General features: G+C 38.1%; 1 protein-coding gene across 2 annotated transcripts; it reads left to right on the plus strand.

The window, feature by feature from the left end:
- The first annotated feature begins 34,967 nt into the window (after positions 1–34,967).
- On the plus strand, positions 34,968–51,552 carry KCNA4 (potassium voltage-gated channel subfamily A member 4). 2 transcript variants are annotated; one of them, XM_065062979.1, is made up of 2 exons: positions 34,968–35,749; positions 36,538–51,552. In XM_065062979.1, exon 2 carries the CDS (start codon positions 37,307–37,309, stop codon positions 39,293–39,295), a length of 1,989 nt encoding a protein of 662 aa, XP_064919051.1. In that variant the 5' UTR covers positions 34,968–35,749; positions 36,538–37,306; the 3' UTR covers positions 39,296–51,552.
- The last annotated feature ends 20,537 nt before the right edge of the window (positions 51,553–72,089 follow it).

A 72,089-nucleotide genomic window follows, 5' to 3' on the forward strand; every position in this document is an offset into this window, starting at 1 on the left:
AAGCCCCATGGGAGAGCTCAAGTTGCTGCAGAATCCTGTAATTGCATCATGGTTGGGAATGGAAGAGCTGGATTGGAACAACTAGTGCTTAATGGTCGAGAGCTCAGTCAATGGGGATTGCTGCATTCCTGTTGAATTAAGTGGGGAAATCTGGCAAATTATGTAATGGGAGATCTGGTCTTCAACACGGACAGGGTGCTGGTTCGTATACGGGTGGTTCAACTTTGGTGCAAGTCATAGTGGTCATCAGCTTTGCATGGCTGAGTTAATGCCTTAGTGGCATATCAGGGAAATAAAAGGCTTCTCTGTATTTCTGTGGGGTAGTTTGTTTGTTTGGTTGTTTTTGTTTGTGGTTTGGTTTTGTTTGTTTGTTTTTATTCTATGGCTTTTTCCCTTGGACTGTTTACTGCTGTAACCTCACAAGTGATTGTTACCACTGCAGCCACAAGAGAGCACTTGCTTTGCTGTTTCCAATCGCTTCAACTAGAAGTGCTGTGACACATTCTGCTGTTCTTTCCCTTCTAAGCAGTAAATGCTCTTTTACTTCTGTTTTGGTTTGGGTTTTTTCTGTTACTGCAAGTTGGAAATCTACCTTTCTTAGAAGAAAGTTGTTTAGATCTTTTAGAGAACTTCAGCATCTATCCAAGTGCTATTGGAAAACTTGGTTATATTTGTGCAACTCACTCACCATGAGTCATAAATCTGCCTCTGTCCTGATAGTAGAGGTATTGAACCTTCTAGTAGAAAAAACACAATGTCTGATATCAAAGACAGGTCTTATCTGTAAATTATTGCAGCTGCAAACTAGCTTTAGCTTCTAATATATTATTTTAAATGTGTCAAGGAATGTGGTTTTAAGTTTGTTAGATTTGTGATTGTGGTTACACGTTTTAAGCCTTTTAAATAGGTATGTTCCTGGGGATGCTAGTTTCTGCAACTGAAAGCTGTTTCTTGTTGAAAGTATGTCTCAAGGTATGTTTAAGGTGCTTAAATCTATGGCTTAATTAACTTTCTGTGTGTTAGAACAGGAGGAAGAGTTGGTTCTCTTAAAAGTGGAGCTGTGCACTTCAGTGCTGCCATGAACTGTATAACATGTGCTTGTGTCAAGTTTCTTCTGCACACAGCCCTTCTTGACTGAGTACTTGTGCTCTCCCCTTTTTTTGTGTTTATCCAAATGTTTTTCTGCACAAGTCAAAATTTAACCTGAGTTATTTAAAACAAAAGATCTTATTGTTGCTACCCAGCGACTGACTACATTGCTATCCTTGAAGTACACAGGTTGCGAATTGCCTCTGAGTTTATGCTTCAGGGCTCTCAGCACGAGGTTGGTATTTCACAGCACAGCAGCACAGGCCTGTGTTAAGTAAATTGACTGGAGTGTTGTCTTTCCCTTTTGTTGCTGACTGCTGGTGGGAGATGACTTTTGTCATTGCATTACCTCTCTGTGTGCCTTTGGGGTTCACTCTGATTCTTATTAAAGTAATTACAGAGATCCTCATTGGCTTTAGTAGTAATTGCATTGGGTAGTTGGTCACTATTGTTCAAGACAATTTTTACAGATATTGTTTTAACTTCCCGGCACTGATGATGCAGAATTGTGAATTAGCTTGAGCTTGCTGAACACAAATTTGGAAAGTTGAAGCTAATTAGTGTCTCTAAAGAGTTAATAGTTAATGAAGAATTCATATATGCACCCATATGCAAGCAGAATACTTCACCCTGGGAAAAGTAAAGAAAATGCTAGAATGTGTTAACTATGTATTTAGTGTCATGGAATTTTAGAAAGCTTTTGAGATACTAGTTTCCATTACTTGAAACAAAGGTTATACACACAAGCTGTTGGTCTTTCTAAGCCTTGTGAACATCCTGCTTGCAGTCAACAGTAGCAGAAATTACTTCTTCTGAGAAGAGTTTAATAAACTGAGAACAGTGCAGGGAACAATACAGATGCTTATGTTATTGTCAGTCCATTATTTTTCCTGTAGTTTTTGTCTTGCATGATGTAAATTTATTCATGGCTGATTTGTTTGTTGTTGTTTTTAATACCACATTTCTGAATATATAAACCAAATGCATTTTCTTTCCCTTTTCAGTGACGGGATTCTTACAACCTTCAGCTGTTTGCTCTTGCAAAACCACAGTGTGATCTTGGCTTCTTATATAAGATCCTTTGATAACTCCAGTGGTATTTGTTAGGAAACATACATTAAGATTCTGCTCAAGAGTAAAGGAAGTTTAAAAATTATACATTTGTGAGGAATGCTTTTTTCCTTTTTTTTTCCTCTTTCTTTATCATTCCTTCATTTTGCTATCTCATTTTTTTCTGAGTATTGTGTTTTTCCAATGAAAAACACAACTTGTTTCTAGGAATAGCCTCTCTGTGTGTGAATAAGTAGCTGTTTTGATCCTGGAGCACTACTGGTTTATTTTAAACTTTTGGGCACAACTAATGTTTTTCAACAACACCAACAAAATATCATAATGTACTTAATGAAATAGATTAGTCTATTAGAAAAGAGTTGACAAAGCAAGGAAGAGACCTGATGGGCAATATATTTAAAATAATGTATTCCACTAGTACATAAGCAGCTGGGGTTTCCTTTTTGTTATGTGAGCTGTTCTTGGGGCTGTATGGGATTGCCATTATGCTTTTGATAGCCAAAGTGCAGAAATATTTCTGAGGATAAGAGCTGAAGAAACTAGAAACAAGGGCATGAAGCTGTATCTGATGTGATTTGTTATCGTTTGGTTTTGCTGGTCTTGCACACAGTACAGAGACATGCCCAGATCTGCTTCACTCTAATTCAAGTGATGCCTGTGTGGGAACCATGCTAAGAGTTGTCATCGTCCTCACTTTGAATTTATTTGTGACTCGTGGGTTGTTAAGTAGAAGAGTTTGGTGTGAATGGAAGCAAAAATATCTGAGAGAGGAAAACCATTTTGTTTTTTAAATTTTCATTTAATTCATAAAAAAGAAACCATGAGAGTTTGAAATCTTCCATAGAAGAAAAGCCTTTTTCTTGTTGAGTTGCTCCAGGTTCCTGTCTTTCTGTCACAGGTTCCTGTCTGATGAAGCCAGAGCGCACACAGGGACTGCCCAGGCAGCTGTGAATACTGGGAGCACTGGGTGCCACAGCTTTGGAAATGCAGTACCCTCAGCAAGCCAGCTCGGTAGGCTTCTGAGCAGCCAGATGAGAAAGATGGCAGGAAACCTAAGCTTTAATGAACTTCAGTGAAATCATCTTTGTAGAGTAAGTTTTCAACAAATTTGAAATTTGCCATTTGCTGTTTACCTACAGAAATAATAAATATTTGGAAAAAATGTATCAGATTTTTTTTTTTAACTTCTGTTTTGGAGAACAATGATCTTAGATTGCTAAAGAGACAATTATCTGCACATTGCTCCCTTAGGCTATATTAATGAGGAACTGACTGAATTTTGGAATCTTAAACAAATAAGCATATCTGAGTATTAATTTGAAAAGCCAAATCCATTTTGACTGCATTAGAGTGCCTTGGCACTGCACCTGCTTCCTAAAAGTGAGTGCTGGAGACAAAGCTGAGATACCCAGCTTGATTGACACAACTTGCTGAGTGACACCCCTGGCAATTTCGAAGCTAGGAGGCTTTCTGCTTTTCTTTCTTGTCAGTGTTTACAACAAATGTATGCAGATTCTATCAATGACCCCAACTTTTATAAAAATAACACTTCAAGATGCAAATATTCAAGAATCACTTGAGTCCAAAGCACAAAGGGTGATGTTAGTAGTGTAAGGAATTATTCCATTTTTTTTTCTAGGTAGCTTGTTTCAATGATCTGTTGTGCTCATGTTTTGTTAAACCTAGAAATAAAAAGGGCAATGTTTCAGGCACTTCAAAAATTCATCAGTGTTTCTATTATGTTCTGTAACCATGCTAAAAAGCTGGGTAAGCGTTTATCTAGATGGATTTTAGGAAGGTCTTCTGGAAAGATTGCATTTCTTCTAAAACTGTAAGTTTGGCAGGACTGTGCCTTATTCACACATAGACAACAGCACCTGCCAATTGTTTTCAAGCTACAGCTATGATAACATGACATAAAGCTTATTTGAATCTTGCTGACAGTGTGCATTGATAACACAATAAAGTTGATGCAGAACGATTCAGCACACTTGGATAATGGATGAAAAGACCATCTTATTTGGGTTGCTAAATAAAGTCTGAGGCTGAAGATGCCTGACCCATATTCTTTTTGCAAGTGCAGTAATTTTTAGGTCAAATTGCTTAAGAAAAATAGGTTGAAAAGAACGCATACAGCCATAGCCACCTTCAGCTGCAATTTTAACATTTTATCTGGCTAGCTGTATCTACAGTATTCACTGCTTTTAGGGACTCTAGACATTTTTAGAAGGATTATTTTTTCAGCAATCCTATGGAATTTTTATTCTGGGGCATGGAGCTATTACTATGCAGAATATAAGGTGTTGGAGTTGCTTTGTGAGCTGTGGGGGTTTGATTGTAATCAGATTGCAAACTCGTGAAGAAATTTCGTGAAACTACTGCAGGAATTAGTATCGCAGACCTTTAATGAGGAAACGGATCTGGAGCTTAAAGAAAAAGCTTTACAGGTATCATCCCGGTACATAGCTTTATATGAAAACCAAAGCTTATGGTGTATTTTTCCAGACAAATATAATAATTAAAACCAGAGGCTTTGTTTTTGAATAAAGTAGGTACAAATTTAGCAGGTTCAAGCCTCAGTTGAATTCTTCTGGATGTTTCTGCGTGTTCCGGATGTTGTTTCATTCGTGATCATTAGAGGCTGACTGGAGAACTGCACAAAGCAGTTTGTACCATGTCATATTATCCTTTCGTGCCCTCTTCAATCTGCTGGAAAAAGATAGAAATATTGTTCCTGAGAGGAAGCAGGGCGATGAAACACAGATATAGTGCAGGAGATGTGAATTATAGTGATCAGACACGCTCCAGTATTTTAAAAAAGTAGCTGGAAGGCTCTAATAGACATGAGGAGCCTTTTGTGTCTTGTGACTGAGGGCATGCACTGCACTGGACTGGGACATGGTGGGATGTGCTGGTTGCTTAACCTTTTGGGTAAATACTCCTGTATCTAACGTGATGTCGGGAGATGGAAAGCTTTCTTACAGCAGAAAAGTGAAGCTACTTGACAGCTGGAACCTCCAACCAGAGTCTTGGCCAGACTGACATCAGGAAATACAGCTCATAATTCCCTTTATGATCCTTGAGTCCCTTTAATCTTTCCAAGGACCCTAGAAACTCATTTTCTCCCTCTCTCATTAGAGGCTTGGGCCCCTCCATGGCAGGTGTCAAGCAGTGAAGACTCACTGGGTAGCAGCTTGTTGTCGATGCTGGTATGGGAGGAAGGAACTGGGCAGGCGTCATGCAGGACAAGTTGAATGAGGCAGCCTGTGAAATGAAGGTTCCTAAATGTGATTAAAATTACCTTGAAATTGGATACCTGATCGCCTTTTAAAATATTGATTTATGTTGTGTCTGTTTCAGCACAGTATCAAGCAGCTGTTTGAAATGGATCAGTCTAAACACTGGCTGCTCAGCTTTATAGGGATAGAAAAGTCACTGAGCAGAAATCCATTTGTAATCTCTGTGGTGCTGCCTGAAAAAGAAACAGTCCTACTCAATTGCTTTATTAATTATCTAAATGAGCAAGATCATAATTGCTGATATTTCAACAGGTTTTTGTGGCTTGTTGTGGTGCCACCTCGTGGTGCTGGAGTAAAAGTTCACACAGTGCTGAAAGTTCACAGCTCAAGCAGATTTTACAGCATTGCGGCAAGAAAAACGAAATGCTGGGGTTTAGAACTGAAACAGCACTTGGAGGCTTCTGGCTACTGGCCAGATTCCTGCCGTACTCAGGCCTTTCTAGAGCTGGTAAAACCTTTGGGCAAAAAAGAAGTTTCACAACTCTCGCTGTAAGAGGTAGTGGTAACGCAGCAGTCTTTAACTGCAGTGGCGTTAATTACTTCAGGCCATTTTACTTGTCCCTGTGTATGAGAGGCATGAAGAGCTGTGCTCAACAAAACATGCCTTCACTTTTCTTTCTCTCTAAACTGTGGAACATTAAGCACAATCCTTCCTGCTGGTGTCTTAAGCATAGAATTGCTTTGAAAGGGAATAGGGAGAGCGCAGTCCTCCTGCTTCTAATGCACCTTGTTTGGGATGAGGAAAGAAGATTTACGGGAAAGCATACATAGTGGTCCTCTCCATCTCGTTTCATCCGACTCATTGCAGAGCTGATATGCTGAGGGGCATTCCACCTCACTTCCAGTGGTCTTTTTGTGTTCTGTGGGGGAACCTCACTCATCCTACTGGTCTCTAAACCTTGAAAAAGAATAATGTTTGCTCCAAGTTGTGCTCCTTGTGTATCAGTGTCATGTTGTCAGGCATGCTCTTAATGAAAGTCCAGTTTTTATTTGACTTTATTTTTGCTTTCAGTTCTCAAAAACCAGTAAACTGTCAGTAGCATTAAAATGGGTATCATTTTGCAGCCTCCTATTTTGTGCTGTTGTTCACTGTTTGTACTTCTGCTTTGCTGTAACATTTTATCAATTTTTGTTGCATCCTGAAGATTAACAAGAAGTTTCAGAAAAATATATTTTTCTCTTCTTGAATTCTATTTTCTATTTGAATGACTTGTACATAATGATACTCTGAAAGACCCCATCAATATATCCATGTATCTCATAAAATTTCTGAGTGCCTGTAAATGCTGTGAATACCACAGTTTTAGTAGCTCCAAACAAAGATTTTTGCTTCACATCTCAGTTTCCATGGGTAGTGGACATAAAATCTTTGCAAGAGAGCTGAGCAGAAAGGGCACTGAAAGAGAAAATGACATCTGCTATATAATATATGTCCTTTCCTAAATAACTCAGAAAGGCTTTGATGTGGTGGTGCCATAGGTGCAGTCTTATGGGTCATCTAATGGGCTGTGGTTTTGGTAGGCTTGTAAAATGCTTAGGGCAGGTTTCTTGCTGGCTGTGATCACTGGGTTCTGAGGGCAGAGGAAAGGTGAGGACGTGGACCTCAGGCCTTGGTTATCCATCTCTTGGGTTTGAATATTTTAGGAAAAAAAAGTAGAAGGCTCAATAGGTACTTCTGCGATCAGCTGAGAAAAGTTCCATCACGTGTCCACGGCAATTCTCCCACTATAGGCAAACTTTTTGTAGCTCCAGGTGAGGACATGGGGAGAGTGCTACCATACTTTTATGAGTAGAGCAAAGTTGCTAATGAAATCAACTGATTTCAACCTTCTGCAGACTGAGAGAGGGGAATTTTTAAAACTGTTTCTTTGGCTGGATAACTAAGTGACCATGATACCTTCCGCACTATTTAAAGGACTCTAAGTAGTATCTACTGTATTTGAGTGGCTTAAAATGCAGATGTTTTAGGGCTGTGGAGCTGTTCTGCATATTCTAGTACATATTTTTGCCTTCATACACTTATTAATGTATTTAAGGTTTACCCCATAGAGCATCATGTGTGCTAGAGACAATTCAGTGTTCATGACACCTATAAGCTCTGCAAAAAATGCCAGCATTCTGTATTCTTAATTTCTGTTCCTGACTACCAATGCCATCACCTGCTTCTGGATACTGGAGATTATTATAAGACTTGAATGACCTATTTAGCTGTTCTGAATTTTGAATGATTTTTTCTTCCCCCCTCATCTGCTGAATTTCTTCCCTCTCACTCCCTTTTAGCATAAAACAGAAATCGTGAAAGATTATCATATGGTTTTGTGAGACATTGATCCCTATATAATTTGGGAGCCTTTTATAATGAAATTGAAGACAAATTTATCATGGGTACTATACAATTGGGGAAAGGAGGAGTCCTTGCTTTTAAGCTTTATAAGTAATAATGTCTACCAGATATTCTCAAGTCCCAGTCAGCTATCCTATGGGAGTAGAACTAAGTTTTAGAAAGAAATTATATATTCCCAGCAAGCAGCATTTAAGACTTGGAGAATTTAAAAAGCATGCATGCACTTTTACATGCAAATGACGTAATATACCTGTTTTCCAGCGCACATATGCGGGTCAGAATTTTGATATCAAGACATAGTTCCCAGCCCACACTGAGATCAGGTCAGACTTGTGCAGATATTTGTATGTCTGTCCTTTGCATGAGGTACAAGGATCTCTCTGCAGCTGGTTATTTTAAAAGTGCAACTCCTAAATATACAAATTGGAATATTTATGAGGTATAGAAACTATAGTTTAAATCTAGCAAAGTGTTGTAAAACTGTCCCTGATACTTGGACTACCCAGGCCTGAGATAAGAGTCCTCTTCCAGTAATTAAATCTAGAAGAAATAATTGATGTTATTTCCTGAAAACGTAAATAATTCTTTTTTGTCAATGGTGACAAAAAAGGACATTCAACTATTTGAATCTGGATCCCTTCCAGTTAAGCAAAGGACATGTTTTTTCTTAATTAAGGAATAACTGGATTCTATCTCTCAAGGAAATGACAGACTTTATATCATAAGAAAATAAATTATGTGAGGAAAAATGGCTACAAGTTTTAGGTGAACAAGTTTATCCTTTGCTCTGCAGTGAACTGTAGTATACTACAACTAAATGGAGTTACTGTCGGTGAAGTAAATCTAGGGTTTTTAACATTTTTTCTGCTTTCATTATTTATCAATATTTGTACATCTGTGAGGGAAAATGGAAATAATTCCTGTGCTTCAGAAACTTGTTGGATGAGCTTACCATGTTTCTGCACAAGACAAAATGTCACACTTTGACAAAGTTAAGAGTGATCTCTCAGCTAAGAAAGCAATATCTCAACAATTAACCAACAAGATCTCCCATTTCCAGAAATGACAACTTTACCATGACTGTCTTAGGGGAAAAAAGTTTTATGAGGGAACTTTATAACATACCTTAAAATGGTTATACTCAACATACGTGTCACTCTCTAACAGTGGAAAAACTGACATGTGAAATTACTACTAGCAAGGATCTTGTAGTCTATTAAAACTGGAGTGGTATATACAAATTGGAGAATGCTGTACATAGCACATATATTAAAACCAAACCAAAACAAGAAACAAAATAAACAAGAGAAACAAACAAACCACACACACAAAAACCCAACCAACCAACCAACAAAAACTCAACCAACAAACTAACAACATGTGGACAACCGTATAGCCATGAGTCTGAATTATTATGCAAGGACTTGTGAACTTATCAACTGAAAAAATAAGCAAAAACATAAAGGAAAATAATAAAGGAACAACAACAAGCTAAATAAGACATTGTGATAGATCAGCCTGATAACCTTGTTCTTTTGACTCTTTTTCAAGCAATGAGACTACAGCAAACCTTACTTATAAGGTCTCCAGAAATATATTTGATATTGTGCTTTGTAAAATGTTGTTCAGCTGGGAAAGATGGTGCAGAGCAGATGAATTGTGAAGTGATTACAAATTTAGTGCAATAATAAAAACATTTTGTGAGATAGGAACTGGTGTTCTGAAAGAGAGACTCCAGAATAGTGCGAGTATCAATAGAATGCATTTATTTTTCGTTTTTACCTGGTTGTAGGTGAATTCATTGATATCTTAAAGCTGGAAAACATAATTTAATGCAAATATGAGGTGAAACTGGCTGGGTGGCTTTGAGGAGAACTGGTAGAAACAGGATGAAATACAGTATTAAGTTGCAAGGTCATGCAGTTATGGACTAATTGCAAGAATTTCTATCAGCTAGAGCTTCATCAGTGTGTAATGACTGACAAGAAACAATGGGTGAATGTACTAATCAGCTGCAAGATAATTATGATTCAGCAGTGACATGGCAGTGAAAATGGGAAACATGATGCTCAGGTCTAGCGAACAGCAGAAATTAAAAATGCTGTTTACTCATAAGAGCTTCTCAGGTACACTGTGTGTGGTACAGGTCAGCTAAATCAGATGAAGTTAAGCTGTGTTTCCCTGAAGGAGTATGAGATGTTGAGAGTTTTGCCTGTAATTCATTAGTGTGAGCAGTGCAGGGTGCTCACGGAGATGAGGGTTGTAGGACAAGGGCTGGCTTGTGCATTGCTCTTCTGGAACACAGGCAGCCCTGTATAATGTGACCATGCAGATGCTGGCCAAGAAAACTGCTTTGGTAAGCCAAGCAAAATAAGGCTGAAAGAAACGTGTCTATAAATGCAATGGGAGGCATGTGTTAGGGCAGCAAAATGCTTGAGCTAAGGTACTGTGTCAGCTGAAGGATAAACCTGCTAATGAATAAATTTATCCTGGAAATAACAAGGGGTTTTAGGAGGCAGCAAGATACATTTATTAGTAGGAACATATTGTAGCAGCGTCTGGATGTTTCTAGTTTTTGGATCATGTTCTTACAGATAGCTTTCAGACAGAAGGAAGAATAATTCCTGTAGCTGGGAGGCTTTCATGGCCCCTTTAGTTTCATATCATTGATTGCAGCTGTAAAGTGGCAGAATAAGAGTGGCAGCCTCCTAACCAGACTGATTATAGTATTTTGTTTTTACTGTAATTCTGACAATGAAGTAATTTTCTTTGCCTTGAGAATGAAAGGTTTGGGCAGATTGCTTTTCTAATGGAGCATGTTCTCTGAGGCACCCCTCTGGCTAAAGAACAAGTAACTTGTGAATACTTATCACTTTCTTACGTGGGAGGATTAATGTTTAAGGAATGTTATACTTCTGGTCTTTGCATTTCTTACTATAGTGCAACTGCCTTCCGTTTTGTTTGCAGAGATTTTATGCAATATAGTCGGCAATGTTTCTTGTGTAAGATATTTCAGTGAATACACTTCTTTCACTGAGGCTGCCGATGGAAAGTCATAGGTCTTTCAGTTGTCTCTAGTATCTTCCACTTCTAATGTGTTTCTGATGATCTTCCTGCACAGATTTTCTGTTTCTCATTTCCAACTGTATCATCTTGTGCAGCTCCCTGAATTCCACTGTCCTAAGTCTGCAGATCACTCATTGTTTTAATTTATTTTTTCTGTTGTCTTCCTCTTCTTGTCCTTTCATCATTAATTCCACCTAAGCTTAGTTCTATTTTGAGAATTGTGATGTGGTGACTGCCTTCACTGTCACAGTTTTCCTCTGAAGAAATTCTGATCAGCCCTTTAGTGATGAACATAGCTAGAAACCATAGCTACATTTTTTTTCAGTCCCTCTAAAGCAAAGAATTTGGTTCTTTTTACCTCATTTTAGGAGGAAAAAGATTATGAGAGAAGAAAAGTGAAGGGAACATGTCTTTGATAACAGAAAGGTATTTTCCCTGATACAGATAAATTAGATTCCTCTATTAAAGCTTGTTTTGAGCATGTAGTTAGCATGAAGTTAACTCAGACCTGTCTTGTTACCAATGACTTGCTTCTCTTTCAGTTACAGAGTTAAATACTGCATTTATTATCTTCCACAGTTGCTGTCCCAATCTATCTGCAGTGTTGATACCCCATGAAACCTGCTTTAGCTCGGAGGAAAAAACAGTAATTAATTTTTCTAGATATTCTTCAAGGTAAATTGTGCACATTTAGTTCTTATTGCAGCAGTATTTTTCTTTAACACGAGAACATTTTGCTTTTGTGGGTAGTGTATCACTTGCATTCTTACAATAATCTATAGTAATTGACTAAGGTTTGTTTTCAACTGAGAAGGTTTGAATTCAGAAGACAGCAAGTACGCAACTGATTTAGCAAGCTTGGTGGTAACAGTGTTACTTTCTCCCTTATTTGTTTAAATGTTTGAGCAGAGCGTTTCTCAGCCCCCATATTTCCTAAGCTGAGGAGCAATATCATGAGCTGGGGTAGCCAGCGTACCTGTGCTGAGGTTGAGGATTACTGACTGATAGTAGCTGAACATTTGGTCTTGGGGGTTTGACCTTGATTTCCATGCTTGCTTAAAGAGAAAAAGAAGAATGAGCAGTCACTTTATGCTTATGGTGGCTCTTATTATAGATTACTACAAAAATTATGGAAAGACTGGGAAAAAAAGCAGAGTTATGTCATAGCTATATCCTGTTTTCTTACAGACAAATATTATTTCAGAGTAAATGAAAATCTGATGAATATTTGGATGAATCGTGGGTCTGGTTTTCACATTAGCCTAAAAATGAAAGCACTTAAATCTGTTCCTCTGCTAGTTGTGCTTTAGTTGTAAAGTTTATAGAAAGCTGGGCATATTAATTCAAAAGCAGAATTCAAAGAAATAATCATGCGATAAAAATTCTCAAAAGATGAAGGAAGATCCTGGTTTGTCACCAGAAAAAAAAAATGGAGATTTTGACAGGTCTTCCCATTCCTGGTGCCATAAGACAACTAATGTAAAGTAGGTGACATAATTCTGCTTTCTCTTGTTTCTTTAAAATTGCTGTTTGGTCTCTAGGTGCCCCAGTTATATTGTTTTGAATTCCAATATACTCCTAAAAGGGAAGGCTGTCTATATTGCCCTGAATTGGTGAACAGTGGCAGAGGGGTGTTGGGTGGATCCCCTCGCTGATGTTTGTCACCTTGGTGAAGGTTTCTTGGCTTCCTGTAGAACTGGCACCTCAGCAGGCTGCAAGCCGTACCATGCCAAATTCTACGTCTAAGGGAATGTGCAGTTATCTTGATGACGTGCACGAAAGTCAATGGTTTATACCCAGGGAGAATTGAGAACACACCAGAACACTGAGAAATTTTATAGGCACCAGTATGGAAAAGGATTATTTCCCCCAAGAGCTTTGCAGTTTCCGTTATTCTTGAAGATTCATTTGTTCTTGCATTTCTTGACCCCATGCTTGCTTCATTGCTGGCTCATGTTTTATTATCTCTCAGAGCCTACAGAGATGTATCAAATTGATCCATTGTCCTTCCCATATCAAGGACAGAAATTCACCAGTTTCACAGGAGCTGGGTTGCAGTAACTAAGAAAAGAGTTGAAAGTGTATGGGAGTAAGAACTAAACCACGCTGTTTCTTCAGTCTTGGTCTGTTCATGTTTGATGCGAGCAAAGTAGATTCATTTTCATTAGAGTGGGAAAATGTAAAGACAGATATATGAAATGGAAATGGACTTTAGCTGTAGAATCTAATTTTGAACTAGAAAGATTTTTCTTTAACTTCTTTATTAATGCAGAGTGTTTTCTTTGTCCTTTCCTCAAAACAGTCTTAGAACTTCACATTCCTGGTGTCATCTGAGGACAGACTGGGTTGCCCGTGATTTATGGTTTTGGTATGAAAACAAATTACCAAGCATTGACAAGGGCCATTTAAAACTGCCGCTGCAACCTCTTAGTTATTTAATAGTTGCTAAATTATCAGGCCTTTATCAGAGCTCTGATGTGTAAAAATTTGATTCAGTTTTATCTGCAGGCTCAAGATTGCTTTTCTGTCATTAAAACAAGTAGAAAATATTAATGGAGAAAGAATAGTAAACTCATACAAACTGGTCAGGGGGATGTGAGTGCACTGAATTTCTAAGCATGTAAATAGTAAAACAGCAGCTCAGTATCCAATGATGGCAAAGCCTGCTCTGCTGATCCAGAAGTTAACAACGCTCATGAGATGTTCTTTACAATGTAATGGAAAAAAGAAAATTAACAGAATGAATGCTTTGTGATGAACCCTCTCTCATAGCTGATCAAAAATGTTTGTGAAAATTCCTTTCAGAAGCCCATCTTTCTACTCTTCATCATATAGGTTCTGTCTTTTTCTCATTATAGTAGTTACTAGGGCGTTATTCAAGCCAAGGCTTTGCCAGGGTACTGCATTTTGTTCCAGATTTAAAGATATATTTTCTTTCTCCACAGCTACTGGTGGTGTAGTATGAGTAGGAACGGTGACACCGGGTAGGGAAACATGTAATAAGAAAACTGAAAGTAGTTTAACTCCTAGGCTTTCGTTGTGATCTGTCACTTGAACTAAGTAATATTTTGCCGTCCCTCCCCATAATTTATTTTAAAAACCTGTATCTTAAAAAAAAATTCATAAAATATAAACAGGATTGTGCTAAATATTTAGAAGCATCAGCAGGTAAAATGTAAAATTTAATGCACCATAATTTTTCCCATTTATAGGCATTGCTTGTTATTCTGTTTGCAAGCTGAGCAAATACAGATGTTGCATCTATTAACAAACAAGCAAGAATTTCAATACCTAGGAAGATACCGGGAATATAGAGCCAGGTTCTTAACTGAGGAGCATGGCGGTGGGAAAGTGATGGAGTAGTTACATTTATTCAGTCCTAAAATTACATTTGGCTCTTTAAAGGTAACCGTGAGGTTGATGTGGCCCCCCGTGAAAATGAGTTTGACACCCCTGGTTTAGACTGATTCTTCTCACGTTATGGAACATAAAATCAGACCAATGCATGTAAGTACAGAACATGGCTCTATATGTGTGTAAATTGTTTGGTTTAAGAAAAAAATCAAATTTATTCTTTAGGTTTTCAGCATGATTGTCTGATATGATGATTTTGAAGAATGAAACACTTTATTCCATCAGCAGGACAAAGGATGTTTTTGTGTGAATTTTTCAGGGAAAATGGTGATGAGTACCTTACTGAATTTCACTGTGGATACAAAGCAGTAGAGTTGTGTTTCTTTTAATTTTTCAGATGTGCTTTCTTTAGTCGTAGTTCCCAGAAAGAGTCTTTCCGATTGACTTTGAGACAGTTTGTTCTGGTGAATTGCACCCATTGTTTCCATTCTATTGGGCTGTGAATTAAAGAGGAAGCCTTTCAGATAGCTCATTGCCCTGGTGACCTAGAAAAGGTGAGCAGCTGTTGCCCGTGAGAGGTGTTATATTCATGTTGTGTCCCTCATAATAGGGTCATATTTAAGCACTGCTGTAGAGGCGTGGGTATCTATGGGTGATTCTGTGTAATTCACTGTCATAAGTATTGCCTTTCCTCATGTTCCTACAAGTTGAGTAACTCTTCTTGAGTTTTTAAGTTATATTTGAGTCAGAAATCACTCAAATATTTCGACCTTCACTGTTACTTTAGATACCTATGTAGATATTGCCATAACTTGTCCAAGAATCTCGGTTAGCTATTAAATATGATTGGAAATGGCAAATCCCAAAGTTAAACAGGATACAGTTTGTGCCAAGAAAAATTATACACATTATCTTTTATGTAATAGAATCTATATGCTTAAAGTATTTTGGGATTGTGATTCTGAGGTTTACATCCAGAATTATGTTCAAAGAATTCTTAATAGACATCCAGAAATGGCAATAAGTAACAAAAGCACACTGAGATGTGTTTTGTTATCAGTGGTAAGGAAGAGCTGGATTTTTCTATCTCTGAATGAAATTAAATGCGTTATATCTGAAAAGTAATCTATTGTGTTTTGGATAGTCTCCCACAGTTAATGAAATTGTGTCTAATGTGATTGCTGAATCTGGGATCCATTGCAGCATTATCTTTGATTATCTGATTTCATATTTTGCGTTATTTAATAGTCCACTGATTGTGTATCTTCCATGCCACTTGTGAAGCTTTAGACCATAATTTTACACAGTGTGAAACTCTGTTCTTTTCTTATATTAATAGTAAGAAGAAATGATTAGACCTGACCCATATATCTCTCCAATATTGAGTACAGATTATTACTGGGGAACTTTCAACATCAAAGACCAGTTTTCCAGTGCTTATTCTTTAGAAGAAAAGGTGAAATTAGTTATATTTGCTATTGCTTTTTGTGTTGTGTTATTTTTCTGGAGTTGTTTTAATATTGCCAGATATTAGGAATTTCTATCTGCTGTCATCATTATCAGTTCCAGAGCACTCTAACTCAATGGTGTTGGGCTGAGCTAAAACAAATACATAAATTCATACATAATTCCAAATACCCATGTGCTTGACAGGGTTGAATGGAACACCGAAAAACAGATTTACATCTTCTAAATCAGAGGTCATTGCAAGGGCGAGATTCTACATTGTAATGGGGAGTTAGAGGCAGATAAGAAATAGTTGTTCCAGATTATTTTTAAAGATTTCTAAGGCTTTCTTGCTTAAAAAATGTGAGAATAAAAAAATATTAGAAAAATAGGCTCTTTTAACAGATTTTCCAATTAATCAGTATAAACAAGCCTAGTTACGCAAATATTGAAGACTGGTATGAGCCCTTATTTAGATCAGGAATACAAAACCACAAGCTTTTCTGTGCCAAAGTAGACATTTAATTCTGTATTTAAAATCAAATTTAAATAGTAAAATATGAATGTAAGCTAATAGATTGTGGGCCAGGCTATACGAGGAACATTCTAGAATCTGATACACCCATATGCTTTCCTGATGAATGTTCATTAAAACTGGACATAAGCGAACACACAAAAAAGTGTCAGTTTTGGAAAATTCGCATGTCTAATGAAAAATATTTTTATCACTAGGTTTTTCCACTATTTCTATTAAAACAAAACCCTTTAGTCCAAAGATCTTGAAAACAAAATGCTGTAGTGATGAACTGCAAGGTCAAGAGTAAGTTAAGCCTAAAAATGCCTGTGGCCTGTGTACTTTCCATTCATGTTAACTGACTAAGCCAAGCTGCAGGTTGGGCGTAGATTATCCTCACAGTGCTTAGGAAGAGTTTTGATTGGACTATCTGATTATGTGTAATCCTGTCACCTATTTTTACTGGTGTTTTTATTCCATTTAAACATGACGCCTGCCATCTTTTTGTCATGGTCCTAAGCCTTTAATCTCATACAACATTGAGCGTGTAACTGCAGGGCTGACGGGGTCTTGAAGCACAGAATGAATATGGCACAGTCTGAACAATCTTCATTTCATTTAGTATCATTCAATTCTGACTATATTGGCATTTTTTGAACTTGACTTGTTGCAAAAAAACCCTCATTTTGGTTAATTTTTAGGTATAGTTGAAGGAAAATATATTGTTAAATAATATTTGTGTGGGTTTTGTCAATTTTTCAAGTCAAGTTTTGTTTACTTAACACTAATATACACAATGGGGCTGCTCACCTGAGTGAATTTATTCGGAAGTGTCAGTTTTCACAGTATTGAGCCTTTTGAAATCAACAGAATGTCTGAATTGAGGGTCATTGTGAGGTGCGTTGTGTTTTTTCTCTGATTTATGCATTGGTTCTATTCTGGCTTTTCTGTGAAGACACTGAACAAAATGAAACTAGAACTTTCAAAACAGAGCCTTGGGTCCTTTTTGATGGTGTCTGTGGAAATTTAAAATGTTCGCTCTCTCTTCCTTACTTTTTTTCCTCTTATTTTGATTAAAAATCTGAAAAAAAAAATCATAGATTATCAATTTCATCTCATCTCTTTACATGAAGTAAAGAATACTCTAAAGAAGATGGCTCCATTAACTTCCAATAAATTAATTCTTATTAGTCGAGAAAACTTCGTATTGTTGTTAGAGAGATATGGGTCTACATTTGCAAAATGACTGTTCCAGAGTACTGAAAACTGTTCCTAAAATTATTATTGTGCACGGTTAGGACCCATTTGCTGATAAGTGATAATATAGATAATAACTGTTTTTATACACAAACTATGTATCATAACTAATACTTCTGTTTAACTCTCTGAACCCATGAATTGCCTCTCAGAGCTTATTGTAATGTTCTGGTGGCACTTAGTAATTTTGCTAAAGCATTACTGAAAGCAAACCAGATTGCTGTAGCACGGGAGGAGAAAGGAACATTAATGGCTCTTTATGGCTCTCCAATATTGATATTGTATCTGCATCAGTTTGAAGTGAAATTTTTCCTCTTTGTGATGCTTTTATTTTTTCCACTGTCATACCACACAACAGTTATTTGTGACATCTTAATGACATCCTGCGTACCTCTTCAAAACATAGAGCAGATGCAGAGCCAGGCAATACTTTGGCATCAGGCAGGAATGACACAGGGTGATCTTGTAATTGTCAAATGTGTTCACGATCTCAGACCTACAACACATAGAGATCATTCTCGTTTCACAAAACCCCGAGTTTGACAGACTTTGCACATAGTCTCATAAAAAAAGTTTGAAGTTTGAAGTTTGAACTGGAATGAAGACCAGTTTTTGCTCATCTCTGTGTTTTTCCAGATGAGGTCTGGGGGGGAACAAGATCAGGCAGCTGAAGCTGCTATTGCTGTGAATGTATTGATCATGTCATCTCCTGCCATGCGCAACTTATCTCTATTTGCAACAATATGTATTATAGGAATACAGTCAATTGTATTTACAACTATAATAAGTGGTACTTAGTACTAAACTGGAATATTGGAATATTTGGATTGGTAACAATACTATGAAACCTCCCCACATAATTAACTTAAATTTTCAGCAGGCATTCATTAATTTTGGAAACCTACTAGAGATAAATACAAGCAATTTCAACAATATTCTTCAACATTTTCACCAGCTTTTTGGGAACAGAGAGAAGGAAAATGGAGTTTGATTACAGATAGCAGAAAAAGATTTAGAAGTGGGTAACATGAGTTTAAAATTTGATTACGGAATGTATTTATGTCTTTCTGACAATGATGAAAATTTCCCTAGATGGTTTTCTTTAAATGGATGTACTATTAATCTTTATAAATGATGATAACCTCTGTAAGATGCATTATTCTGAAAAACACAAGAATTCTGAAGGTGCTGCCTAATTACTAGAACATATAAGATCAAAACATTTAATTCAATAATAATGCCATCATCTTTTCCTCTGAAGGAAAACTTTCCATTACTTCTGATGGCCATTGGGCATGTGTCTCAGAATAATAAGACTTGGTTTCAAAATCTCTAGCATCAAATATTGATTTATAAATAAACAATGACAAAGTGGGAACATTAGACATATTTACTAATACGTTTTGGTTTACCGCAAAAAGGAATAGGGGAGGGAAGGTAGAGGAAGCTTTCGCTAATGGCATGAACCTATGAGATAAATTTATTATACTGTTAGTGAGCATGTTCCACATCACATTGAGTAATCTGGGTATGAGAAAACAGTACTACAAAACTTGAGTGGGAGAAGAAACAGATGCATATGTCAAAAAGATATGTTGTGTTACATTATTTCAAAGGTTCTAGTAAGTAACCAGGAGAGTAAAGAATGAATTTTTCCAATTCAGTAGCTATTGAGACAAAGTAGTTCTGGGGAAAGCAGCAGGATTTTCCTTTCCAAGAGCCACAAGATTTCCTGGTTTTGTAAATTTAAAGTTTTTTGTCTTTCATTGTGTGTATATCAAAGAAAAAGAAGTGTAAGTCAAGTGAATAGGTAAAGGTGGAACTAAAAAAGAGCTGTAAGTACTTTTAAATTCCAAATCCACGTGGTTGCTATTCAGCACAAACAGAATTTGAAAATACTTGAAGGTTAATATTTAGGTTAATATTTACAATATCTAATTCAGAGTCCATCAAATAATAAATGGGATTATAATAAGCTAACAGTTCAGTACTTGTACTTCTTTCCGGCATTTAGTTCAGCAACAATCTGAGAATAAATCAGATGAATCTAAAACATTTTGTTACGTGGCTGAAGTTCAACGAGGAAGTAGCCTCAGCATAAATGATTGAACTGAATATAAACAGACACCTCAAAGTCTTGTTGAAATATTTATTTTTTTTAAAAGGATTTCTACTTTAAAGATATTATTACTGAAATCCGTGGAAGTTTTGTCAGTGAAGTGGAAATAATCTTGAATGACAGAACCTTGCTTGAAAATCGATCACTCCATACACAGCCTGAGGATTCAGTCCATTTTGAGAATAGATTAGGAATGGTATAATTTTTAGATACCAGCAGTTGTTTATATATAACTTATATAAAAAGAAGAGATACCTGTGCGCTTCTACACTCATGTGATATTCTGACTACATTTCAAAACATAAAAAAACCCAAATGGTAGTTTTCTGAGCTTAAAGAATCTATGTGCCATCTGGCAGGCTGACTTTAAAGGAACAAGGTGTAGAAAAACAAAGGTAGCATAAAAAATACATCGTTGGTTTATTCCTTGTTTTGTGATGCAACAATACAAGAAAAGTAATCAAGCAATTTTTATTTAAGTAATAGGTAAATTATTTCTGTTTAAAAAGAAGAGTAAATGCTGGTTTTTTACTAAGGATTTGTCCCTGCTACCTACCTCTCCACTGAAATTTTTAATATATATATATCTATATATATATATAGATAGATACATTTATTTTATTTTATTTTATTTTTACATTGGCTTTGCTGTGGAAACTAATCAATCTTAAGTTCATCTCAGGAGACAGATTCAAAAGCTTGACTTCTGTGCCCATTTTTGATGCACCGAGTGGTAATCCAGTTAGGTTTCTGTTTCTACTTACTGAATTTAAGCCTCATCAGTGTTAGGACTGCCAAACATCTTGACATATTTACCGGTTAGTTTGACCATTTTTTGCCTGTTAGTTCTCAAATAGTTCTGTCTATAGGAGGGATTTCAAATAGCGCATTTCAGAGAATCCTTTGGGAAAAGCCATGATGCACTGCAGGTTTGTTACTGGTTTTCAGGCTGATTGAAATGGTCACACATTTTCCCGACCACACCACACTGTTATCTTTGTCTTTACAGGGTCACTTCTTCAGCCTGATTTACTGGCAATGGAGACATCGTTACTTTCCTGTATCCAAAGATGATGGAGTTGCTGCATGTCGTAAAAAGCTGCTCAAGTTTATGTCACAAACCTTCTGAAAAACAGGACTAGAGCTCAACAGTAAGCTGTAATTGTAAACATGAATAAGTAGTTTCTGTAATATTTGTCCTTGTAGTACCCTTACTAATGTGATATATAAATCAGATTTTATCTTGATGGAATTGCCAGGGATATATAATGATCTCACCTTGAAAGTAACCTAAATTGGTATTCCACTCACAGAGAAGCCTAGACTTTGAATTATAATCTAAACCTCTCTCTTGCACATTTACTTCCTTTTGTATTTTGTAATGAAGTGATCTTTATCACACATATTATCTAACATCAATGAAAGAGTAATCTATAGCTAGAAAACAGCAAAATTAACTTGTGAACACTAAATAAATTGCATTTCTTTCATGAAATGGATATGAAATTCAGCATCACTGAAATACTATCATGTAATGAAATAATTTTTTTTTTTAATAAAGTAACACTATTAACTGAATTCAGTATTAGAAATACAGATGTATAATATGTAACTCCATTCAATATATCAACTTTAACAAATGTTCTACACGTCTGCAGCCACTATACATTCTTCAAAATCAAGTAGTATATGACTTTTTTGCAGTGGCTACAAACTTCTTTCTTTTCTCACAAAAGTGCTTGTTGTTGCCTTTTGTAACATGCTAAAAAGATGAACAGCTACATAACCTTCAACAGATGAAAGAAAATATCATTTAATATGCTTCATTAAAATTTACTATTCTCAGGCTAACTGGAAAATCTGATAATGACTAGGCAGCTTGTACACTCTGATATTTCTTAATTAATTGCTATCTTATTGTTATCTGGTATGTCCCTTTTCTCTTCCAGATCTGTTCCTTCTACACAGCATTGTTTTTCCAGTTATATTGCCCTTTGTGGCATGATCCATCATTTTGCATTTCACTTTCAGTGCCTGATAGTTGCAATAGGCTTTGAGATGTTCCTGAAATAGAAAATATTTTGTTATTGTTTCAGTTGCCTGAACAATTCTGAAAACTACAACAGCGTACTGTTGGCATGTGAAAAATCTCAATATTTGGAATAACAAATCAAATCCTGGGTTAAAAAGCATGGTGCTAGACTAGGCACTTGACAGACTGGACCACGGAGCATTCTCTCTTTTTGCATTTTAGCAACAAAATTGGCACTTGTGTCTTCACCAGGAAAAGGGCTGTGCCCTCAGTTTATGTAAATTCACAAGATCATGTAGCACAAAAGCCAGCTGTGCTGTGCCCTAGAAGTTGTACCACCTGCTCTGGATCAGACACACTGCAGATCCCATCAATGCCGTGTGATTTTCTTGTTGGCTTTTCCTGTGGAGAGCACAATAAGCAGGTGGGAGCCAATTGCTTCCATGAATGAACTGTGCTGTGAAGCTAAGGCTGTTTATTTCTAAGTGAGTCAGCAAGTCAAACATACTAAAACATATCTGTTGACAGTGCTGTCTTTGAGCAATTTCACTTTGTAGCTAAGGAAGACAAATCTGTGAGTCCTTTGAGAAACGAAGCCCTAGGAATATCATTCTTTGTAAGAGTGCTAGTAACTGTGATACCCGAGTCGTTCATTGCTCAAAGCGAAGCCAAAAAGAATCACAAAGGGTGGACTTTTGCTGTTGAACACAAGAGCAAAACAAAACATTTATTTAATTCAAGAATTATGCTGATGCTTACTATGAATACTTAAAAGTATTCCTTTTTCCAAGTGCCTTGCTATAGGTAGGCAAGACTGCTGTTTCTTTTGGTAGTACTCGCCTTTTTCCATGCAAGACTGACTTCCACTGCTCCAAGCAGAGTCTATGATACAGCAACCCTGGTGCAGCTTCATGTGCCTCACTTAGAGTGTATCTGTTCCTTAACATCATGAAAATAATATCTATTCTGTAAAAAAAGAATATGCGGTTATCATTCTCACTTACTGAGAGCATTAGGACCCATCCAGCTCTTACAAATATGTTGTGAGAGTGGTACATTACAGGACATCCATAGTGTCTTTTGTTATTGGGTTCTTTCTCATTATGGTTATGATGTTCATTGTGAGGTTTCACCAGTACTATCACTTCCCATGTAAGCAACACAAATTGTATTTTAAAATATGATAATAAGAGGAGAAATGTACAATTTTAACAGAAGTAGTTCCTCATTTTCTGTTTGCATATCCTGGCTTGTATTGCTGCTTCTGTTACCCTGCTATGCTGGTTTCAAAGACCTCTAATACAATTTCTTGGGAAAAGAAATTTCTTGCCGAAGTCTTGAAGCTGTGGTGGATTTTCACTTTGGCATTTCAGTCTTTTTTTAGCCTGTACAGCTGTATTTTTCTTCCTCATGATTTGCTGTTTGGTGCAGTAAGAGTATTCTTTTACAGATCTAACAGAACTCAAGGGTATCCTTTGGGTGAGGATGAACTTTATCAGATAAAGGTTTTAACTGTCTTAATTTGCATTTGTTAGTATGGGGGCAGTTATTTGTAGTTACTTTTCATTGAGGTCCATTGAAATGCCAAAGGTATGTGGAACATCTCCTTATGACTTTTCCTACCTGAGTTCACTGTGAAGACTTGGAAAAATTTGAGAACTGATTTGGTGTTACTCTTTGCTTGAATGTGATACGTTACTATTTTACTGCTTAGTTAGGCTACTTAACAGCAGAGAGTAACAACTTCCTTGATGACTGAATAAAATAGTTAAACGTTACCTGTGCCTGTCATTACTTGTCAAATCATTGCACAAATAATGCTGTCAAACAGGCCACAGGAGTAAAACTTGAGATTTCCAGTGTCATCCGTGTATCAAATGAAGCATTAATAGAAGTGTGGGTGTGGGTAATACGAAATGGAGATTTACTATTAAATAAAGTTTTATCAGGAGGCTGACCTAAAGGGAAGAAGACCTGTAACTGAGGAATAATTTGAGGGTGACAGGTAAGAGTGGAAAGAGCCCAGCTGTTACATGGTTTAAATCCCTAGAGAATTACATTTTCCCAAAGAGATGAATGGGAGTTTAATTATGGAAAGCTGGAAGTAGGAAGAATAGGTTTAAGTGCTGGTCATTTTAGAAAAGTAAAAAAAAAAAAAAAAAGAAAAAAGTGCTTATTAAAATATTAAAAGAACTGTATAATTCTGCAAAACAGGAATCTCTTTGACTACTGGCAAGGAGAAAAAATCAGTACACGTATGATGTTTTTTAAGGTAGGGATTCTTCACAGGATTTTCTGATAGGTGCCATTAGGAAAAAAGGGCACTCTTGTTTGCATTCAGCACCTTCTTTGGAACATGTTTCTAAATCCTGTCCTGTAGTTCACAGATATATTGAATGTATTGTTACAGACTTTTCAGTGAGTTGACTAGAGCCTGGTAAAGACCTCTTGGTTCTGTGAGAATAGTCAGGTGCAGATAATCGCACCTGAGAGTAGTTTGGAGTTTTTGGTAACATAAAGCCTGAGAGTTAGTTTGTATCTTTTACTAATCTTTTATGTTAATACAGAATATATTACATTTTCTGCATTTTGTTTCTTTATGCTGCCCCAGAAAAATATAGGAAGAAAAATAGTGAAGATCCAATTCCTTGAAACAGGGGAAAGTTGCTGAAAATGGGGAAAACTTGTTTTCAGAAGAAGTGACAAAGTTCATAGTTTAATGACAGTGGCAAAAGTTTCTTCAATGGCAAATTAGTTTCTTAGCAAAAGCTGCAGAAGACAGAAAATTACAGCTGAATGATGACATATTGTGATGCTAAATATAAAATAGAAAGAAGGTATCTTTGTCTTGTCATCTTTCTGAATTTTCAAAGCAAAGTAATCTCTCTTTTTTTTTTTAAAGGATTAACATTTTTCTCATCATCATCAAAACATAACAGGGTGAAGTAAGAGGCAGAACTTTGGGTTTAGTACAAGACTGGAACAAACAATTGTGCTGGAACAAAACCTCACCAAATGCCTTTTTATATATTGTGGCTGAGTGGAAACTGGGCTGCTTTGGCTGCCCCTGTGCAAATAACACAACCATGGCAGGAACTGGAAATGCATGGTAAGAATGATTAAAGTTACACAGACCTGCATAAAAATAATTATAGACAAATTCCCATTCCATATACATTAGGAAATAGTTACAGCGCAGTTCAGCAAGGAGCATCAGGATGCATTGAAGTAAAAGAGAGGTCCACAGAAGGCACTTCCTTTCAGTAAGATGCTTGTTGGTTTACCCTGTCGAACCAGTGTGTAGAGAGTGCTGAAATGCCACAGGCAAAATGTGTAAATCTTAGTAGAATGAATTAGGAGATGTCATGAGTATCTTTTAAAGGTTAGCTTTCTTGTCACCTGTAAACAGAAGTCAGGCTGTTTATGTGTATAGTGAATTTTTAGTTTGTCAGCATCTTCATTGCTGTACTCAGAAGATAATTGCTGCTCTGTGAACTCTGCAATTATCTACTTTATTCATTTGGGTATTTTCAGAAGGAAAGCTGATATGAAAACCAATTATGATTTCCCTAGATAATGGACATTTTTATGTCAGATTTTTTTTTTTTTCCTACTAGTTTGACAGAGAGCATTGTTAGTATAAAGAAAGTTCCAGAACTGCATAAAAAAACCTGATCTGTCAGACATTTACTCAAATTTAAAATAACATTCATTTAGAACTCCCACTCTGCTGAACCAAGTCTTTATAAATTACCCCTTAAAGCTGGTAGTTGCTCATATATCTGTTGTCTTAGCTAAAGATACGTAACGGACTCTTACACACGCAAGCAGTGAGAAAAGCTCTTTATTTGTGGATAAAACAGGGGATTTGTTTTGACTGTGTTCATAGAAAACTATTATCAGGATTTATTTACTTTCCAATCATTAAAATGCTAATTCTTATCTTTAGATATTCCAGATCTATACTGGGCTACTTTAGCACCTTTAGATTGTTTTCCCTTTTGTTTTTCCATTTGCCAGTGCCAACAAGAGCAATACGCAAATTAAACATTGAAGATATTTCACAGACTGATTTTTGTGTTGTTTAGTTTTTAAATCACAGTTGGATTTCAGGCCATATGTGTAAAAGAAAGCTAAGATTATTTAAGGAAAATGTTGTGGTTTTTTGTGTCATGTTTTTCTTCCCACAGGTGATTCACATACCACGTTCTGTCATTTAGTAATTCCATGGATGCACAAAGGAAATCTCAGGGAACTGTGAGCTAGGTGGTTTATGGCTCTGCATATGGGTGTCCATATACCTGTGTGTATACAGGCACCAGAAATGTATTAATTCCACTTTGCAGAAAAGAGGGAAGAGTGCTGGACACTTTTTGAAATTGTTAACATTATTGTATGTAAATCACTTTATACTAATGAGGTCTGAGAACAGAATTCAACTCCAGGTATAATGCACACACATTTACATCATTCAGATGCCTCTGCATAGACTACATTGTTTAATGTAATCCAACCACTTTGTCAGAACAACCATTGCAGGTTATTCTTAACACCTTTTATTTGAAAATTCTTAGTAGTGGTTAAATTAGTAAACTCCATGGTTTTGATAAATATTTGTGTTGATAAATAATGCATATCTGTACGTTTCAGTTTGTATTATGAAGGGACCCTGAAGATAAGCCAAGCTTCATGTTACTGAGATTCACTTGGCTCCTTTCTAACCTGGAAAAGAAATATAGCTTAAAATTGAGCTTGAACTTGTTGAAGTGGGTGAATCTGGGCTGGTTTTGAGGTCACAGTGTTAATGTTTGGGATTTTTAATTGTTGATACATTAAGCTCTAAAGCAACTTTGCTAATTTAAGGAAGAATCTAAAGCACATTTTGCTGAACTTGGAAGGAAAATTTCATTAGAAGTGAAGTGGAAGCTGGTTTGCTCCTACATATTCTGCCCTGCACGTATGAGTGCTCAGGACTTTTTCCATTATGACTTTAATCCTTGCACCCACAGGGATATGTTATCATTTGGTGCATGTTTCTGTCCAAGCGTGATATCCTGGAGCTCATTTTCAAACCTAAATCTCTTAAATTTGCTCCTGTCCTTGAAACAACCCCTGGTTTTGTGCACCTTGATGGATGTTGGAATAACAGGCCTTGATAAAAGGGATGTAAGGTGGGTTTTGTCCCCCTGATTTATCCATTCCATTCAAAAAGGTAAAGTTATTGTGTCAAGTCTGGCTGTGACAGCCACAAACTAGACACCACTTGTTTGAGGATCACATGTCTATGTTTGATGTCTATGTATAGTCTTTTTTCATAATGTGTATTTTAACCTACAGCTTTGCACAAGATGTATCAATGAACCCTCTTAGCTTTTCAGTCCAAACCCTGCATATGTGGTGAAACTCTGAAAGATTAAGAATAATCAGTTAAACCTGTGATGTCAAATATATCTATGTTAAGGCAAATACTTCTAGGTATGTGAGTTAACTCCCAAGAAAGTGAACTCATTCAGAATTAAAATTAGTTTTAGTTTGTTTACTTAATTTGATTACTATCAGTAATGACAGCACCTCTGAGTGCTGTTCTCCTACTAAAATGCTAAGGGAATTTTATAAGCATATTTTTATTCACCACAGGATACATGAAATAATTGCAGAACCTTCTGTCCTACCAGGTCAGCACAGGGACATAATAGTGCCCAGGAATGTAGCTTGTTGCTTTTCGTGCTGCTTGATTATGGATAGAGACCATTGGTCTCTAGAGCACCCTCACCACCACTACATCTATTTTCAAACATTCATTCTCTGTTTTAAGGAAAGTGTCTGCAGAAACTCAGTGTTCCTACAGGAAAGGGAAGAATGTAAGATGTTACTTTCTAATATTTTCCTAGAATATCTGAAGGTGGCTGCCTGAAGTGTGCATGGCAGAGGGGATGACAAGCCTGTCCCAGACTATTATTTATTAGTTCTCCTGGCTTTTGTCTTATTAAAACAGATTAGAAGGATGACGGCATGACAACAGAGCCAACAGACCTTTTTTCTTTTTTTGGTTTAGGGAATAGCTTCAGTCTAGCTTCAAGTTATTATTTTTACTTGTGGAAAGCAGCTGCTGTATTGTTAGTCTGGTGGCTGTGTGCAATGTTCATTGATTAATCCATGTTGTAATATGTTGAGATGATGGTGCAGAGAAGCAAGGCCAGTGTTCACAACACAGTGCGTGCAGAGGGTACTTTCAAACTGACACATCAACAACCCCTTGTGTGAAGCACTACTGTATTTATAAGGAGAATGAAGTTAAGTGCTGAGAGCCCAGGTAGATTCAGCCCTTTCAGTCAGTACAGAGGGATTTAGAGCTCATCTTGAGGTCAGAAACCTCACCAAATTCCTCAGCATTAGGCCCTCTTTGTCAATGGACTCAGAGAATTATGTTGATGCAGATGAACTTGATTCCTGTTGGGTTCAGATGGGAGCTAGTTGTCTAATAGCTTTGTGTGTGATTTATATAGATCCACATGGGAATGTGATAAACTGTTATCAAATGAATTACATACTGAGCTCTGTATCCCACAGAGCAAGTTATCTGCTGGCTACTAGAGGTTCTGGTTCCAATTAGCTACACAGGCCTAATTCTGAACAATTTGGTGGAGCTTTTGACTTCAATGTAGGAAAAAAAATTAATCTGTGTTAGGTGGAAAAGATCTGAAGTACCTGGACTTTCAGATCCGCTTACTCAACTCTCTGACTTTAGCAACGCATTCAGTAAGATTTTCAACCTTGGGCTTCCATGCTGAGGTTTAACAGTTGGGTTGAAATTTGCACATTTTAATTTCTGAAACAGAATTTTGACATGGGTATATTGCCAAATTTTTAAGAGTTAAGTTTCAGTTTTCGGGACCTCATATGAATAATAATTGTGTTTAGAAACTACAACTGGTTTAGTTTTTGGTCTCCTTATGAAAACTCCTGTCCCTAGTTGTGTTCAGTTATGCAATGTCCAGAGACATCTAGGAACACAATGAGAGTTCCAAGACTTATACATAGATATGAGGAAATTTACTATGGTTCTCAGCTGCAGTCTACTGTAAGATTTCTCTGATTTTTTAGGGGTTGAGAAGGAGGCTTTTTTTTACTGTTTTGGGATAGGAACAGTGTAAAAATGAGGTAATTTTAGCTAGGAGTTTTTCAGGAGTTGTTCTGTCTCCAGTGTACTAAAGAACATCAGCTTTCTACAGATGGTATGTGATCTGTGTGTGCAACCTATTTACTTGGGCTACGGCGATGAGGTGCTAATTTTGGGAGCTCTGTGTTGGGCTGTACTAATGAGGCTATGACAATTATATCTTACAGCTTTACCTACCCTGATGCATAAACACAGAAGGTTGCTTCTGGCTGTAATTCCTTCCCTCGCCTGGTTGTGACAACTCTGCCTGAACATGAGGAGAAACACTGGTAGGTCAGTGTGTGATTGCCAGAACGCTCATTCCTGTTTGCTCCGAAGAAAAGACAACAAACTGGATGCTTCATTCAGCAGGTTAGATCTGACATAGAAGGCATATTATTTTATTGTATTAGTTGTACCTTAGTTCTCCTTGGCATTACTGTAAATTATTCTTAATGTCCTGAAATGCAAGTCTCCTTCAGAAGGGTCATTTACAAAGTATTTTTAGTATCTCCATATATATACAATAATACTGGAGCAATTTTTATGTAGCCTCTGTGATACCCATTTTAATTTATTGATTCCTAGCTAGTCCCTGTCCCCCAGACCAATTTCCTTCTCAACAGCAATGCTCCAGAAAGGGCATTTACATTCTGGAAAGGTATTCCTCAGTAAATATCATACCAACAACAACAAAACTACATGTTTTCCTCACAACAAAATAAAGGCTATCATAATATTCTCTCTACACTGCTTGTTGGTTCAAAATTAACCACAAGAATATTGGTTTTATTTGATAATCTCAAGAATTAATTTTTCTGCAACCTTGTATAGTAATAAATGCTGTTGCACCCTGCAAAGGTTGGTTAATTCTGTGTGTTTATTCAAGCTGGGAACATTATTTTTTGTGTTAACTTTGTTCTTAAGACACTCCTGAGATCATACAACAATATCTCTGGAATAAAGAGGTTTAATGAACTTTTATGCATATATAATTTATTTGGTAATGGTTTGGTTTATAATTTTTTCCCATGTGGATCAGTGCACATGGCACTTAAAACTTCTAGGCATCTGACTCCCATCTTTAAGCCGTGCAGCTGAATAGATTCACATTTTTGTTAGGATGGTTTTCCTTATTGAAAATTGCTTATGTTTTCTCTGATATGCAAGTCTTGCAAGACTGGTTAAAATAAACCCCGTACATTCTTCCAAGGTTTGTGTTTGCATTCCTGTGGGAAAGACTGGAATCAACATTTTTGCCTCTTATCTGAGTACTCTGACGTAGTTTCAATGCATGCCGTGAACTCGGATCTATCAGAATCAGTCTCTTAAAACACAGAGCAATTTCATGCATCCTTAGAAGGGAAATGATACTTCAGTGCAATGGTGGTAGGAAAGCATTCCCTCACATGCACCACTAAAGGTCAAAAGGAAAATGTCTGAGCTCCTTTCTCTGTTGACCTGCTTAACAGGAAGGGTATAAAGTCCAATTGCTGCTTCTCTCCTCACCAGTCTCATCAGGTGTCTGTCCTGGTCCTTCTGCATTTGTCATAGGGTGACAAGATGATGCCAGAGCAAACTATGCTGATTTTGAACTTTTTAAAAGTTCACCTAGAAGCTATGTATGACTGCCATCAAATTATGAATGAAGACAGTCACCTGTGAGACATGTACCTCTTGTAATTATTGGCCCGAATCTTCAGTAGGAATTGTTCTAGTGCAGTAAATGCAGTTTCCCCATCCCGTTTAAGTGTGAGTGGAGCCTTCTGGCAAGATTTGGAGTGTTACAGATACAATGGTGTATCCACTATTATTAGTTTTTTCATGTGCGTCATGCTGATTTCATAAATAAGAGTTGTAAAAATATATTTACTAGAACCTGAGCAACATGTATCTGCTAAAAGCCTTGAATTCATAGAAATACCATTTGTACCTAAAAAATATGTGAGGTATGTGTGATGCCATAACTGAGGATCTAAACTTCCTTTCTTTACCTGGTCCTTCATGTTCCTGGAGCATGAGATACTTGAACTTCTAGCTAATAAGTCTTCATGATTTTAATAGTAATAGTTCTGAGCCATTGCCTTACATATGTTCCTTTCCAGTTACTCTGCAAGTCGTGATTAATTTAATAGTGCAAAACTACATTAATTATTAGCACACTATGTAATTTTCCTTCAGAGTACACCTGATAAAATCCTAGTGATAAATTAGCCTGTCATGCCCTCATAATGTTATCTGCTCTAGACAAATATATATGCAACAACCTGATATTCCCAGGTTTTATAGTTCTTGCATTTACTGTTAGCGTAATTTTAAAATTGTGTATTCACAGTAATATACTGATTCTGGAGCACAAAAATGGAGCAAATCCAGTGACACAGTAATTTAAGTAAATCTGTGAACCTAACTTATTTGCTTCATGAGTTAATTACAATAACAATATCCAAACTGGAGATCCACAGTGCTTGCTACTACTTAGCATATCTATAAGAAGGGGCATTGCCTGGTCCAAGTTCTTCCATTGTAAATAAAAACAAATTGTTTGGGGGGGAAAAAAAACCAAACGAGTAGGAAATTATCCTTTTTATACTGGAAAGCAGAGGTCAGCATTGAGAGTGATGTGCTTATCTTGGAAGTCTGGGCTGGTACCAAGAAGATAAGTAAGGTCTCTCCATTGTCGAGCTGTTCTTTATTTTCCTTTCTCTCCATACTATCTTTTGTGTTTGCTATTGTTGATTTCAAGAATAACCCTTATATGAGTCCCCATCTGCCTAGAATGACTGGAAAAAATATTCAAGTCCAAAAATAAACCATACATGGTATTTTTATCCTAGTTTCTGAGTAGGTCAATACTCTGGTACAAGAAATTATTCTCTGAATATAAATATGATCAGTGTTTTTACTGCTATCCATCCTCGACTCAGTGGTAATTAGCTGTGGTTTGGAATACTTTCCCAAGTAAGTATAAAAGGGCTGCTGTTCTCTGGAGTGTCGGCTTCTGGGGTTAGCCTGTTGCAATATGAGTAATGAATACATGTGCTATTCATATACGTTGTGTAAAAGAACTAACTGAGAATACGCCGTATTTTATTCTGCTAAATTATCATTGAATAGTGCCAGTCATATTCAAAAGAACAGTACTCAAGCCAGATTCTTTGACAGGGGTGTCTTAGTGAGCCTGGTTTGTAAAATATAAATAAAATATGAACTCCCTAAAGCAATATAAATGCTGGGAGAGAAAATCTAGTTGTGGAGACAAGAATTCTTTGCTATTTTGGTACCTAAGGCTCTCCAGCATGGTAATCAACTAAAAACAGGTCAAAAAAACCCACAACCAAACAGGAGCAAATACATGTTCTGAACCATGTTTCATTACATCTGAAGTGATACAGTAACCACTGCTTTTTCACTTGATTATCCTGAGTGCCCACCGCTGCAACATTTTTCTTATTTTTAAAGGAGTTCCTCATCTTGTGGGAAGCTGTGGAGCTGCTTGTGAGAGGCTGATAGAAGTAATAGTGAAGCAAGCATGGGATGGAGCGGAAGAATAAAAAGATAAGACCGAAAGGGAAATAACATAATTCGTAGTTTAGAAGTGCCGTAAGTACTGAGCTGTAGTGCGGCCTTATTTGCTGCACAGAACTCTTGATTACAGAAGGAAGATTAGTGTTGGACTGAGGCCAGGCTCTGCCAGTGTGGATGGCAGCAATTGGGGGGTAGCATAAATTCATGTTGGGCAGAGCAACATGTTAGGCTTTTTATATCTCATGTTCCCTTTGCGTGAAAATGTATTAAATTGTTGTGTATTTTTACTGGCACTGGATACATGGATATGCAATAATGATGCATCTCTCTCCTCTACATCACTGTAAACCAGAACGCATCTTTATGTTAGCACACCTTACAGATCCTTTACTACGCTATAATATTCTTTATACAGTACAGCAAAGATAATGACATGTATGTGTGATCTCTTTGTTCTACCAATAATAGTATCCCTGATGAATATGAAGGAGCAGAGGGAATGTAATACCTTTCAAACAAAAATTGCTCCTCAAACACTGTGAAAATACAAAGCTGAATGAAATGAGTTGCAGTATTCATCTGTAAATGCTTAAATCTTGTTTTTTGCTTTTACATCAGTTAAAAATAGGAACAAATAAGACCTCTGAGTTAAATTGAATTGCATGTTGTTACGTGATCCCTTTCACTTTAGAATGGATTTTAAAAGGTACAAAAAAAGCTAGCCTGCTTCTCTCATTATCAGTGTTGTGTGTATATCCCCCCATACATCACAATTTATCTTTCCTCAAGAACATGCTTTAGCTACTAAAAAAGAATAATAATGATCAAAAGGGCATACTAAAGCCATTGGTCTGTTTCAACTTGTCTGGCTTTGTATTCAGATATCCATGGAACTTTTCAGTTTAACAGTCGCATGAGACAATGACAAGAAAATGCATCTGAAACTCTGGAAGAAAGGTAAAAACTACATAAACATTTTTAATTTTTTTTTTAAAAGGAATTAAAGTAGGTTTCATGTCCTGCTGATGAAAAGCAACACAACACTTCCTAGAGAAAGAAGTGACTGAATTCTGGAAAATGCCCCTAGAATTGAGTTTTACTGAAGTAGGAATGTCTGGGTGTTTCTAATAATTAAAAAAAATATATATACCTATGATATCTCTTCTAATTTTATAGCATTATATATGTCCTTGTGACTAAATGTTGAGAGGGGTTTGATCTCTGTCTTTGGTATGCTCTTGTGCCAAGTTGCAGAAGAATCTGGAGTTTGGTATTGAAAGTGAATTTGTGGAACATCAGAATTTTGGACTGCTCTTGTGATGACACCACTTTGTGTTTTAATGGCATTTAGGTTGACATTAGGAATTTCTATGTGTCTTTTACTTTGTATTGACTGTGGAACTTGAAGGATTGTGATTGAAAAATTGGTTAAATATAGCTGCCGTTTATACATTTCACGGTAATTTTGGCAAGATCATTGTGAACTGATTTGATGCCTGGCTTTCAGTGTGTTTATTTGGTTAATCCTTTGTTCTCCCTTATATAGTCATATGTTACCTACCGAAATTAATGGGATTTAAGAGAATGAGCACTGATGTGGGCATTGGAGACAGAGGTGACGTGGATTATTGGGGTTGTGCTTCTAGGGATATGAAGGGGAATACTCACCAGGCTCTCTCAGTTTGTCTGCACTGTGGAGGAGGAGTGGACCTAGGCAATGGAAAAAAAAAATGCCTGACCCACTTGCTGCACAAGTTGAATTTGCCTCCAGTTGTAAACACCTTGAGGCAAAGCATCTGGAATGCATGGTACTCTCCATTTGTCCTTGCTACGATCCTATCTGCAAGGGCTCTAAAGCACCAAAATCCTCCTTTTTCCAGGTTGAATAGGGATGCCTACACTTAGTTCTTATTGAGATGGTAGAATTGCAGATGTGATGTCGAATATAGCCAAGCTAGTTCATGGTGCTCACTTACAGAGACTGGAATGGGTCACAGTTTGGGTTTTCTAGGTGCAGCAGTAATAGCTCTGCTTCTGTTACACACAGCAGGCAGAAGGAGCAGAGACATGACATCTTTGGCAGAAGTGTTAAAACTCTATTATTTTAGGTCTCATCTACCCAGTGTGCAACGGTATCCTATTCATGAACTAAGCCCTACTTTTCCATGTAGGTATGCGATTAGGAGTAGAAGTTAATTTGGCTTCATTCGCTAGACCTGTGCAGCTGACAGCCTGGCTGTGCTGGCCAGGAACAGAGGGTGTTATTTTCTGGATTGCTTGCACTGTTCACAGAATCACAGAATGTTAAGGATTGGAAGGGACCTCGAAAGATCATCTAGTCCAATCCGCCCACCGGTCTGGGGCAAGCGAAGCAGCAGCGTGGAGGTGGGGGCAGCTTTTTCCTCTTTCTGGCAAACTTGATCTGCACCTAGTTTTGAAATTCCCTGAGCCACCTCGACAAGGTGTGAAAAGAAACTCCACGAAAGCAGGAAGCCGGGGCTTGCAGCATCGCTTTGAGCGCACAGCCTCGCTGGCCAGCCTGTGCGTAATTACGCGTCGGGCTGTTCATTTCGGTAATTAGCGCGTTAATAGGGACGGATCGAGGCGGTGGGGGGGAGCAGGGGCGCAGTGCGGGGCAGCGGCCGCCAGAGGCCGCCGGGGAGCTGGGCTGGGGGGAGCCGGGCAGGGGGGGCGCGGAGCGGCCGCGGCCCCGGCGGCGTCTCCTGGCGGTCGGCGGCGCGCAGGGGCGGGCGCGGCTCCGCCAGCAACAGGGCTCGGGGCGGGAGCGCCTGCGGCTCGGGCGCCAGCCAGGGCTTTAAAACGTCAGGCCATTAAAGCCTCGTATTCCAGAGCTGCGAGCTCCTCTTGGTGGGGTTTGTTGATTTTTATTTTTTTTTTTAATCATTATTTTTTTTTTTCAATAAGCGTTACCAAAAATCGGCACAACAAGTGGATGATGCGGGCAGATGCTGGCTGAGCCGCTGCCGTCTGGACGTGTCCGGGGGGGAGAAACTGCAAGAAGCGACACCCGTCCTGCCAGCAGTGGAAACGGGTTTAGTACACGGATTACTTAACGTTGATTTACAAATCTCCTGCAAAAGGTGGGCTTGGAAAGACTAGTGACCGCGCTTTCCCATTCATTCTGTCTCACACACACACAAACATACCGCCTTCATTTTTTTTTGTTTTCCTTTTGGAACAAGACTCTTGCTTGTTGCCTTTTTGCAAATGCCTGGGCAAGCAGCAGTGGCTGTGCCGAGTGCCCCCGGCTTGAGCTGCCTCGCTGCCTCACTCTTGGAGCTCTTGTTGCACCCGGGAAGAAGGGAGGAAAATAACTCGTCAACCTGTGGTGCTGAGTGACCATCCACACCTGCAAATGTGGATCAGCTGGCACAGCCCCCTCCTCAGGACTGCTGTCACCAGATCCTTACACTAGCAAGAACAGCATTGCTATTTCTCTGCCTAGGAACAGTAAGTATAATAGCGTTTTAAAGATATTTTTCTTTACACGTAGGTATGATTTTAAAAAATAGGATTATTTAATAGTTCATATTCACCTTCTATTGTATGTTAACAGATATAGCTATAAATGAGTCTTCTGTTTCAAAGCGGGGGTGTGTTTTTGTGTGTGTGCTTGCATGTAGATGTTGCTTCAGTGCACCTGCAGTTGTGTTTTCTTGACGTACCATATCACAGGTTTTCACTTGAGTGAGCATTGTATGTGCCTCCAAATTAAATTTGGTGAGACTGAAACGCAATTCAATTACAGATTAAAATCTAACATTCTTGCATTTATGTGTTTCTACAAATATAGCAAATGCTTTTTGTGTAGCTACATTTATTCTTAAATGTTTTGTGTAGACATATGTAGGTATCTATTACGTATATACTGAAAGATCTGAATGCACTGTGTATTGCAGTATTTTCATTAGTGTTTATATGTGTTGGTGTTTCAGAAGCATGCATGTGTTTGTGTATGGATACAAGTGCTTACATGGGTGGGAATTTTGTATCTCTGTCTATATATGTGTGACATACCCACCCACATCCTTACCCACAGAGTCGTTCAAAATCTCTGTGCATGTGATGTGGGTGTGTGTGTAATGTAGAAGTGTGAATAGCGTGGGCAGGGGAAGATTTGATATACCGTGGTAATAGATGACACAGTTTCATTTGATCAGTGTGACCTTTTAGGAAAACAATCCAATCTTTTCCCTTTTTGTTCTGTTTATTTTTGTGTGTTTGTGCATGTGCCTCAGGTTAAGTGCTTCTTCTGCATGACCATAACCAAAGGGTGACCCATCCACTCCCCTATGTCCTATGGGGACCTCAGAGCCAGTTTCTCAGTCTTCATCTCCTCCTCCTCCTCCTCCTCTTACCACTGCTGCTGACGCCCTGGGTGCTGCTCCCAGGTTTGAGACATTGTTGACAGGCTGAAGAAAGGATTTGCAAAGACCTCCTCACTGTGTAAATAAAGTGGTGGCTGGAATTAACTTCAACTCCCCAAGTAACGATATTAAAGAATAATAAGTCTTAGGCCAAAGCATTACCAGGATCAAATTATAAGGGAAGAGACTATTTGCATTTGGTTGCAATGATGAACTAAAAACCATCTGTGGAGAGCAGGTACCCTTTGATTTGCATATTTTTTTCCTCATGAATGCAGTCTTTGTAGCCTGCAAGGTAGTCATGATGCTGATCGGATCTGTGATAGCCACAGGAGATAAATGAAAATAAATGGGCTTGGTGGATGAAAGAACGAGGCCTCAGCTGTTCCCTGGTTCAATTTGAGAGTTTCATCTTTTCTTGTTAGCAAAACAGTAACTGGTGTCAAATGTTCTGGACAATAAGAAAATGCAGATCTGTGGTTTTCCTAAACATGGATTAAGTGTCACAACTATGTTGCCCTGCTCTGAGTCCAAGGGACTGTCCTCCAAATGCAAATGGCTTTGAACTTTCTATAGTGAAAATTACACTGTAAATAAAACAAAACCTTTTTGCGTTAAGCAATTAAAAAAAAGTTGCAAAATGGAGGTTGCAATGGTGAGCGCAGACAGCTCTGGGTGCAACAGCCACATGCCCTATGGTTACGCGGTCCAAGTTCGGGCTCGAGAGCGGGAGCGGCTGGCACAGTCGAGAGCCGCAGCAGCCGCGGCTGTAGCGGCAGCAACAGCAGCAGTGGAAGGTGGGGCAACAGGTGGAGGTGGACCATATCACCACTACCATCAGGAGCAGAGTCGAGGTGTGTCCTCCTCTCATGGCGGGAGCACGTCGCGCAGCAGCATGCCCCACCGCCAGAGCGGTAAGCGGCGGAAGAAAGGGAAAAAGAGGAGCCACCACTTGGGAAGCAGGGAGTGCGGGGCCTCCTTCCCCTGTTCTGAGCTGCTGCCTCTCAGTGGTTCTGAAGAGAGAATACTGAAGGACGTGAGTGAGGAGGAAGAGGAGGATGAAGAGGAGGATGAAGATGATGAGGAAGAAGGAAAGCTCTACTACAGTGATGACTATGGGGAGGATGAGTTTTCGTACTCGGACCAGCCACCTGATGATGGTGGAGGCCCTGGGGGTTACAGCTCTGTTCGCTACAGTGAGTACGAGTGTTGTGAGCGTGTGGTAATCAATGTATCAGGACTGCGGTTTGAGACGCAACTGAAGACATTAGCTCAGTTCCCGGAGACGTTGTTGGGTGATCCAGCAAAGCGAGGGAGATACTTTGACCCTCTCAGGAACGAATACTTCTTTGATAGGAACCGGCCCAGCTTTGATGCCATCCTGTACTACTACCAGAGTGGTGGTCGGCTGAAGAGGCCAGTCAATGTACCCTTTGACATCTTCACTGAGGAGGTGAAATTCTACCAACTTGGGGAGGAGGCCATGCTCAAGTTTAGGGAGGATGAAGGGTTTGTCAAAGAGGAAGAGGACAAAGCTTTGCCGGAGAATGAATTTAAGAGGCAAGTTTGGCTGCTGTTCGAGTACCCGGAGAGCTCCAGTCCAGCCAGAGGCATTGCCATTGTCTCTGTCTTGGTCATCTTGATCTCCATCGTCATCTTTTGTCTGGAGACTTTGCCAGAGTTCAGAGATGACAAAGAATTCATCATGCCCCTGAGCTTAGGGAAGGGGCTTTCCAATGAGTCACTTCACCTGGACGCAGGGGAGCACACCATCTTCAATGACCCTTTTTTCATTGTAGAGACAGTATGCATCATTTGGTTCTCCTTTGAGTTTACAGTGCGCTGCTTTGCATGTCCAAGCAAAGCACACTTCTTCAAGAACATCATGAACATCATAGACATTGTCTCCATCTTGCCTTACTTCATTACTCTGGGCACTGACTTGGCGCAGGAGCAGGGCAGTAATGGTCAACAGGCCATGTCTTTTGCCATCCTGAGGATCATCCGTCTCGTCAGGGTGTTTCGCATCTTCAAGCTCTCCAGACACTCCAAGGGTTTGCAGATTCTGGGTCACACGCTGAGGGCCAGCATGAGGGAACTTGGCCTCCTCATCTTTTTTCTTTTTATTGGAGTCATTTTGTTTTCCAGTGCTGTTTACTTCGCAGAAGCTGATGAACCTGCCACCCATTTTCAAAGCATCCCAGATGCCTTTTGGTGGGCTGTAGTGACCATGACTACAGTTGGTTATGGGGATATGAAACCCATAACTGTGGGTGGAAAAATAGTTGGGTCCCTGTGTGCCATTGCGGGAGTGTTAACCATTGCTTTACCAGTGCCAGTGATTGTCTCCAATTTTAACTATTTCTACCACAGAGAGACTGAGAATGAAGAACAAACGCAACTGATGCAAAATGCAGTCAGTTGCCCTTACCTCCCAACAAATTTACTGAAGAAATTTAGAAGCTCGTCATCTTCGTCCACAGAGGATAAATCAGAATATTTGGAGATGGAAGAAGGAGTTAAAGAATCTCTTTGTGTAAAGGAGAAAAAAAGTCAGGACACAGGGAATAGCAGTGAGTCAGAGAAGAAAAACTGTGTGAATTCAAATTCTGTGGAAACTGATGTGTAATTTCAAACGTTTCCAAATATATTTATGCATTAAAGAGTGCAGTGAAAAGAATGAAATATGCAAACAAGAGTCTACAGCATACAGTAGTATGCCATTTAATGGTCAAACACAAATAAAAAGCATTGCTAAACTTGTATTACATATCAAGTAAGTGGTATAACTTGAGGAAGGGATTGCAAGATCTGATGTAATTTCAGACCTTATATTTTTATTAGAATGCAAGTGTTTGCACATGAGGCTGAAAATTTGTTAAAACCAAGTCAGTTTTAAAGTGGGTGCATGAACTGTCGACATCACTAATAACAACTCTGTGGTAAAAGTTGGCATTCAGAGGTATTTACTATGTAAGAAGCAATGAAGTTTGGTAGTCATTTATCTATTTATCAGTGCTTTAATAGCAGCTACCATAAATCATTGGATACCATAGTCATTGTTTTTCAAATGGTAAATTTATTGTAAAAAGATATTCTACAGAAGATAGATCTAAATTTTTTTCTTGAACTCTAGAACGCTTGTTTTTAACTGGAAATTTACTTTGAAAAGGCTGCTGAACCTCCAGAAATTGTTTATTTTTATAACTCTCTTTGGAGGCATTGCAGCATTTGTTGTCTAATAATGAAAGAAATGAAGTAAGAGAATCATTTAACCTGGTCTGACTGCAAAGGCAAAATGACTGGAAAGCTTTTTTGCACTACTTTATATGCTGGAGATATATTGAAAGAGACTTCATACTGTGAATGTTTACTAATGTAATAGTTCAATGACAATCATTGGAAGAGAGAGTTCTGCATCATATTTTATTGTTTCTTTTTTCTTTGTGACGCTGATGGCTAAACAGCTGACATTACATTAATTCCATACTCTTTTTAATTATGAATATCTGTGATCTGGAAAAGGATTGTGAAGTAAAATTTTATAATCAAAATTACTTGAAATCAGTGTTTTCTACTGATGCCCTCAAGAAATACCAACCTAATTTATATCTTTTTCCTGGTTGATTTAACATTCGGAGTCAATGATTAGTACATGCACTTTGTCAGTGTTGAAGAAATTCAATGTATGGGAGGAGAATGTAGAAGTAATAAGATACTCAGTTGTTACAGTACGACAACTGAGAATTGCTAACTTTTAACATGCTATTATTGGTGCAGCGTTTTCCCTTAATTACAGCTTTCACCCATGTGTATTTGAAGCAACATTTAAGATCCAAAATAGGCATTCTGGGATTCAAAAATGAACATGTTGGGTCCTATGTGGTCCTTGAGAAAACATTCCGGCTTTCTTTTCACTGATTCTTAGGCTAGCTGCATTTTATTGTGTGTCAAAAGCTTCCATTGCCCTTCCTAGGAGGTTAAGGTAGGTGAAGATTATCTGGCCTACAGTACATTCCAGACTCCAGAATGAAATAGGTAATATATTGCTGCATATAACATAAATAATAGATTCAGAACAGGCATTTTTTCAGACTTAAAATTACCTAGGGAAGGCACAATTAAACCAGATCTGTTTTTGAAGCAGCACTGTGGAACATTCCAGATTATAAAACTTGAACCAAATTGGCATACGCACTTTAAGGACTAGTCCAGGCCATTATGAGAGGAAAAGGGACCTACTGACACTACCGAGTTACAGTAGTCTTGCAATATTCATTTAAAGCTGACCAGAGGGTTTTTGTGGGGCGATGAGGAATAGTTAGTGACTGACTTCTAGTTCTGGAGCTGAAAATCAACGATAAAAGCATTGTTTGCTGTATGCAGCATCCAGTGGTACTGAACAGAGCTACAGACATAGTTTTTTGTCTAATGGTTGATTTTTGCCTTCATGGATTTTCTGTGAATCACCTCTTGGAAAAGTTTCTCTGCTTGTCGTCTTTTGCATTGCAGAAGAACTAATAAAACCCAACACACACACAAAAGACTGCGTTGTGCTGAGCCCTGGTTCAAAACTTGCCTTTAAATGTCTGATTCCTGATTTAAAATCATAGAGCAGGCTTCAGTATATTTTTGATGTGAAGCATTAAACAAAGCTCCTTTTTAGTGTGGGGATACTAATTCCGACTGTTTTGAATGAAACAACTCAGTAATTTTCTACATAGGCATTTGCCAAAATTGAGAATTGCATTTTGTTGTAGCTTACTTGAGTTAAATGTACTAAATACTTCTTTTCTGCAGGGGCAATATCAGCAGTAAGAATGAACATTCTGTAAAAAACGGCAAAATTCCATGACTGAAACTGTTCCTTTAACGGCTAGTAGTTAATGATGTAAAGACAAGGGTTCTCTTCTAAACTAGCTTGTTCTGTATAATACCAGGGACCACAGCAAGAATGTAGAAGTAAAAGAAATACTAACTAGGTAAATGCAGAACTTAGAAAATAAGTAGTACATGTTTGCAGTATTGACCTGTTGAAAGGTAAGGTGGAATTTTAGATCTTTAATGCAAATAAGGAAGAAAACTCTTTGAATGACTCTTAGAATATGTTCACGCTGTGGTCATGGAGCTCAGCATGAGTTGACTGCCTAAGTGGTTACCCAGCTTCCCCAGCAAGTTGTTCAGCTATTCTGCTACCAGTACACAACCTTTTAATTTGAAACAAGCGTAGCGATGTCCACATTGTGCTGTGCTCATAGCAGTACCTTACCCTCCGAAGGAAAAGGTCTTGCTGTAGGACGTCATAGCAGTTGGCAAAGCAATGTTCTGGGTGTGTCAGCACTACGTACTGCAGTACCGCAGGGATGTATCCTAAGATGTACCTCCTGCAGTGAATAAACGTGTATTTTTGTCATTAGAAATAAGAACTATTATAGGTTAATGCCAGATTGTGCTATCAGTTTGGCAGACCATTCTCAGTTGAAGTGTGCCAGAGAAACCCTGTATTTGAGCTGCTATGGCTCCAAGTTACTACTGCTGCTTCTCTCAGAGCTTTCCCACTGTTACCGGGCACTGGCAACTCTCAGGAAAATAATTTTATCATCACTTGGGCATTTTACATCTTAAATTATAATGGTGAAATGCATTCTTGGTGTAACTGACATGAATGGAGTTACACTAGGGATCATTTTAGTTCTGCTAATGTAGTTCAGATGCTTTCACATTGACATACATTTCAGCTAAAAATAATGCAAAATGAGATATTTTGATATTTCAGGTTCACTTGCAGTGGTGAAAAAAATTGGAGGAGTTCCATTAGAATTCATGGAATCACAGCAGCATCAAATCAGATTTCGAATATAGGCTGATACTTAACTGTGTACTGGTATTTATTTAAAGAAATTCCCAAGTGTTTTTATAGTAATTTTTAGTGCCAAGGCCAAACTCATAAGGAGAGAGTTTTGGCAGCTGAAGTATTGGATTTAATGCCTGACTTGGAAGTTCCATAATTTTTTTTTCTTTATTATAGTTGTGGAGTTTCCCGATATTACATTGATTCCTTAAAAATTTCAGCCTGGATGCTGAAACTTACATAAAAAGAAGTGTTGTTTCATGCTCTTAGGATGTTCTTAGTGAAGTTTTTTAGTGTTCAGTTCAGCTTCCCTCGGAATGATTCAACAAGAGGCCAATTTCATTTGATGGAAAGTATAATTTTTTTTGTTTAAATTTGAGGGGAAATTCTTCTGCTTCCATGATTTGTTGTTTAGAGCACGTTTCTGTGATGATAGTGTAATGCAAAATAGGTTTGGGAGATCAAGGGAGTTAAAAAACCCACTGCCATCATGATTACATCTGATTCATGACAAGAGTGTTTGGGAATACTTAAAGGCATTATGGACTTCTCATGGTCATTAAAAAAAGGGATTTGAGTGTGTTTTCAGACAGTAAAACTATTCAAATAGCTTTGGAATGTGGAAATTATTTTGCATAATACTGATGTGCAGAGTTCGGGACGAGGCCATAACCTTGAATGAGGGATCAGTATTTTGTAACTCCTGACATGGAAGGTTCCTGTCAAGTACAGTTTCAGGTGTTGAAAGTCATTTGGCTAGGGATGTGAAAAATAGTGCTAAGCTATCCAAGAATATGAAATACTTCATCTTCATATTTGGATAAATGTAGGATAAATGTACTATGAAAAACCAGCAAAATATCAGAAAGTCTATTCCATGTGTGACTAGTTTGTGGAAAGTCTTTCTTGCACAGCACTGAAAAATGAAACGTGTCTTTCTGGTGATCCCGGACTCGTAAAACTAATTCCGAGTGTGAATTTTTAGCATAAGCTTTACACTTTATTGGTAGTCCTCAAATTAAATATGAACTATTAATGGTGCTTTAGGCTATCTCACTACCTTCCTCTGACAGTTTCTTACTGGTTCCTTATTTCTTACTGTCATTGTGTCCCATTATAAATACAGGCCTATTTTTTTTAAGTGATGTGAGACAGTAACAAATAAAAATGAAGATTTTTTTTGGTTTTTTGAGAAAATAAATCTATAACATCCAACATATAAGTAACATATTTTTCTTATCATTAAATAAACTTAAATGACAGTCTGTATTATCTGTAGACATGGGAGAAAATATGCGTTTTCCTGTTGCTATAGCTGAATTATCAAACTCTCCTGATTTTGCAGTGAATAATATCTAGTTTATAGATTTATCATATTTGCGGCTCTGTTTGAAACAAATGCATGTAGAAAAATTGGCAATTAAAAAAAAAAACAACATTCCTTCATTTTAACAGAGATCATCTAATGTGGAAAAACAATTGACAAATCAGTTTTGGGTTAAAGCGCATAAATGTTTTGTACCAGCAACCACGTACAAACATAAAACTTTACGTATTGCTACCATGTTTTCCGGGTATTCAGAACTCTGATGATGTTAATTCTGAAGGAGAACTCATTAAGGCATTATGTACTGCAATCGTTAAATTAGTTTTTATTTTTAATCCTTTTCTGTAAGATTGTAATGTACTTTGAGACCTTTTTCTGCAACAAGTCCTTTGGAAAATAAATACATAAGTATATAAGAAGGAAAAAAGATAAAGTACATGTCAAAATCTGGTAAAATATTCTAATTGAGGGAAAGTAGGTAAGTAAATTTTTTTCCTTCACTTGTGCATTTGTGGTATTACCATTGAAAACAAACTGGGGGAAAATTTGTTGACCAGATGTGCAGTTGCAGGAGGGGTGGCTTCCAGGTGCCCTGTGATCTCAGGGGCAGCAGCAGCTGCATCTTGGGTCAGCGGCTGCTCCTGCTTCATGCTGCTGGGAAGATGCTCATCACACTGGGCGGGAGAGGGTCCTGTGGAGTGTTTAGCTTGTCTGGTAAATCCATGCTCCTACCACAACTATCCTTTCAGAGTGCAAAACAGTTTTTAAAGTTGATCTGATACCGTGGAAACGTTTTTGACAGGGAGGTCTCAAAGGCTCCAGTCTGCTTGTTCCTCAACTACAGAGGGACTTAGGTCCACACTCACAAAATATGCTTTTAGACACCCAAATTCCATTCATTTCATTAGGAATTAGGTTGCAAAATGACTCTGGCATCTGGGACCAAGTGATTTCCTCAGGATCTAAAGGAAGACTCTGGTGGAGCAGGTTTTCCAAGTGTTACAGTTATTCCCTAAAGAGTGTAGGAAGTGACAGCACATATTCAAGATAGATTTAGGTCTCTCTTTGTTTTTAATCTCTTGTTCAAATGTTCCTGGGGCATTTTTGTTGAGAGGAGGGAGGGGGATGGATAGATTCAGTGAGGTATGTCAGAAGCATCTTTAATTTTAGCTAGATACTTTTTTCTCTTCTTAGCAGTCAGAATAAGCAAAGGGTTTTTTTTTATTTATTTAGACCTAACACTTCTTATACATGCCTTTTCAGTGGGAGAACATACACTGACTTTGAATTTATCATCTTGGACGTTAATGATAGCTTTCAATTCAGAAAATCCAATGAAATATATTCAGTACCGCTCCTGTATTTTGAATTTAAGTATGCTGGCTTTGAGTCCAATGCTCTTGCGCTGAAGTCATGTAGAATTTCTTGTGTCAATAGCAGACAGTGCTTTACCTGCTGTTGCAGAACATGACAACTGAGAAGACAATTGCTTTTCCTTGTTGGTGTTTATATTGATAGGATTTGATGCAGACTTATGCCATAGAGGAGGGATGTTCCAGAGCACTTCACTGCATGTTTATCTTCATTGCTAGGTGAGCAACTCTCCATGATATTCTTTGGAGAGATATCCAACCATGTATATGGGGAAAGAGCATTCCCTTTTCTCTTTGGCCTTGAACAATCGGAGGACAAGGCCTGCTTGGTACACTGGGGTACAGACTTGACCTCCGCTGTAGATTCAACCATGTTTCTCATTTCTGTTCCATATAGATCAGTGAAGGTTTGTTTTCGGTCAGAGCCCATGATATCTGTCCTTGACGTGCTTCATCCGCTATATGAATGAACTTTAATTTCTGCCTTTTGTTGTCTCCCTATCAGTACAGCTTTGTAATGAATTCAGGGTGTCGTGCAGTGACAGTTTCTTGTTGAACAGTGGAGCCTGAATACAGAAAACCGCAAAGGACCGTTGATATGAAATAAAGGTACCTTTTGTTTTTCTGCCCAAGTACAGTAAGATATGTTTGTATTGCAACAACTTGTACATTCCACAGACTGTACATTTCAGGGTAAATAAGTCCTGTTTCATTAACGGGCTTGTACTTTCAAGGTGTCCCCAATTCACCCTGAATTAATTCATTTAAGTCTCAAGCATGAAGGAGGATGATCCCTCTTTGCATTCAAAATGGCAAGGCATTGTTATAAAGCAGAAATCTCGCATATTTCTCAGGTTAAAGGAGGCTAAGGAATAGTAGCTTTTCTGTTAAAGTCTTTCTTAAATGTTTGCTGTAGATAAACATATTAAGGAAAATAGGGCTTCATCACAGGGAAGAGGTAGAAAAGATTTGTGGTTGCATGTTTAAAGGCCATCATCATATTTTACTGTGTGCCAAATGACAAGCTCAGATAAACATGATTCTAGCAAGAATCTCGTCCTACTACAGAGAGTATAGTAGAGGTATCGTATAGCAATTTCTACTTCAGGATTTAGTTCTGTATACGTTTATTTCTGTTAATTACTTATAAGCACTGTTGCTATTAGGACTTAAGGATCACAAAATTAAGACAAAGATGCTATAAGGATTTCAGTAAAAGAGAGGAACAGTGAGATTTAATGCTTCTGAGTATCTTCTAGAAAAATATTGCTATTTTGGTGCCATTTAATTTGTGAACATCTGCTCTAATAAGTGGTGTGATGATTCAGCAGGTTAGGAGGCAGAAATGTTTTCTCTGGCTAGTAAAATATTTTTTGTTACTCATAACTTAATGGAGGATTAGCATTTTTCCCAGCTTTGAAATATGCGGAAAATGTGAAAAGACACTAGTAAGTAGAAATGTTTCTATTTTGTTGCTCTTTGACCTATATTACAAGAAAATATTTCCAGAGTTGATTGGTAGTACTGGACAACTCAATGCTTAAATGAAATGGAGTGTAAAGAGAGTCAGACCACTGTTTTTGAGAATTTCTACCCTGATGGCTTGACTGATTTTGTTTCTTTGGTAGGAAAGAAAAAGTTATATTTCAGCCTTTTTGATTTCTGTGTTTTTTTGTAGCTTTGCACTATACCTAACAGAGGTAGCCAGAGAATCCACAATGTTTTCAAGCATCATCTTGGTTGTACTAGCACATGAAACAATATGCGTGGTTTGAAAGCTTTGCTTAATAGTCGGGCATCTTAGATTGTCTGAAGAAATACTCCTAATCCTTTCGACCTCGGTTCTATGCCTGAAAAGCTTCTCTTGATTTTGGGCTAACACTGAAAACGCACGTGAATGACAATTTGAGGTGGTAAAAGAAGGGTTAGGGAGCAGCAAGGGCTGGCGCCTTCCTTGGGGCTGGGGAGCCAGGACCTGGGGACGATTGCACCACCATCGGGGCTGGGACCTCACCAGCTGGGGTCTGTCCCACCCAACAGGGCACAGCCAGTGGGGGCACTCAAGGGCAGCCCAGGCTCAGTCCTGCAGCACAGGCCAAGTTTAAATGGGACTCCTGGCCACACAGGCAGGAGGTGTGGGTGGGGGGCACCAGGTGAGGCTATTGAGGGCTCTTAAGGCCTATTAGAGCATTCTGGGCCCTGACAAAAACTTTGCATTTCCTGGTAACCTTATTTATTAGGTCTAGGTCTGCTCCGGTAAGATGCAGTTGTGGCTCAAGGTTTGTATTGTTCAATCAAAACTTGAAACTGTTTTTCAGGGCTTTAAACACTGGGAAATTGTTGAGCTTTCTGCTGCTCTTTATTAACCTGATCTAGTTGAAGATGTCCCTGTTCGCTGCAGGGGGGTTGAACTAGATGGCCTTTAGAGGTCCCTTCCAACCCAAACTATTCTGTGATTTTTGGCTTGTAAGCGTCCCTAGGTCTTATTTCTTCAGCATTATATTGCAAGCTTTGCTGACACCAATGCTGTGCTGCTGCTTGAATTTTATAGGCAGCTTACTTGTGCTGATAGGCCAGAAAGTCTTCAAAGGCAAAGCTGGTTTTCAGCTGTTGAATGGATGTGTCCTGAAGATGCTCTCATTTATTACTGGGAAGCTGGGAAAGAATTAATGATGATCTAATTTGGATTGACATCTAGAAAGCTGTTAAAGAGTCATGTGTAGCACTTTTAAATCTTTTGACCGAGATTATTAGATTTTTGCTGTGCTTTTGGTAGCTGGTGTCACTGTTGGAACTGTAGCAGATGTTGGTATTAGGCAAACATGCTCAGCCATTTGAACTATCTAGAAATTTTTGTCTTGTGTGTATTATAAGGTATCTCTGGTACAGTCATTTTGTGATAATGGTTGAAATACTTGAGAAGATGTCTAAAAATGAGCATTTTTTACCCTAAATCCAGTTTTTCTTAGTGTTTTATAAATAGGAGAAAAAAATAATTCTGTAGCCTGATATATTAATGAAAAACATGCTGGGGTTGTGTTCTTTACTTACTCTGTTTGCCAAGGGTGGGAGGTCACCCATGTGGCTTGTACATAAGTTGTCAATGTAGAATATGACTGGTTAAAAAGGAGTCATATGACCCGGAATGTCATATTTTCAAAGAAAGTCAGAGTGGTTTTGCCAATACTTACGCACACAGATGAGAAACCACACGTATTTGAGAGGCAGAGTGTTCTGACAGAAGAGTTTTCATGAGACTATCCCCACGTGCAGACATAAAAGTGCTGGAGAATTCCAAAGTCCCTCTCAGACCAAACACCAAGGGTTATGTTCTGAGGATCACAAAGCAAAACTCCACGTCTTTCTCACAGAGCCTTCAGCCACCCTCATCACCTCCCTAGCCCACCGGCAGTCCCAGGGAGGAGCAATTATAAGCTATGGAAATATGAAAGGGAAGGAGAATATCCATTCCAAACCATGTAGATTAAAAGCCTTAATCAAAAGGCAGCAATGTATTGCAATGCCTGCCTTCATCTTCCTCTTCTTCTTGGGAAGGGACTTCTTGAATCATGGCCATCTGCAACCTCTCGGCTTTCCCTGAACACCCAGTGTTTGGTACAGTGCTGTGAACGTTCTCTGGATCCTTTTTCTGTGATGAGCATGTCATTTATGTAGCTGTTTGGGGTAAATGAGTCCAAACAGATTCAGGAACTAAGTCCAGAATGACAGAAAACTTTGCAAATTCTACATACTATGAGCAAAGTTAAGGGTTTTTTGTTACTGTTTTTCAGGAGCTGCTGTTAAGAATGTTATGTCAATTATAAAAGTTTACAGCTGCCCCCAAAGGTAGATTCATTATTATATCCTTTCCAGCTTTTGACTTGTTATATCTTGAACCTTCCTATTTCTAATGCCTGGTATTTTACATTATAAAGGATTAAAAGCTTTTTCCCACTTGGAATTCATTTTTATAAATAGGCAGTTTACGTTGCATAGCTGCATGTTGGGCCATAGTGGTTTGAATAATATGTCAGTGGTACCCAGTCCGTAGAAGAAGAAAGGGCTGCAGTAAAGTCCTACTTTAGTGAACTGGAAGAGCTGCCTGGTGATGCCAGGTGATCCTTGCTGCTCCAGCAGAAGCAGCTGCTCAGCTCAAACAGAAAAACGAGCTGTTGCGTTGCTCCAGGCCTGTGTGCTGTCTGCTCACACACTGTGCAATGCTGAGGATAGATTCCTTGAGCTGATACAGCTAGTAACAGACACTTGTTTTTCACATTGATAATGAGCTTCAGACACTTGAGAGAAGTGCGTTTAAACCCCAGTATTAATGACTTTGCTTCTGCAATAACCCATGGTGTTTCACATTGTGAAAAAGCTTTGCTTTGTTCTTTGTGAAAGTGCAGGCACCTCTCTCTTTTCCTGCGAGATCTACAGATCGGAGTCTTGCCTGAAATCAGTTAAGGTGGCTCATGTTTCTGTTTTACTACATATTATTACGCAAATAAATACTTATGATAGAAACGCGTTCAAAATTGTATTGTTCCCACCCCATACAGGCAAGCAGGCTCTCCATGCTAAACATTACCCCAAAACTGAAACAAAAACCACAACTAAAAAAAAAAACCCTAAAAAATTGTTTAACTATATAGATTATCTTGTAAATATATATACATATGTATACATTCGTATGTAGAAGTAGGCATCAAGCAGGACATTAAATTCTGCAGGATTAAGACCCTGTTTATGAAGATACAAAAATCTGCAGCATTTTGCAGAACCAGATCCTGAAAAATCAGAACCAGGGATGTGTAGGAAACTGAGCTTAGGAGCTTGGCTTCATCTCTGTTTATAGCACTGGCTGTATAGAAGTAGCCTTTGTTTTTGGGAGAGGGAGTAGGTCAGCAACGCAGAAGACAGAAGTGGGATTGTGAGTATGTTAACGTGGCAGAGCTCATACAGAACATGCTCAGGTACTGGAGCCAGTTCTGAACTAATTTGCTCAGGAGCTGGGGCAGCCTGGCTCGGCATACAAGGGAGGGATGTTTGTGTGGATCACTATGAAATGTATCTCTACTATTTCCTCTCCTAAGATAACGCAAATCCCTTTGAATGCCAATACATTGTGCTAGAGAGATATTTTTTCTACACTTGTTCATCAGCTTTTGTAAATTAACATAACATTTGTGGATTTGTGGCATACTTTTCTTGAAGCTTTTTCATTTATTTTCTTAAAGGGGTGGAATTAAAATGAAAAAGAACAGCTATGTGGAAGAGTGGGTCTTTAGGGTAGTTTGATGTTGTAGGTATTTTTGTTGTGGATGGTGGTTTTTTGTGATTTTTTTTCTTATTTTATTTGTTTGTTTGTTTTGTGAACCAAAACGTGAAAGGACATTTGTTTGCTTCACGTTTTTCTTAATATAAGATAAGCAAAGAACAGAGGCATTTTTTAGAGTCCAATACAACATTCCCCCATCCATTAGATTAATATTAATTTTTGTTTGGATTCACTTTTTGTTTTCTTAATGTTGAGGCTGTTGCAGACAACAAGGTTGGGTACTCTAATTCTAATATAATGAAACTGAGAATAGAGGAGAAGGACTTGTAACTTTTATTACTGCGTGCTTTACAGACATTACTCTTAGGCATAATGTGTACAGTACATTGAACAACCAGGTTTATTAGGAATATGTGTGTATAAGATGCCTCTAAGCAATGAAAGCTTTGGGCTGTTCGGTCAGATCTTTAAATGATCAATTGATTTACTTAATAGCAAGCACTGGCATTCGTTTGATATTAACTGAGTTTTGTATTTTCTGTAGACAAAAGGAGCTGAAGGAAACAGAATTTTACAACTCTTAGGAAACAGTGTTTAATTGCATACCTACTTATTTTCTGTTCTGGAGAAATGATATAGTTGTTATTTTAGGATGACTGGATTTTATTGACGTGAGGCTACTTGTCAGAAAAAGGACACAACTATCCTGTTCCACTGACAATTTTTGTTTTCTCAAAATATTTCTGTATTTTTCATATCAAACGTGATGTTTTTTCCCCACCAGATGTCACACAAACAAGCCATAATTATGCAGGCACGTATGCAGTGTACTGGAGTGCAGGGAACCTGCTTAATGACAACTATTGACAAACGCTTGCTGAATGCTGTACTTGTATGTATACAGCATTTACTGTTCCAAACCACCCACAGTTATTTCTGTTTAGAGATTTATATACTCGGTAATATTTTATATTTTCAGCATATACGAAGGAGGTATTGTATTAATTGGAGAAAATACTGACTTTTAATGCTGTAATTAAATTTACCACAGAGTTTCTCATCTTGCTTGCTAATTCCTTCTGCTCTTGCTAAGTTCTTGGGAAAATTTCCTATTTCTTTTATAAACACAGAGTTTGTTTTAAAGCTGTGTCCCCTAGAAGCAAGTGATTTGATCATATACAGCCTTAGTTTTGAGACACTGATATTTATCGCTGTTTTGTATGCTGTAGTTCACTGAAAACCTCTTGGTGGACTGGCCGTCATCAGCATCAAATATTAAATGCAACTGTACTCAAATTATGATAAAATAATTAATGATTTAGATTATAATCTACCTTGATAATACCCAGGAGGTTCCTTTCGTAATCTCTCTCTTGTTATTACGTAAAGAATAGTGTATATTACGTCTTCTCACTGAAGAGGCCATGGAGCTACTTTCAAGTTTCATGGACCCCAAAGAGTCATGAGTGCTAAAGCTCTCCCAGAAATGTGAGAACGATTTGTCCTGAAAGGACTCGAGTACGTAACTGCCAGGCCTTTTCCTCCGAGGGAGGAAAGCTCAGACTGCGTGAAGGACACTCCAGATGAGGAGTTGTCCCTTTTCCTGTAGCTAGAATGTTCTCTTCCTAATCCAAACTCATTCTCGGTTACAACAACCCCTATTTCTTGGGGGTTGCTCATTTTTCAGTCTGTATCAGCATTCATTTTTGACTAAATTGCCCTTGGGCAGACAAGAGGTGATCATGGAGAGACATTTATGTATGTTATGATTTTTTCTTATACAAAGCCTTGAACAGTGATGAACTAGTAGAATATCAGTGTTCTTAAATATATGTGACCTAATAAGAAAACTAAGTAACTAACCATGGAAGTATAATTTTAGCAGAGAAGAAATTACATTGGGTATATGAAGTTTCTTTTACAGTAAACCGGTGACAATGTCATTACTAATCTTTTTCAGGTGTCTTTTACTTAACTGCATAGCAAACCGAGTAGTCAAAGGCTATAAATAGACTCAAGAGCAATTGTAAAATGCTATCTAAAACGAATAGCTGCAATCTGATTTGGAAAATGATGGCAATATAAGAATGAACTCAGTATCTTGCTAAAGGCTTTTAGCTAGAGAGCCTCTTTCTACTTCTGTTCCTAGTCAGGTGTTTGTTCTGGTTCTCTTGCTGTGATGCCCTTCCTGAGAGGCCTGCACAGAAACACAGATACACAAGCAAAATTACTTCCCTGAGAACTGAGGAAAAAACCCCACGAGGTTTTGGGATTTGGATTGTTGCAATATTTTTAATTTTCTGTCTTAAATACTCAGCCTAAAACGACTGCTGAAATAATTCTAATTATGAAAAGCAATATCGAGCTTTAGTACATTCTGAGCAGTGCCATCACTCACTAATGTGCTCTGCTTGGGAACTGATGATGCAAGATGGCTTAAATATGTACTTCATTATTATTATGGATAGTTTCTAAATTTACTGAGTTATTTTGCCCAGTGCTGCAAACTGTGTGATTCTGTTCAGAGTGATACAGCGGTTTATATTGATGTTTATCACTTATTAGTTATAAGTATGGCAATTTTTAAATAAGTTGCAAAAGAAAAGAAAGATAAAAGAATTACTGTTTTGAAGTAGAAAGCCAATAAAAATAACAGGTGTTGACACTGTTTTCTGTGTTTTTGATGTCACTAAATGGCAGGAGCGACTGGTCGTCCTGAGCCAGCATTTGCCACTACATTATTTAAAATTATATATCGCATGCTATGGCTTAGATACTCATTTTCCTATGAATAGAGATTCAGAAAGTATATATTTTAGAATGAGACTTAGTTACAGAAAATGTAAATGGCGTAAATGGAACCTGTGATTAAAGATTGTTGAGGATAGGAATTGGGGGAAAAAAGTTCTGGTTGATTAAAGAAAATCTCTATGCTCCATTTTTCCTACTGGCAAATGCCTTCTGGTAATCAAGCTTGTGAATCCAGTTTATGTTTTGATTTAGTAGCTCAAGTGTTTAGTTACTATCCTAATTGCTAGAGTAATGACAGATGGATAGATATAATGACAAATTGATAGATATAGCGACAAATAGTTTATTGTAAGTCAGTAAATGAGTCAGAACTGTGGCTGCTGCTTCTTTGCCTCTATGGAAAATTTCTTCTTTTAATGGAAGTGCTGCTGTAATACTTAATGCTGGATGTTGGATTTGTTTATAATGTACACAACATTTGAAAAATATTTTTTCTATGATATTTGTGTATTTCCATGCGTCACAGAGGTGAATTATTTTAGTCTCTATCATAACACTTCAGAACAAGCAAACTCTGTGCATAAACATGAATTTATGGATGTTAGGAAATGTGGGCTCTAGTTTGCCTTCCATCACTTTACTCTGCATCTCTTTATCCAGATATGCAATGCAATAGGAATACATATGCTTTATTTTTTGCCCACGTGTAGAACAGCAAATATTGATGACGATCTACTGGGTAAAGTGCAGCCCTTTGCTACAGGGTTTGCTGTTGTTCGTTCCCCTGCTGTCAATCTTCAGGAGCCCGTTCACGCTGAGCTCTTCACTCATTGAGGAAAAGCGTGGGGAAGTAGGTGGTGGGAGCTGGAAGCGCCAGGAAGAGTGACCCCAGAAGCAAGAAATTCAGAAACTGTTGTGAATTTACTGCAAAGTGCTTTTTCACAGTATCACACAGTATCACAGTATGTTTGGGTTTGGAAGGGACCTCAAAAGATCATCCAGTCCAATCCCCCTGCTGGAGCAGGAACGCCCAGGTGAGGTCGCACAGGAACATGTCCAGGCGGGTTTTGAATGTCTCCAGAGAAGGAGACTCCACAACCCCCTGGGCAGCCTGTTCCAGTGTCTGTCACCCTCACTGAGAAGAGGTTTCTTCTCAAATTTAAGTGGAACCTCTTGTGTTCCAGCTTGATCCCATTACCCCTTGTCCTATCATTGTTGGCCACCGAGAAGAGCCTGGCTCCATCCTCACGGCACTCACCCTTTATATATTTATAAACATTAATGAGGTCCCCCCTTAGTCTCCTCTTCTCCAAACTAAAGATCCCCAGCTCCCTCAGCCTTTCCTCATAAGAGAGGTGCTCCACTCCCTTCATCATCTTGGTTGTGTACTGTGGAAGAAATGTGTGTGCGTGATAGAAGAGCGATTCACTGCGGTCAGCCACCGATGTAACCTCTGCTCTGAAATGTGTGTGAATTAAAAAGAGAGGGTAACACACGAGACAATTCAAAATAATATTAGGTGGTTCTTGATTGGCTTAAGAACTTGCTTTTAGGAGTTTGTTTTGGGGAGGAAGGTGATGCACCCGCCTTAAATTATCGGTGGGTCTGGTTTAGGCAGTACAGGCTAAATGGAAAGACATATGATTTCTTAAATGAAACTATGTTACCTTTTGGCAGTGGGTTTTAATATGATGCTCTTTGCATTTACAGTAAGAAATATTGTTTCATAAACTGTAGCTGATGGACTGCATCAGTTATACACACTTTATGTTAATATTGCAAGCACTGCTGAGCTACATCAGTTATTTCCCACAGTGAGAAGTTGCTGTTGACGTCTGGTCCATGTGGGGTTGGATGTTGTCAAGAAATGGTGAAGTCTTACTACTTCCCTTCTGTGCCTTTTCATGCCATTTGGCGAGTTGTTTTTTGCAAACTAAGCCAGACCAGCACTTTTTCCTGCTTGTTGAAGTTCCAGTGCTGCCATACTCCAGCAGTTGGTGAAACAGTCGTTCTTCGCTAGGTATTTGTGTCTGAATGACTGCTAATTGGCAAGTTTATCACTTCCATCATTTTCCTGAGCAATCAGCCTAATTATGACTTTTAGGGACACTGGCAGCTCGTGTCTGGGCAGCTTCCAATACTCTTAATATCACTATGGGTTATTTAAAATGAAGAATTACCGTGTTGGTATGTAATGTTTGAAAATTCTGTTCCGAGGGCTGCTTTGCTTTCCTCCAGTTTTATGGATCAAAGGTGTTTCTAAAAGAATCCTAGCAGCTCAGCAAAGCCTCTCAAATTCACAAGAATGTTCTGAGGCTCACGTTTGTGGGCTACAACACTCCAGAGTGGTAGTGTTGAATTGTCATTCTTAAAATGCTCTAAAAGTGAATGAGGCTTTTTCTCGATAACAGTAAAAGTTGAGGTGAGCTCAGTTTTGCATGCTTTAAGCTCACATTTGAAGCAGTGAAAAACAGTATGTTGAGGAGCTTCAAAGATCAACTTTTTAATTTAGGCAAAAAAATTGGAACATGCTTAGGAAATTCTTGATTAGAATGTGTGAAAGAATAAATGAATGTTTGCAATGCTAATTCACAAGAGAAAGATTGATTTTAAAAGTTATTTTTATGAGGTCCCTGAGCTCCTTTAAAATAGTTGAACAAAGACTCCAGTAATTGAAAAGAGCTGAGAGCAGTGCCGAAAGAATGACTCAAGAGTAAAGAAAACGGTCTGCAATACTGAAGAATGAACAAAAGTAATAGACAGAAAAATCTTTTGGAGAACTGGTGAATATAGAGCAAATTACAGGAGAATTGTAGCAGTGAAGGAGCCATATGACATAGATGGAGCTGAAAGACATGAAGTGTTTTGCTTTGGCTTTCCAGTTTTACAGGATATGTTTATAGATTGTTTACCACCTTAATTGAACTCCCTTCTCCAGTTTATTCCTCTCTCTTGCCTCTGATGCTTCCACTTTTACGTCTTTCTTTATGTGTTCCGGTGGTTTTGGGGAGGTTGATGCTGTTTCCTGCACACTCAGGCAGCAATCTGATTGTATCTTACAGGATGAATTTTCTCACCTATTCCTTACAAACACTTTGCACTTTCTCCCTAAACTTGAGAATGTCTGAACAGCATGACTGGAGTTGAGGAAATATGCCAGCGATATTGATTTACCTGAATATTTATGCAGCCTTTGATATTTGTCCCCTTGATTTTCCTCCAAAAGCTGACACTGGGTTTTCAAATACCCTTTTTTTCTTTGACTAGGTTATTTGTAGAGAAGTACCGTGACTTTTTATGCTGTGGAAACAGTGAAGTGGGTACAGCTAGAACAGAACCAGATCCAGTTGGCTTGTGTCTGGCTCAGAGGCCCTTTGCTACTTGGGTATGGTATGTTCCCTTGGGGACAAACTCTCCTCCTCACAGTGACTGTACGTGTGTAACCGAGAGCAGAGTTTTTCCATTTGTGTCAAGTTTATTCAGGTTTTATAAACACCAGCAGTTATTCTAGTTGCTTTGAAACAAACCACTATGCGTTTGCTTTTGAGACTACACTGTCCAGAAAACACTAACAAGTTTTTATTCTGTGACTGTTTGATTGTTGTCAATGTTTGTAGCCAGCTATCTATAAATATTTTTGGTTTTGAAAGCAGTTTCAGCCCACTATTAAATCATGTCATAACTGATGCTACCCACTGCATGTTTTTTATTACTGCCTACCAGTTCCCATAACTATTTTTCCTGGGCTGTCTGCAGTACAGACACAGTTTATGATGGGGAGCTGTAAAATGGCTAAAAAATTGGTTGGCTTTTTGGTGTGGTAGTTATTGATTTCCATTCATAGCGGGTCTGTGCCAGTTTGTTAGAATGAGTGAGAACATGTTGTTCTCATATTTCTGTATGTTATACCGAGATCTCTAAAGGAGCCAAGCTTGGCCCCATGCCCGTGTGCTGTGTCGTTCACCACACTGAGATTTTGCAGTGTGTTGCTGTCAGTGTTGTGGAGCTAAGTTCTCAAACCTGCTGCGGATCTCACTGTTCTCAGTCTGCCTTTTTGAGGAGAATTACAACCCTCATGTACTTAAAAGCATTATTCTGACAAGCTAAAATGTTGTGCTAGGTAGTGTAGCATTTGATTTTCTTAAGCAAAATAAATTGATATTTAGATGTGCCCTTTTAATAAAGGACCACGGTCCTGAACTATCAGCTGGCATAAACTGGCAGTACTGCATTTAATTGAGTGGAGTTAAATGGGCTCATACCAGCCTACCTGGGGTAAGAGTCAAGTGAAGACTGAGTATTTCATCATGAGCCAAAGACAAATGAATTTGAAAGCCCTGATTTTTAACATCTGTGTCTTTAGAAGGGACTAATGTAATGGCTCGTTAAATAGGCCACTTCTGCTTATTCAAAATTAAACTTATAAATATGCCACTTCCAATATTCTTGCAGATGTGGTGCATCAGTCCCACACTGCACCTCTTCTATGACACACCACACACTGCCCAGAGATTTGGAATCCCTCAGCATACCATGAGATGCGTTTTAAAGGCATCACAAGATTTCCGCTTCCTCTGAGGTGTGTCTCCTACATTCAGAACTTCGAGGAATGAACCAAGTCAGAGCAGCAGCTCCGCGATATCACCCTGGCAGAGGTTTCGGTCAAAGCCATTCAATAACAATGCCTCTTAAGCAATGTCACCAGCACGGGAGCCTCTTTTAACTGTGCGTCTGCGAGTGTGTTTTGCCTTTGAATGTGTGGGGAAGCGAGAAGTACCAAGAGTTATAAAGTGATGTTCTCTGTACAAAGGAAGCATTACGCCATATTTCCCCCCCCCTCACCCCCCCAATAAGTTTTCCTGCTTTCAAATATTTTCACTTTGTTGTCAGACTCATTTTTCTAACACCATTGGTTGCTGATAATGGTTTCCTGACGCCAGTGCTTCAGAAGGTTCCGATGACAACAGCATCGGCAATTTGAGCACCGTTGAAGCCTGTTTGCTTTACTAAAGCTGCTCCAGCATGAGCTACTGTGCTGTTTGGTCCTTCCTCGAACGCTGTGGTTACGTGAAATTTTTATCCAGGTGATGTGCTTAAAAGCTTATATGGACTTTCGGATCTAATAGATCTGTGTAAATAATGCAGCTGGCTAAGAAGTTGTTGTGATTCTCCAAGAGGGCTGATGTAACAGTATTAGTTCACAACATGTGTTATAGCGGTATGTGCAGTAGAAACAAACACAAACAAAACAAAAATCCAAACCAAAAAGCCCCTGAAGCAGCAGCAGTTTCTTGTCTAGCACAGAAACATGATCATTAATACTTATTTTCCTTTTTTTCCCCTCATAGGAGATGAAACAAAAATTGTTCCCTGATAACTTGGTAGTGGAGGTAAATTTCTGGCTGTTTATTTTAATAATGTTCCTCTGTAGCACCAGTAGATGATGGCTGGTACCTCCAATGCAAGCTGTGAAATTTTCAGCTATAATATGTTCTGTCTTCTCATTCTTCAATTCAGGCTTAAGTGAACCTGTTTTACCTCATAATTGGGATAACCTCATCTGAGGGGTACGAACAGCTAAACTACTGTATCCTGGTTTTGCTATGGCCTGTACTTATTCCCTAATCGTGAACCGCATTTGTGCATACCAGGAGCAATTCTATTATATACAGTGGAGTTGCAAATCTGATTAAATGTGATGCTAAGTGTGAGGCAAGAATAAGGTCCATTTGGACTGTGAATAAGTGATTCTTTTTTTTCGTAAGATGGGGAGGTACTTTCCAAGTGAGCCTTTCTGAATTGGGTCACGTGTGAAAGAAATCTAACCTAATGTGTAATGTGCTGTTTATTCTTTGACAGCTTAAATGTGTGGAGCTTGCAGCTAACTGGAAATCTCAGAAATTAGGGCAGTGTTCTGTGTTTGAACAGCAATCTTTGGGAATTGTCTATATCTGAGTGTCTTGCCCCCGCTATTTTTAATGTCTGGGAAAGACTAAGAGCATTAAGTTAATGCCTGCATCGAATACTGTACATATTTCACAACTCCAGTGGTATCAACATGGTTGATACAATCCCACATTTCCCTGTAGGACACTGTGTATATTATATATGCTCATGGTTTTGCTTATTGTAGTGCCGATCAAAATCACTGTGTAGATAGTGATAGTACTGTTATTAGAGAAGTTGCATGGAAATGCTACAAGTTGTTGGCAACACAGAACAACCTGAAGGAGGACGGAGGTGATTAGCATCATAGCATGGGTTAGTAACCCAGACTTTTTTCATAATTGAGGCAATAAGTGGATAGCTCGTTAATGATCGCGGTGCAGCCTGAGTGGAGCGGTGCAGCAAGTTCAGGCATCGCTGGTCATGCACCGTTCAGCAAAATCTGGAAGGCAGGAAGCTGCTTCCAGGGTGTGAAACTAAACTAACGTTCAAAAATAAATGTGGCTGTGTTTTCAAGGTCAGCTTTTTTAAACTTCACAGCCTGGAATGCCAAGATCTCCATAAAACTAGAAGGAAAAAAAGGGATCTTTAAGAAGAGAACCTCTTACATTAAAGGCAATACATTTTCACAATCACCTATGCTTTCTCTTCCCACTAATTTGCAAGTATGGTATGTAAGCCTAATTCTAAACTGTACTAGTGTACTGCCTCTGTCCTAGCAATTTCATCTACAGTTTCTTTTCAGGGACAGTATTTTTAGCATATTAGCTATCTGGCTGAAATTGCTATGGTAAAATAAGCAAGCTGTGCACCACAGTATAAAGTAGAATTGCTGTATCCAGCAAGTAAACTCTTCCACTGTAAAGCAAATAGCAGCTATGGTGGAAAAAGTACTTAAAGCTGCGCTTTGAACTTTGAGTCACTATTTAGAAAGAAACAAAACTGTGACGGTTGATAAAAAGAAGAAGAAATGCTGTATCTATGTACAAGATGGAGAGTATTCCCGCTTCTCATGTGTATTTGTCTTAAAGAAAGAGGAGATTTATGTTCTTACCACTGGATCTTTGGCAGTTTGCAGGTCGATTTTTATTCTGGCTGAAACAAGGCGTTCAGCTCTTCTCGAGGCAGCACTGCCGGTGCCGGTGCCGCGCGGTGCTCGTTTCCTACTGCTGCTCACTGTGGAACAGCTCGGAACGGTGGCACTGGGAAGTGAGGTTTGTCCTCAGTTGTCTTAAAGTGATGTAACCATCAAAGACAAATTAGGTCAGTGTGTTTAACTGCTTTAACAGTGGGTGGTTTGCCAAGAACTTTCAACAGTCCAGTTGTCCATGAGAAATACCTATATTTTCTAGCAGCGTGGACAACACATACACAACTAAGACCAGATTTTGCTTTTATTTACACCAGAGAACAGCTCAGTGGAATTCAATTACCTCAGAACATACTCGTATCTAAATGTGTACTAGATTGTATTTAGCTTTATGCAAATAGATACCGGAGGTGGAGAACTGAAAGCTTTTGCCTTTCCGTGCCTGAACCAGGTTCATGTTCCAACTGTCCTTGCAGTCAGGAGCAGAGGAATGGATGCCTGCATGGAACTTCCTGGTACCACTTCCATACATAAGACTAATAATTAATTTAACATGCCCTGGCTAATTAAAAGAAAATGGAACAAAACTTTAATCAAATCAGTTTGGTTAGAGGCATAAATTAAGGAGGCCTATGGATCTGATTGAGTGAAAAATGTTCTTTTCTGTCTATAACTGCCACTTTCAGAAGCTTTCTGTTTCTCAGAAGCTCAGTGGTCTGGAATGACTTGGTGAAAGAAGCCAGTTCTAAAGATCAGGATTAAGTTAATTGAATAGTGAACTGGACATAATGCTGTACTCAAATTTAAACTCATTTGTGCCTCAGGATTCTGTTTGTTTGAGGGATCTTATCAACTTTGGATCCCTTGACAGGGTTGAAATAAATTGTGCAACTACTGTTTCAGTGGACCAGCATTAATTCAGTTTCCTGACCAATGATTTGTTGTTTTCATTAGGAAGTTTTCTAAGCAAAATAATTCAGAGATTTTCTTTTTCTTTTTTTTTTTTTTTTTCTGTTAAAATCCTGATAGTCATTAGTATTAATAGTTTATTGACAGTGAAAATCAGCATCATCTTTACTGCTGTGCCTGACCATATTCATGAATATAATTCCTATACTCTGTGCTAGAAGAATAGAATTAAGTTTTTGAAGCTTCATTGAGCTGGTCTCCATTTTTGAATTTAGGATGACAGTTTTTATTGAATCCTGCTTGTGTGAATAAAAGGGATTTAGGTAGCCCTGATATTTAGCTTTCCACTGAAGTGAAGTTTCATCCCAAGACAAGCTGCCTGGGATCTATTCAGAGCAGCTTCCCAGCAGATTCTTATTTGCTTCTTTTGCCATCTTAGGAAGCAATATCTTTCTGACATACCCAGAACATTTAAGACGTCCAGTCATTTGCTTCAGTAAACAGCAGGTTAATTCATTAAGAGAGAAAACATATCTCCTAATGAAAGTTGAAGACTAAGGAGATCCAGGCTCTGCTTTGAAGGAATGTACCCATCTCTTGGACCACAAGCTTCATAGTGGCCTTAAAGGCTGGAATATTTTTGTTGTTATACTTGGTATAATGCCAAGGATGTCAATGTATGTTAGAAAGTTACCACTCGTGCCAAGAAGGTACAGTGAAGAACCTCTCTCAAATCTGAAAGGATTCTTTACTCATGCCGGGTCTAAAAGTTTTTCTTTATTTTATCTCACTATTTTAGTTTTCATAAATGGTTATAATTTCTTCAGGCTGTATTGCAAAATCATAAACAAATATCGAAGTTTTAACACAGCTTTGGAAATCAAATCAATGCGAGGGAAAGGTAACAATACCTGAGCTTTAGGCACTTCCTTTTGGCTGCTAAGTTTTTCTTGCAAAGTTACATTCTCTGCCCCTGAACACAAAATTGTTTATTCATTTGCTGCATTGAACGTTGTCATGTATCCATACAATTTTAATTATGGGGTTTTGACTAGAACATTATTCATAATATGCATTCCTTACTGATGGTTTTATTGGAACTAAAGATCTAAACCACTTTAACATAAGTTTATATCACGTTTTTTAAAGGGTTATTCCTGGAGTCATTCTGATGAGAAGACGGAAGGTTGTTATACTATAAGCCCAGTGGTGATTTCTCATAACCAGAGTTTTGTAGCTATGAGAGGGAGAATGATCTGGTAGCTCAGTGTAATTTCGCACCTTGGAAGCTTAAACCTTGAACTCTTTAACCACTGTGACTTGGGATGGCTGCGCTGCAGGTGATGAGACAGTGATGTCTATACAGACACAGGTGTTGTTCAGAAAAGATGCTCAGTGTTTTGAGTTTTGTTTTAATACTGATATTTGCAATGTTGGGTGGTTTTTATATAGTCAAAGACAATTTAATGCTATTTGTGATGCAATGAATTATCCTTGCTTCACAGATAACTAGAAAATATCATAGCTCATGTTACAAGTCAGTGCAGTCCTATTGAGGCAGGACTCATCAAGTAGAACAATGCTGATAACTCACATAGAGATATTTAATGAAAATTGTCCTAGCTTGCAGCTGAGCGTCTTGAAACAGAATGAAGACAGAAAGCAAGACTGACCAAAATGCAGAGTTTGGTTACGTGTACATGCACGTTCACGTTGATAAGGAGTACTAAGATGGAGAAGATAGGAAAGTAATGGAAGAATTGAGCTGGTCAGCAAATTACACATATGTACACACATGCACACAAACCACATTGAATACAACGCAGCATGTGGATCCTTTAATATTACTGCTATTATTCTGCCTAGCTCACACAATTCCTATGGCTCTCTGCTGAAGCGCTGGTTTATTTTCTACTGTCTTCCAAATATTGCTTTACTCTGATTTTTGTAGCCTATGTTCCTCCTATAGATTACATTTCCCGTCACTGCCACGTGCATCTGGAGGCAAGCTGGCCATCCCACACGCTTCGGTGCTCACACCGGTTCTGAGGGGTGGCATCAGAGTCACAGCTCCTGCAGAAGCCAGTGGGCGAAGGGGGAAGCCAAATCCAGAGGTGACGGTTCTTCTGAGCTTGTATTTCTGTTCGTGAGGTCAGTCCTTTGATCCTAATTTTATTCTAATTATAATTTACTGGATGAGCTCTAGTGTCGCTGAAGACAGCAGGGACTGTGGGGATCCCTCAGCCTTTGAACTCCATTGATGCCTCAGTCTCTGTGCAGCCGCTTTGAATTAAGCCCTTTGCTCCAGTCCTAACACTGTGTAATTGGCCTCTGCAGACAGTGCTTTTTATAAAGTGTTCTTAAAACCATATGAAATACATACCTGCTCTCTCCAACTTTTAGTTCTGCATAACATGAAGATGTTATCACCAGTGGCATGTACAGTGCTATAATTCCTTCAGTATGTAATGCTGAAAGGTAATTAGCTTCTTGTTCTTTCCCCACACCCCATTTTATATTTCCTGTGTGTATATTCTCCTTTGCCTCAGTAGGAAGGTAAATATATATATATTTATTTATCTATCTATCTATCTATCTATCTATCTTATTTATTTATTTGTCTGCCACTGATGATTAGAGCTGCTGAGGAAAACTGTATTTAAACTGAAAAAGTTAATGATTCACAATGGGCGTATGCTTCATAAACTGAAGACTGGAATATTCTTAATGGAATAACCCATTTTAATTATTTCTAATTCTAGTGGAAGCAACATTTTTTATTGAGCAATTTGTCATATACTTGAGGAAGTGTTAATTGATGTGCTACCATTGCTGCAAATGAGCTACGTCTACTGTTATTCCACAATGCTACTGGGTTCTTCATCTGTGTAACAGTCTGAACATTCGGTTTTACAACTTAAATAATTTTTTCTGCTGAAGTGAAGAACAATTCTTTATATAGAAGTGCCACATTCCAGCAGATTCTGTTATTATTTTTGCCTGTGGATTAGCATTCTTTCCTTTTCCTTTTCATTTTCTATGGCCTGTCATCACTGAGCCATGTCTGTTTAGGTCATGGTTATGCATTGGGATTTTCTAACACTTCTGTCATTAAAATATTGCTTTAAGTCATGATTAAGTGATTAACCCACAGATTATGTGCAGGTGAGAAGTTCTGCCCCATGAAATTTTGCTCGGTCATAACTGTTCAAGTGCTCTGTGTTATAAAGCCTGAGTCATCATTTTTAAGCATTTTGTACCATTACCTAATATTCTTTTTTGTATATAAAGTGAACTGGCACTTTTTTATTCAATAGCAAATGAATGAATAGAATCTAGACACTGATATAATGAAAGCTTCTCTGCTAGCATTATGTGAACCTTCCTGATGGCTGTAATATTAACGAGGGAAAATCTCTGTTGTCTAAGATTAAGAAAAAAATACTCTCAGATCCAGGCACATATGCAAAAGGTGGGAATATAGGAACAAATTTGGGGTTTTACAGTGCTGGCAGACTATAACATATAGATCAACACTTTTATCAGCCTTACTGTGGCTGTGCAGTAACTCTGGCAAAAGCTGAATATGTGACATGGGTGTTGACTCCAGTTTGTGCTCCGTGGATGCACCAATTGCTGTGACAGGCTTCACCTTCTCAGTGTGTCACCTGTTATTCATCATATAGGATTGTTTTGTTCTCAAGTATGTATTCTACCTATTTAGATGCTCAACTGATTTGATTGACATCAATTTACTACCATCCTTTCTTGTTTTCTTGGAGTCTTAACTTTTCTAGATAGACTTTTAATAGATCATGTAGATCACAGCTGTAGTCAATGGAATTTCTCTGGATTTATGTCTGTGTCCCAGAATCCAGGATTCAACCTCCAGCATTCGCTGTGATGTGCTTCGCGATTACGTTTTTCAGAAGAAGAAATGTGGGTACTCTGCAGTGTCAGGGACAAGAGAAGCACAGTCCTCCTTCTGTTCTTCTCCAGAGGGTCTGCAGTACCTATTTCATGGATCTTCAGGGATCCTGGCTTACTGAGAAACATCGTTTTCCCATATTCATTCCCAGCAGATTTATAGGTTTCTGTTTTAATCACCCTAGTTCTGCTTTGGTGCTGCATGAGGGAGTTATTATACACAACACATTCTTCTGTGCTGATTGTTATCCTTAGTTATTGTCTTATATTTACATATTATCCAGAGCCTTTGGTCCTGGATGTTATTCTTATGCAGCAATACTGGAGACAGCGGCATTTTGAAGGTGTGACTGAGTTAAGGATCTGGTCAGTCAAGCAAAACCCCTGACATTTTTCCCCTTTGCATTCCTGAGCAGAAATAATTATCCATCAGAAGGATGGATAATTTCAGTCAGTTTTTCTTTAAAAGTTTTAGCTGAAAATGGGTTTATAACTCTTTGTTGGAAAAAATGCAAACCAAACAGGTTAGTGGGTGTCCGTCATATTTTGCGAGACACTTTTGTACATTCATGTAGCTGAAATTTGGCTTCTGGAAGTCTGAGGAGTTCTGCAAGCCTTGAGGTTCTTTATGCTCCAGGCAGCAGCTAAAATTCTGCCCTCATTCCTTTCCACCCAATTCCAGGCTTCCTTGTGGGATTAAACTTGAGCAGCTGCAGACAGATGTTAAGTTACTGAGGTTTATTATTTATTTCAAACGTATATTCTCTGAGTTTTGCATATGTTTGTCCTTTTTCCCCATCTTGTTTTGGATGGAGGAAATTTTTCTCCCCCTTGATCTGCGTGTTGTAACACCCGAAGGTTTTTGGAAGGTACAAAACTGTAGGTGCATTTGAGTCAGCACTAGAAGCACCGTACAGAATACGGATGGAGCATTTTGCAAAAGAAAAGCCGGACTGAAGTCTTTAGTCCCTCCTGATGCTTTGCTTCAGCTCTGCTGAGAGCACATGTTACAAAGCAGGCTTTTTAACGTCAGGATCTGCAGCAGGTTTGTTTAACAATTATTACTAATGTGAAAAACTTTTATTTTTCCCAATACAAAATGGTTTAGAAACTACTTACAGATTCAGTGAATAATTTGCTGGGGTATTTTTAAGTGATATTTCTTGGCTTTGGTGTTAAGCTTTTTAAAATAAACTATTGTAATAATCTCAAATTACATAAATAATTGCTGGAAGATTAATTGAACTTTACTGACTCTCTTTAGTCTCAAAGTCTTAGATGATCAGACATTTCTCTGCGAAATGGGCTCAGAGATACATTAGTGTGGTTTGGTTTTGTTTTTCCACTTACCTATATCTCAAATAGATCAGAAGGGAATGTCATCAAAGTTTCTGAAGTACGGTGCTGTAAAGAAAGAGATCCCCTGCTGTAAAGAGAGATCTCAACAATGAAAGAACAATTAAAGTCAATGGCAGACTTACTGTCCTTTTTAGTACTAGAACGTTAGCAGGATTTCCCCTCTGAATCATGTAGTAAAATGGTAAAGATTAAGTAGTTAATTCTTAATAAATGGATATATAGTAGTAAATTTTAGTATTCCAAAATCATGAGAGAAGAGGGAGGCAGATCATAGATAGTTTACAGTAAATATATTGAGGTCAGACCTTAATTTTAAAGATGCTGATCATTATTATAGTGAGGAAATGTTTTTAAAATTAATTGAGATAGATCAAACTACTGTGAAAAAAACTTTTTGTCTTCTCCTTCTCAAACTAAAAGGAACAAGCTGTTGTATTTGACCATGAGAACTTTATTTTTAATATCAGGAGCTCTATGTTAAAAACAATTCTTACTGAGAATGGGTAAGAAATATTTAAAGTACAGTCTGAAGTACTTCAGAGGTGGTTTGCACGGGAATAGGCTCTCAGTGTAATAGATAAAGGTATATAAGGGCCTAGATAGAGAGACAGATGAATTGTTTAGTTTTTAGAAGGCGACAAGCTAACTACATATTTTTAAAATGAGTTCTATTTTGGAATAAGGCCTCAGTGGTACTCCTGAGCAGCCAAAGTTAAACTTTTAGAACTGGGATTATATCATCCATTTCTGGAAAACACAAAGAAGTAAAATGTGTCAAAAATACACATATTGATTTATTTACTTGAAACTCAACCTGGGGAAAGAGCTCTTTGTCTAAAACAATAACTGAGGAGCAGATGCATTGCAAAAAATGTCACCGCAAAAAGGCATGTCACATCCTACGTCTCTTTTCTTCGTTCTCTTGTTTTTGTTTTTCTCCTGCCAATCTTTCTACCTCAAATCAGGCAGTTCAACATTTTCTATCCCACTGCCATTTTCTGGCTCTTGATCCAGTTCTTAATTGTCTCTTGTAAGTGTCTGTCAGCCAAGCAAAATTAATTGCATTCTTAAGAATAATAAGCAATTTGAACACAGAGCATCATGCTGTCACCACGTCATGTTAATAATCTGCCATTTACCTTCCTGTTCCAGTAAAACATGTATTTTAGCCACCAAATATATTTGCCTTAGACTGTTACCAGCTCCTTTATTCTTCTTTGCTGTAAGATTTTTTTTTTCCCCAATACACCAGCCCTTTTGTTAACACCCTAATTTCATATATACTTAGAAAATTGCAGTAATGTTGATAACTTGGGGATTTTTGTATTATTGATGGTTGCTATAGGTACCCAAGAGCAGGTTCACAAGCTGCTCCCTTACTGGTGTCTGTAAAATCCTGCAGCTATTGAACACAACGCGGCTTGATACGCTCTACGGTATTTGCTTCTGAACGGATGAATAATTTATAGGACTATGAAATCTTCTTGGTGGTTTTGTACCTTTAGGAGAGCAGCTGAATATTTACAGTTTTATTTTGAATGTTATGATAATTTTCTGTAGCACAAGAATGTTTTGCAAATTGTACCAAACCAAACAAAACCATCAACTCCCAGATTATTAGATGAAAGGTTTTATTTTTCAGAGAAGAAAGGCTTTGCGTGTGACAGTGTGGTGGTAAAGCGTAGGTTGCCTAATTGGAAGCTAGATTAAAATTCTTATTTTGCAAGAGCAATATTGAGTGAGGAGGACTAAGAATGGAAGGAAGCAGACCTGGGTCTGTCTAATTTGATTGATGTGTTATTGTTTTTCTTTTACTAGATACTAGTCATGGTAGAAGACAAGAAGGCTTCAGGAGATGTGATGTGTCTTAGACAACAGCTCTGAAGGCTGAGAAGGGGATTAAGCAATGGGGGGGTTGGCCAAGTTTTGCAGATTCTGGAGCACATCAGGGCGGTCTCAGATCTTTATGAAGCCTGATATGGATCACTGGTGGACATGTCCTCTTTGTTGCATTCTATAGGCAACTTAACTGCATTGGGGATGAGCTACTGTGGGATAATGTAAAGGAAACATTGAGAAGATTAATTCTCAGTCTCTTTCAGTCTATTTTGGATGGTGGATGTTTATCTCTCTAAACATGCAGGGGACAGATTAAGTCTTGAAATAACAAACTCCCCATCATGTCACCAGAGGCTGCAATGAGAATCCAACAAAGTCAGCTTGTTGCATAATTTGTGTGGCAAAAAAGTAAATCGTTCGGCTATTAATTTGCAATGCAACTAGTTTACTAAAAAGTGATGCTACATACCATGTTCATCAAATATATCAAAACTTGCTCTGAAAACTCATATCAGACAAAATATTTTAGTGCCACGGAAATGTCATAAATCAAACACAACAAAGATATAGATACTTAGAAAAATTATGCAGCATGCAATGAATATAGTCTTCAGTGCCTTGGTTTCTGAATGCCAGAAGAAGCAGATGCAGAGCTGGCTTCAGTGATGTTTGAGTGAAGCTGGAGCCAGATATAAGTTCTATGGAGTGTTCTTCATGCTTCTTCTGTGTCTTTTTCAGGAGAAAATGTTGTATCCAAGTTATGCTCCTGTTCCCATTGTAAGATATCCTAGGGGATAAGGTAGTAACTTTTGCTCTTAGGAAGGATTCTGAGATTTATTTGATGCTCTGCACCAGTAGAAGAGGGAGCAATCAGGTTTTGGTTTTCCTGTTCATGAGAAAACATCCAGGTTTCATTTTTGCTCTTCAGCAAATGTGTAATGCTTTTACTTTTGTCCCTACTTGGGTAGAGGGTGAGATAAGCTAATATCTAGAGAAGTGTCTGATGAAGGAAAAGAGTTGGTACTGCAGTGAAACCTGTAACTCTTGCATGCATGCAACAAATGAAAATAAATAATATATAGTATGAAGGGGGATCTTTAGAATCACTAAAGCATTAAGCCTGTAGCCCATCTGTGAAAGAGTTTCTGATACGTAAAACAGGTAGTTATGCTTAACATGACTACCATGGAAATCAAATGGCTTAACTAGCATTTTTGATCCTAATATCCTACTTAACATAAAATTTGAGCACTTCAACAGAACAACAAAAACCTTCTCTTGGATCTTGAGATTACCCTTCAGACCATCCTACCACTAAAAGCCAACATTTCATAGAGAAACAACTGTTGCTATACAACCTACTTCTGAGCACACCTACAATCGCCCTGCAATGACAATGAAATGATAATGTATTATTATACTTGCACAGATCATGTGCGATTTTTTTTTTGAGCAGATAATGACACATACTCCTACGGTTTCAAATTATGAGGAGGAGTCAACACGGAGAAGCGTATGAAAGTAAACCTTGTGTTTGCTCCCCTTACAAAGTGAGTCTACAGAAAACCTGCTACAATAATGATCTTGAAATACTGGCTTTCATGAGCATCATTTTTTACAGATTTTAAATCAGTAATGAAACACTACACTAGCTTCTTACTCATTTCCATGTGCAAGTCAGAGTATTGGTGAATATATTCAAAGCCTTACATGATTTAGCCCAGGAAGGTTTGCATTTTTTTTTCACATCTTATCCTATTGTGATAGTTAAGACAGTGTTACAGGTTTTGGGATAGAAAACCAAGGAGGAAGACCATACTGATATATTTGGCTTTCTTTTTACTTCAGCAGAAAGCAGAACTGTAGGGACCAGGGTTGCTACAAAGTTACGTGTTTATATGTAATTGTGCAGATCTTTCAATGACATTTTACAGATTATACATGACACTATCTTATGCACCAACATACCATGTAGAAATATATGTGCTCTGTGACATTAAATCTCTCCATTCTGTTATGTCTTCCATAGGAGACATCATTGTATTAAGGTTATCTCAAAATCAGATGATAATCATAGAATCATAGTACTGAATAGAGGAGAAACTGTGTATAGTATTGAGAGGCTGACTCATGAGCAACACACAGTAATGTTTATACGTTTGAGGGCTGAAATTCCCTTTCAGGAGAGAATTGCACACTGATGATAAATTTCGAACCGAAATTCAGGGGAGAGAGTGCGTACCCATCCAGCAGGTCCCATTCCATACGCAAGCAGCTGCTCAGGTCGCTTCGCCTGGCTCTATCGTCTCAAAAAGAAGCATCTCCTTACATGTAGACTGAAACATGCCGACTTGTGTTTGAACCTGAACCACATTTTATTGGAGAAAAACACCCATGTAAGTTTACAGACAGCAAAGACTGAGAATCTTTCAGAGCTCCTGACAAAGTGTAGTGGATAGTTACAGTTTCTGTTGCAAATAGACAATTTACCAAATTCCTCTAAGGTCAGTATTGATACTGACATCTTCCACTTGCTTTGAAATGCATTGGAGCACATGGATGATACAAATGATGATATTGGTTAAAAAATTTAAATATGACTGCTATTAGGCTCACAATGCAGGGCTTTATAGGCATGTTTTGAGCTCTACTTTATCGTCACAATTTTTAAAGCAAAATAGTATATTGTTAAGCTTTCAATCTTAAAAGATTTTATTTCATTTGTATAAAAGTATTTGAGATAATTCTCCTCAGTCTATATATTCTTTGACTCAGTGACTGTTTCAGAGTAACTTCCTACCACTGTAAAACTGCTCACAATTATGACATCTCTCATGCTGGCATAGAACAAACTTAAAATATCTGAAGTTCATGTCCAGTAGCACTGCATAATGCCTGGAATAATATAAATGTAAAATGTAAGGTTTTACTATTCCCTACTTAATTTTACTTTTCTATACTGTGATAAATTCTATTACGTTCTATTTTTGCAATAGAATCTATTAAAAAATTACAACAGCCCCAAAGTGTGTAATTAAACTAAATGCTAATAAACAAGTACATGGCTCCATAGTTGTATTAACAGAAATGAATAAATAGCATTTTGTGCTACTTTTTATTGAATTTAATGGACCAAAACTGAAGTCACTAATGTGAGTGAAACTGTTAACTATACTTTTATAAGACCTGGCTCAAGACTTGTGATTTTAAATTCAACTTGCTGTTTATTTTTCTTTGGAAGACAGTCATGTTGTAGTGATGGTGTTAGCAGAGGTGTAACAATAACTGTGCTTGTTGAAACCCCTTTTCAGATTCCAGCATTTAGTCTGCTGTCATGTTTTGGAATGAATAAAGAGTGGATTACAAACTGTCTTAAGACTCTGTACAACATGTTCCAGTGGTTTCCAGGTAATTTGTTGAGCTCATCCTTAAATACAAGTAATTTCTGGCAAGATCCCCAGCTCATAGTTTTCTTAATTCTTCATCCCTGTGTTTATTGAGCCATTTATTTTAAAGTTTCCACAGTTGCGATACAGCCTTGTTAACTCTGATCATCTGTGTCAACTTCAATTACTGCATCATCTGACATCTAAATCTCTAATGTTTATCTTCTAGGTTTACATGATATCATTATCATCATAATTATCTTCTCCTCAGTTCTTAATGCACAGATTCAGACTCTGTTAATTCAGAGTATTCCTCTGCAGTTCCGAACTGCAGTTCTTGAATGGCTGAAATTTGCTTGATTTTACATTAAAAAGCTTTGGCAATAGTTA

This window comes from Columba livia, chromosome 5 (assembly GCF_036013475.1).
Source record: "Columba livia isolate bColLiv1 breed racing homer chromosome 5, bColLiv1.pat.W.v2, whole genome shotgun sequence".
In the NCBI taxonomy this organism is placed as follows: Eukaryota; Metazoa; Chordata; class Aves; order Columbiformes; family Columbidae; genus Columba; species Columba livia.

Coding starts and splice junctions, on each gene's coding strand:
- KCNA4 (XM_065062979.1), top strand. CDS start 37,307: ATGGAGGTTGCAATGGTGAGCGCAGACAGCTCTGGGTGCAACAGCCAC.